Consider the following 72,089-nt stretch of genomic DNA (forward strand, 5'->3'; position numbering starts at 1 on the left):
TACATAATTGTTTAAGGTGATGACCTGATGGCGATGTGCAGGATATGGCGGTAGTACATGATGTCATTGGGGAAGTGGTCCAGTCCAGAAAGGACACAAAAAATGAAAGAGATCAGGTGAAATTGAAATAATATAAAATTTTTCTAACATGTATACTCTTCTGTGCTGGAGAAAATGAAGCAAACGACATATGGAAGGTTACAGTCCCTTTAAATAGCAACTATTTAGGATGGTTTTCAAGGCATTTCTTAAAGAGGTTGGATACCCTGTCCAACTGCATTATTTAATGCAATCATCCTGCAGACTCGGAAGCAGTTGGGTGCACCTGCAAAACAGGTAGCCATTATGAATGGATTAAAAATGACATATTTGGCTCACATTCACTTCCGAGATGCCTAATTGAGTCTGCCAAGTCCCAGGCAATTGCTCAATGTTATGATCCTGTGCTGTTGACACGATAAGAAGAAAACCCAAAGCAAGGGGTCCTCCTGTCACCTAGTCCAAGCCTATTCTGCAGGGGGATGTGCGCCTCTTCCCTAGGAAAGAAAAGAGCCAGAGGCATCACTAGGGCCTTTGGAGCCCAGAGCAAGTTGAAGAACGGCGTGCCCCGCACCCCCACAGACACACATAGAGAAATATATCTGCGCGCCCCATGGCGCGCAGCAAAAAAAATGGATGTGGTCACAAACCAAAGGGGCGTGTCCATTAAAAATGGGGCGTGCCAACATGGCACACCACCCATTTCTTGTCACTCTGGGAACATTACTTTCCATTCCATATATACCTTTACTATACGGTGGTTTCTCACAATGTGGAACCTCTGAAGAAATATATCCTCCATGGGAAGACGGCGTCCTCAGTCAGCATTTATTATTCATGTAGGTCACATCGTCCGGAAGATGCCTGTTTGTGTGGGAATATTAACAAGGTCATCGTCTTACAACAGCGGTTCAACCAGACTCGTTTCCCCTGTCTACCTTCCTGCACCCTGCATCTCTTAGCCTCACCATCTCCCTCTTCATCGTCTCTCAGCACACCATAACCTCCCCAGACACACACATGCAGACCCACACTGACAAAAGCCTACACAGACACACACACCTTTTCCACACAAATGCAGCCAGCCAAATAAATAAAACGGCTCGCGCATGCAGGCGCGTTTAGAACTACAAGTGCCTGCATACCCATGGCTGAAAAATCACGTTGCAGCTTGAAGAAATCATCCAGGACCAGCTGGGACCTGTAGTGCCACAGAAAAAAAACACATATAAACTAGATATGTGTGCCGGACCATTTCTTTCTTTTTTTTTTGCACACAAAGCCACTTGTGAGTCTGGACACAGCCCCATTAATCAGCTAAGTATAGCACAGCATACATCAGCGAGCAGTGTGCACCCTATATACAGTCACTTTACCAGCACAGCCACTTGTGAGTCTCTGGACACAGCACTTAATCAGCAGAGTATAGCGCAGCATACATCAGCGAGCAGTGTGCACCCTTACACAGTCACTTTACCAGCACAGCCACCTTTGAGTCTCTGGACACAGCACTTAATCAGCAGAGTATAACGCAGCATACATCAGCGTACAGTGTGCCCCCTTACACAGTCACTTTGCCAGCACAGCCACCTGTGAGTCTCTGGACACAGCACTTAATCAGCAGAGTATAACGCAGCATACATCAGCGTATAGTGTGCCCCCTTACACAGTCACTTTGCCAGCACAGCCACCTGTGAGTCTCTGGACACAGCACTTAATCAGCAGAGTATAGCGCAGCATCTATCAGCGTGCAGTGTGCCCCCTCACAAAATCACTTTGCCAGCACAGCCAACTCTAAACGACCCCCAGAGTGTACGTATATTTAGCACAGTGGGCCTAATCTGTATAGTGGCCAAACATAACAGGGATATATTGCATACTGATCAAGTTACATTAGGCTAAACTGAATATTTATCAATCCTGAAAGTCTACTGTATAATGGGCATAATGGGTCCTCCACTGTATCTTCATCATTGCCAATTATATTCTATACTGGGAACAGAGACTATTGGGGAAATTCAATTAGCAGCACGTTTCCATCAGAATATTGCACGCTGGTGTAATGCTGCTCATCCTGCAGGAAATCCTCGCTCGGCTTTGCTCACACCTATAAAGGTGCAGAAATAACTAGCCTTGGCCTAGCTATTAATGTCATTTCAATATATAAACATCCTAAGAATATTTTCATTTCAATTGTGTTTTTTATATTAATTCAATCCCTTGCTTGTTTTCTACCCAAGTAGCAGTCTTGAAAAATAAAAATTGGACAGAAGCAGCAGTTTAATGAAATGAGAAAGAGCTGCTACGAACTGATTGATTCAATGAGTGGATGCAGTAAAAGAGAACTTTGGCGAATAATGAGATGGCAAAGGGACAGATGTGTAATAAATGGCAGGTGTATCATGGGAAGCAGAGGTGATGCAGAATATAAACATATCACACATCAGTAGAGATTATTTTGTGCACTTCTCCTTTAAGGAATGTAGAACACGAGTGAGGTCATGCTGTGATGTCATAATGGTAGCTCTTTGCTGTTGCTACCACTCTTAGCTGCCCAGGACACTGACATAGCATTATCATTGCTGTCATTAACATACTCCAAATACATTTCTTGCACCCAGGCCACTGAGGGAAAGATATCCTCTTGAGGTAAGTATCTCATCAAAGATAAGGGCGTTTCACTTGGATGTGCCTGCAGACTTGGAGCTTGACTACCCTAAAATATGACCTTGAGCTTGTTTATTTCTATAATTGGAGGTTCTAGCAGCACAGCACATCTATCGAAATGTAGTAGCCATTCGGGTAAACTCGGTCCTTCTCAAAAGGGGATGACCGTCCTCTTCAGAAAATTGCGCATCTTTGGGAGGAATGTAAATTGGGTAATCTCAGGAGATGTGGACTGGAGCTACATTAATGACGTCAGCCAATGTTATTTATTAATGTGGTGAAATGTATACTGCATTTTAGTGTCAAATGTTCATATTTTAAATAAGTTTGGAAATATAACTCTGCATAGCCTCCTAGTGCCCAGAGGGACGGGCAGTCCTTCAAGCCATGGGTCCCCAGAGGTTTCCTCCACAGGGGGTTTTTCCTCTCCTGAGTGCTTGAAGGATGATTCTTTGTGAGTCATGAGGCTTCCACCATCTTGGTCTTCTTATAGGACAAGCTTGTAAGAGCCTCCGGCTAATCTTGGGCACTAATTTATTTTACAATGCAGAGTAAAAATAAAGTGTTGTTTTCCTTGTGCTAAAAATTCATAATAAATATATTTTAAAATTGATTTTGCTTGATGTGGTCTTTGTTTTTTTCATAATGGAGGTTCTTAGAAGGTTAAGAGGCTGTGAGGTCTAGCAAAGTAAATGAGGTGATAAACTCTTCTTACAGTAAATACTGTATATCTGCTACTATAGAATCAGGAATATGGTCTTACTCCATACTTGTTGTTACCCACTTGTCTAGTATACAACAATGGTAAAATGAGTTATATGGAAAATATTAAGAGGATCCAGTGACGTTTTGCAATTTCTTTACAAAGAAACAACATCTGACCAAAACAAAGAAGAAACTAAAATAAAAACAAAAAATGTTATGTTCATTTCATGACACTCACAAAACACTAAAGGCCTTGTATTCTGAATGACATAAAATATTTCTATGAAGCTCATATGGATTACTGGCACCTGAGGAGCGATATGATAACTTTAGGCTGTGGTAAGGGTCCCAATGACAAAAACTTTGTTTGCACACAATCCGGGTCAAGATTTTACAGGGATTCCCTACCGTGTATTTCTTTTCTCATATAAATATTAAGTAATGAATATATTCAAATAATCTTAATACAGAACATGGTGCAATTTATATGTTGGTACTACTAAGACTGCTTATCCAATTCATCATTTGCTACATTTCCAATCTTCTGCTTTCTTTCACCCAAAATCTGTTTCACGCCTCCCAGAACTATCCTGTAACTAGAATTGAGATTTGATAATATTGGCACTACATAATTGTTTAAGGTGATGACCTGATGGCGATGTGCAGGATATGGCGGTAGTACATGATGTCATTGGGGAAGTGGTCCAGTCCAGAAAGGACACAAAAAATGAAAGAGATCAGGTGAAATTGAAATAATATAAAATTTTTCTAACATGTATACTCTTCTGTGCTGGAGAAAATGAAGCAAACGACATATGGAAGGTTACAGTCCCTTTAAATAGCAACTATTTAGGATGGTTTTCAAGGCATTTCTTAAAGAGGTTGGATACCCTGTCCAACTGCATTATTTAATGCAATCATCCTGCAGACTCGGAAGCAGTGGGGTGCACCTGCAAAACAGGTAGCCATTATGAATGGATTAAAAATGACATATTTGGCTCACATTCACTTCCGAGATGCCTAATTGAGTCTGCCAAGTCCCAGGCAATTGCTCAATGTTATGATCCTGTGCTGTTGACACGATAAGAAGAAAACCCAAAGCAAGGGGTCCTCCTGTCACCTAGTCCAAGCCTATTCTGCAGGGGGATGTGCGCCTCTTCCCTAGGAAAGAAAAGAGCCAGAGGCATCACTAGGGCCTTTGGAGCCCAGAGCAAGTTGAAGAACGGCGTGCCCCGCACCCCCACAGACACACATAGAGAAATATATCTGCGCGCCCCATGGCGCGCAGCAAAAAAAATGGATGTGGTCACAAACCAAAGGGGCGTGTCCATTAAAAATGGGGCGTGCCAACATGGCACACCACCCATTTCTTGTCACTCTGGGAACATTACTTTCCATTCCATATATACCTTTACTATACGGTGGTTTCTCACAATGTGGAACCTCTGAAGAAATATATCCTCCATGGGAAGACGGCGTCCTCAGTCAGCATTTATTATTCATGTAGGTCACATCGTCCGGAAGATGCCTGTTTGTGTGGGAATATTAACAAGGTCATCGTCTTACAACAGCGGTTCAACCAGACTCGTTTCCCCTGTCTACCTTCCTGCACCCTGCATCTCTTAGCCTCACCATCTCCCTCTTCATCGTCTCTCAGCACACCATAACCTCCCCAGACACACACATGCAGACCCACACTGACAAAAGCCTACACAGACACACACACCTTTTCCACACAAATGCAGCCAGCCAAATAAATAAAACGGCTCGCGCATGCAGGCGCGTTTAGAACTACAAGTGCCTGCATACCCATGGCTGAAAAATCACGTTGCAGCTTGAAGAAATCATCCAGGACCAGCTGGGACCTGTAGTGCCACAGAAAAAAACACATATAAACTAGATATGTGTGCCGGACCATTTCTTTCTTGTTTTTTTGCACACAAAGCCACTTGTGAGTCTGGACACAGCCCCATTAATCAGCTAAGTATAGCGCAGCATACATCAGTGAGCAGTGTGCACCCTATATACAGTCACTTTACCAGCACAGCCACTTGTGAGTCTCTGGACACAGCACTTAATCAGCAGAGTATAGCGCAGCATACATCAGCGAGCAGTGTGCACCCTTACACAGTCACTTTACCAGCACAGCCACCTTTGAGTCTCTGGACACAGCACTTAATCAGCAGAGTATAACGCAGCATACATCAGCGTACAGTGTGCCCCCTTACACAGTCACTTTGCCAGCACAGCCACCTGTGAGTCTCTGGACACAGCACTTAATCAGCAGAGTATAACGCAGCATACATCAGCGTACAGTGTGCCCCCTTACACAGTCACTTTGCCAGCACAGCCACCTGTGAGTCTCTGGACACAGCACTTAATCAGCAGAGTATAGCGCAGCATCTATCAGCGTGCAGTGTGCCCCCTCACAAAATCACTTTGCCAGCACAGCCAACTCTAAACGACCCCCAGAGTGTACGTATATTTAGCACAGTGGGCCTAATCTGTATAGTGGCCAAACATAACAGGGATATATTGCATACTGATCAAGTTACATTAGGCTAAACTGAATATTTATCAATCCTGAAAGTCTACTGTATAATGGGCATAATGGGTCCTCCACTGTATCTTCATCATTGCCAATTATATTCTATACTGGGAACAGAGACTATTGGGGAAATTCAATTAGCAGCACGTTTCCATCAGAATATTGCACGCTGGTGTAATGCTGCTCATCCTGCAGGAAATCCTCGCTCGGCTTTGCTCACACCTATAAAGGTGCAGAAATAACTAGCCTTGGCCTAGCTATTAATGTCATTTCAATATATAAACATCCTAAGAATATTTTCATTTCAATTGTGTTTTTTATATTAATTCAATCCCTTGCTTGTTTTCTACCCAAGTAGCAGTCTTGAAAAATAAAAATTGGACAGAAGCAGCAGTTAAATGAAATGAGAAAGAGCTGCTACGAACTGATTGATTCAATGAGTGGATGCAGTAAAAGAGAACTTTGGCGAATAATGAGATGGCAAAGGGACAGATGTGTAATAAATGGCAGGTGTATCATGGGAAGCAGAGGTGATGCAGAATATAAACATATCACACATCAGTAGAGATTATTTTGTGCACTTCTCCTTTAAGGAATGTAGAACACGAGTGAGGTCATGCTGTGATGTCATAATGGTAGCTCTTTGCTGTTGCTACCACTCTTAGCTGCCCAGGACACTGACATAGCATTATCATTGCTGTCATTAACATACTCCAAATACATTTCTTGCACCCAGGCCACTGAGGGAAAGATATCCTCTTGAGGTAAGTATCTCATCAAAGATAAGGGCGTTTCACTTGGATGTGCCTGCAGACTTGGAGCTTGACTACCCTAAAATATGACCTTGAGCTTGTTTATTTCTATAATTGGAGGTTCTAGCAGCACAGCACATCTATCGAAATGTAGTAGCCATTCGGGTAAACTCGGTCCTTCTCAAAAGGGGATGACCGTCCTCTTCAGAAAATTGCGCATCTTTGGGAGGAATGTAAATTGGGTAATCTCAGGAGATGTGGACTGGAGCTACATTAATGACGTCAGCCAATGTTATTTATTAATGTGGTGAAATGTATACTGCATTTTAGTGTCAAATGTTCATATTTTAAATAAGTTTGGAAATATAACTCTGCATAGCCTCCTAGTGCCCAGAGGGACGGGCAGTCCTTCAAGCCATGGGTCCCCAGAGGTTTCCTCCACAGGGGGTTTTTCCTCTCCTGAGTGCTTGAAGGATGATTCTTTGTGAGTCATGAGGCTTCCACCATCTTGGTCTTCTTATAGGACAAGCTTGTAAGAGCCTCCGGCTAATCTTGGGCACTAATTTATTTTACAATGCAGAGTAAAAATAAAGTGTTGTTTTCCTTGTGCTAAAAATTCATAATAAATATATTTTAAAATTGATTTTGCTTGATGTGGTCTTTGTTTTTTTCATAATGGAGGTTCTTAGAAGGTTAAGAGGCTGTGAGGTCTAGCAAAGTAAATGAGGTGATAAACTCTTCTTACAGTAAATACTGTATATCTGCTACTATAGAATCAGGAATATGGTCTTACTCCATACTTGTTGTTACCCACTTGTCTAGTATACAACAATGGTAAAATGAGTTATATGGAAAATATTAAGAGGATCCAGTGACGTTTTGCAATTTCTTTACAAAGAAACAACATCTGACCAAAACAAAGAAGAAACTAAAATAAAAACAAAAAATGTTATGTTCATTTCATGACACTCACAAAACACTAAAGGCCTTGTATTCTGAATGACATAAAATATTTCTATGAAGCTCATATGGATTACTGGCACCTGAGGAGCGATATGATAACTTTAGGCTGTGGTAAGGGTCCCAATGACAAAAACTTTGTTTGCACACAATCCGGGTCAAGATTTTACAGGGATTCCCTACCGTGTATTTCTTTTCTCATATAAATATTAAGTAATGAATATATTCAAATAATCTTAATACAGAACATGGTGCAATTTATATGTTGGTACTACTAAGACTGCTTATCCAATTCATCATTTGCTACATTTCCAATCTTCTGCTTTCTTTCACCCAAAATCTGTTTCACGCCTCCCAGAACTATCCTGTAACTAGAATTGAGATTTGATAATATTGGCACTACATAATTGTTTAAGGTGATGACCTGATGGCGATGTGCAGGATATGGCGGTAGTACATGATGTCATTGGGGAAGTGGTCCAGTCCAGAAAGGACACAAAAAATGAAAGAGATCAGGTGAAATTGAAATAATATAAAATTTTTCTAACATGTATACTCTTCTGTGCTGGAGAAAATGAAGCAAACGACATATGGAAGGTTACAGTCCCTTTAAATAGCAACTATTTAGGATGGTTTTCAAGGCATTTCTTAAAGAGGTTGGATACCCTGTCCAACTGCATTATTTAATGCAATCATCCTGCAGACTCGGAAGCAGTTGGGTGCACCTGCAAAACAGGTAGCCATTATGAATGGATTAAAAATGACATATTTGGCTCACATTCACTTCCGAGATGCCTAATTGAGTCTGCCAAGTCCCAGGCAATTGCTCAATGTTATGATCCTGTGCTGTTGACACGATAAGAAGAAAACCCAAAGCAAGGGGTCCTCCTGTCACCTAGTCCAAGCCTATTCTGCAGGGGGATGTGCGCCTCTTCCCTAGGAAAGAAAAGAGCCAGAGGCATCACTAGGGCCTTTGGAGCCCAGAGCAAGTTGAAGAACGGCGTGCCCCGCACCCCCACAGACACACATAGAGAAATATATCTGCGCGCCCCATGGCGCGCAGCAAAAAAAATGGATGTGGTCACAAACCAAAGGGGCGTGTCCATTAAAAATGGGGCGTGCCAACATGGCACACCACCCATTTCTTGTCACTCTGGGAACATTACTTTCCATTCCATATATACCTTTACTATACGGTGGTTTCTCACAATGTGGAACCTCTGAAGAAATATATCCTCCATGGGAAGACGGCGTCCTCAGTCAGCATTTATTATTCATGTAGGTCACATCGTCCGGAAGATGCCTGTTTGTGTGGGAATATTAACAAGGTCATCGTCTTACAACAGCGGTTCAACCAGACTCGTTTCCCCTGTCTACCTTCCTGCACCCTGCATCTCTTAGCCTCACCATCTCCCTCTTCATCGTCTCTCAGCACACCATAACCTCCCCAGACACACACATGCAGACCCACACTGACAAAAGCCTACACAGACACACACACCTTTTCCACACAAATGCAGCCAGCCAAATAAATAAAACGGCTCGCGCATGCAGGCGCGTTTAGAACTACAAGTGCCTGCATACCCATGGCTGAAAAATCACGTTGCAGCTTGAAGAAATCATCCAGGACCAGCTGGGACCTGTAGTGCCACAGAAAAAAAACACATATAAACTAGATATGTGTGCCGGACCATTTCTTTCTTTTTTTTTTGCACACAAAGCCACTTGTGAGTCTGGACACAGCCCCATTAATCAGCTAAGTATAGCACAGCATACATCAGCGAGCAGTGTGCACCCTATATACAGTCACTTTACCAGCACAGCCACTTGTGAGTCTCTGGACACAGCACTTAATCAGCAGAGTATAGCGCAGCATACATCAGCGAGTAGTGTGCACCCTTACACAGTCACTTTACCAGCACAGCCACCTTTGAGTCTCTGGACACAGCACTTAATCAGCAGAGTATAACGCAGCATACATCAGCGTACAGTGTGCCCCCTTACACAGTCACTTTGCCAGCACAGCCACCTGTGAGTCTCTGGACACAGCACTTAATCAGCAGAGTATAACGCAGCATACATCAGCGTATAGTGTGCCCCCTTACACAGTCACTTTGCCAGCACAGCCACCTGTGAGTCTCTGGACACAGCACTTAATCAGCAGAGTATAGCGCAGCATCTATCAGCGTGCAGTGTGCCCCCTCACAAAATCACTTTGCCAGCACAGCCAACTCTAAACGACCCCCAGAGTGTACGTATATTTAGCACAGTGGGCCTAATCTGTATAGTGGCCAAACATAACAGGGATATATTGCATACTGATCAAGTTACATTAGGCTAAACTGAATATTTATCAATCCTGAAAGTCTACTGTATAATGGGCATAATGGGTCCTCCACTGTATCTTCATCATTGCCAATTATATTCTATACTGGGAACAGAGACTATTGGGGAAATTCAATTAGCAGCACGTTTCCATCAGAATATTGCACGCTGGTGTAATGCTGCTCATCCTGCAGGAAATCCTCGCTCGGCTTTGCTCACACCTATAAAGGTGCAGAAATAACTAGCCTTGGCCTAGCTATTAATGTCATTTCAATATATAAACATCCTAAGAATATTTTCATTTCAATTGTGTTTTTTATATTAATTCAATCCCTTGCTTGTTTTCTACCCAAGTAGCAGTCTTGAAAAATAAAAATTGGACAGAAGCAGCAGTTTAATGAAATGAGAAAGAGCTGCTACGAACTGATTGATTCAATGAGTGGATGCAGTAAAAGAGAACTTTGGCGAATAATGAGATGGCAAAGGGACAGATGTGTAATAAATGGCAGGTGTATCATGGGAAGCAGAGGTGATGCAGAATATAAACATATCACACATCAGTAGAGATTATTTTGTGCACTTCTCCTTTAAGGAATGTAGAACACGAGTGAGGTCATGCTGTGATGTCATAATGGTAGCTCTTTGCTGTTGCTACCACTCTTAGCTGCCCAGGACACTGACATAGCATTATCATTGCTGTCATTAACATACTCCAAATACATTTCTTGCACCCAGGCCACTGAGGGAAAGATATCCTCTTGAGGTAAGTATCTCATCAAAGATAAGGGCGTTTCACTTGGATGTGCCTGCAGACTTGGAGCTTGACTACCCTAAAATATGACCTTGAGCTTGTTTATTTCTATAATTGGAGGTTCTAGCAGCACAGCACATCTATCGAAATGTAGTAGCCATTCGGGTAAACTCGGTCCTTCTCAAAAGGGGATGACCGTCCTCTTCAGAAAATTGCGCATCTTTGGGAGGAATGTAAATTGGGTAATCTCAGGAGATGTGGACTGGAGCTACATTAATGACGTCAGCCAATGTTATTTATTAATGTGGTGAAATGTATACTGCATTTTAGTGTCAAATGTTCATATTTTAAATAAGTTTGGAAATATAACTCTGCATAGCCTCCTAGTGCCCAGAGGGACGGGCAGTCCTTCAAGCCATGGGTCCCCAGAGGTTTCCTCCACAGGGGGTTTTTCCTCTCCTGAGTGCTTGAAGGATGATTCTTTGTGAGTCATGAGGCTTCCACCATCTTGGTCTTCTTATAGGACAAGCTTGTAAGAGCCTCCGGCTAATCTTGGGCACTAATTTATTTTACAATGCAGAGTAAAAATAAAGTGTTGTTTTCCTTGTGCTAAAAATTCATAATAAATATATTTTAAAATTGATTTTGCTTGATGTGGTCTTTGTTTTTTTCATAATGGAGGTTCTTAGAAGGTTAAGAGGCTGTGAGGTCTAGCAAAGTAAATGAGGTGATAAACTCTTCTTACAGTAAATACTGTGTATCTGCTACTATAGAATCAGGAATATGGTCTTACTCCATACTTGTTGTTACCCACTTGTCTAGTATACAACAATGGTAAAATGAGTTATATGGAAAATATTAAGAGGATCCAGTGACGTTTTGCAATTTCTTTACAAAGAAACAACATCTGACCAAAACAAAGAAGAAACTAAAATAAAAACAAAAAATGTTATGTTCATTTCATGACACTCACAAAACACTAAAGGCCTTGTATTCTGAATGACATAAAATATTTCTATGAAGCTCATATGGATTACTGGCACCTGAGGAGCGATATGATAACTTTAGGCTGTGGTAAGGGTCCCAATGACAAAAACTTTGTTTGCACACAATCCGGGTCAAGATTTTACAGGGATTCCCTACCGTGTATTTCTTTTCTCATATAAATATTAAGTAATGAATATATTCAAATAATCTTAATACAGAACATGGTGCAATTTATATGTTGGTACTACTAAGACTGCTTATCCAATTCATCATTTGCTACATTTCCAATCTTCTGCTTTCTTTCACCCAAAATCTGTTTCACGCCTCCCAGAACTATCCTGTAACTAGAATTGAGATTTGATAATATTGGCACTACATAATTGTTTAAGGTGATGACCTGATGGCGATGTGCAGGATATGGCGGTAGTACATGATGTCATTGGGGAAGTGGTCCAGTCCAGAAAGGACACAAAAAATGAAAGAGATCAGGTGAAATTGAAATAATATAAAATTTTTCTAACATGTATACTCTTCTGTGCTGGAGAAAATGAAGCAAACGACATATGGAAGGTTACAGTCCCTTTAAATAGCAACTATTTAGGATGGTTTTCAAGGCATTTCTTAAAGAGGTTGGATACCCTGTCCAACTGCATTATTTAATGCAATCATCCTGCAGACTCGGAAGCAGTGGGGTGCACCTGCAAAACAGGTAGCCATTATGAATGGATTAAAAATGACATATTTGGCTCACATTCACTTCCGAGATGCCTAATTGAGTCTGCCAAGTCCCAGGCAATTGCTCAATGTTATGATCCTGTGCTGTTGACACGATAAGAAGAAAACCCAAAGCAAGGGGTCCTCCTGTCACCTAGTCCAAGCCTATTCTGCAGGGGGATGTGCGCCTCTTCCCTAGGAAAGAAAAGAGCCAGAGGCATCACTAGGGCCTTTGGAGCCCAGAGCAAGTTGAAGAACGGCGTGCCCCGCACCCCCACAGACACACATAGAGAAATATATCTGCGTGCCCCATGGCGCGCAGCAAAAAAAATGGATGTGGTCACAAACCAAAGGGGTGTGTCCATTAAAAATGGGGCGTGCCAACATGGCACACCACCCATTTCTTGTCACTCTGGGAACATTACTTTCCATTCCATATATACCTTTACTATACAGTGGTTTCTCACAATGTGGAACCTCTGAAGAAATATATCCTCCATGGGAAGACGGCGTCCTCAGTCAGCATTTATTATTCATGTAGGTCACATCGTCCGGAAGATGCCTGTTTGTGTGGGAATATTAACAAGGTCATCGTCTTACAACAGCGGTTCAACCAGACTCGTTTCCCCTGTCTACCTTCCTGCACCCTGCATCTCTTAGCCTCACCATCTCCCTCTTCATCGTCTCTCAGCACACCATAACCTCCCCAGACACACACATGCAGACCCACACTGACAAAAGCCTACACAGACACACACACCTTTTCCACACAAATGCAGCCAGCCAAATAAATAAAACGTCTCGCGCATGCAGGCGCGTTTAGAACTACAAGTGCCTGCATACCCATGGCTGAAAAATCACGTTGCAGCTTGAAGAAATCATCCAGGACCAGCTGGGACCTGTAGTGCCACAGAAAAAAAACACATATAAACTAGATATGTGTGCCGGACCATTACTTTCTTTTTTTTTTGCACACAAAGCCACTTGTGAGTCTGGACACAGCCCCATTAATCAGCTAAGTATAGCGCAGCATACATCAGCGAGCAGTGTGCACCCTATATACAGTCACTTTACCAGCACAGCCACTTGTGAGTCTCTGGACACAGCACTTAATCAGCAGAGTATAGCGCAGCATACATCAGCGAGCAGTGTGCACCCTTACACAGTCACTTTACCAGCACAGCCACCTTTGAGTCTCTGGACACAGCACTTAATCAGCAGAGTATAACGCAGCATACATCAGCGTACAGTGTGCCCCCTTACACAGTCACTTTGCCAGCACAGCCACCTGTGAGTCTCTGGACACAGCACTTAATCAGCAGAGTATAACGCAGCATACATCAGCGTACAGTGTGCCCCCTTACACAGTCACTGTGCCAGCACAGCCACCTGTGAGTCTCTGGACACAGCACTTAATCAGCAGAGTATAGCGCAGCATCTATCAGCGTGCAGTGTGCCCCCTCACAAAATCACTTTGCCAGCACAGCCAACTCTAAACGACCCCCAGAGTGTACGTATATTTAGCACAGTGGGCCTAATCTGTATAGTGGCCAAACATAACAGGGATATATTGCATACTGATCAAGTTACATTAGGCTAAACTGAATATTTATCAATCCTGAAAGTCTACTGTATAATGGGCATAATGGGTCCTCCACTGTATCTTCATCATTGCCAATTATATTCTATACTGGGAACAGAGACTATTGGGGAAATTCAATTAGCAGCACGTTTCCATCAGAATATTGCACGCTGGTGTAATGCTGCTCATCCTGCAGGAAATCCTCGCTCGGCTTTGCTCACACCTATAAAGGTGCAGAAATAACTAGCCTTGGCCTAGCTATTAATGTCATTTCAATATATAAACATCCTAAGAATATTTTCATTTCAATTGTGTTTTTTATATTAATTCAATCCCTTGCTTGTTTTCTACCCAAGTAGCAGTCTTGAAAAATAAAAATTGGACAGAAGCAGCAGTTTAATGAAATGAGAAAGAGCTGCTACGAACTGATTGATTCAATGAGTGGATGCAGTAAAAGAGAACTTTGGCGAATAATGAGATGGCAAAGGGACAGATGTGTAATAAATGGCAGGTGTATCATGGGAAGCAGAGGTGATGCAGAATATAAACATATCACACATCAGTAGAGATTATTTTGTGCACTTCTCCTTTAAGGAATGTAGAACACGAGTGAGGTCATGCTGTGATGTCATAATGGTAGCTCTTTGCTGTTGCTACCACTCTTAGCTGCCCAGGACACTGACATAGCATTATCATTGCTGTCATTAACATACTCCAAATACATTTCTTGCACCCAGGCCACTGAGGGAAAGATATCCTCTTGAGGTAAGTATCTCATCAAAGATAAGGGCGTTTCACTTGGATGTGCCTGCAGACTTGGAGCTTGACTACCCTAAAATATGACCTTGAGCTTGTTTATTTCTATAATTGGAGGTTCTAGCAGCACAGCACATCTATCGAAATGTAGTAGCCATTCGGGTAAACTCGGTCCTTCTCAAAAGGGGATGACCGTCCTCTTCAGAAAATTGCGCATCTTTGGGAGGAATGTAAATTGGGTAATCTCAGGAGATGTGGACTGGAGCTACATTAATGACGTCAGCCAATGTTATTTATTAATGTGGTGAAATGTATACTGCATTTTAGTGTCAAATGTTCATATTTTAAATAAGTTTGGAAATATAACTCTGCATAGCCTCCTAGTGCCCAGAGGGACGGGCAGTCCTTCAAGCCATGGGTCCCCAGAGGTTTCCTCCACAGGGGGTTTTTCCTCTCCTGAGTGCTTGAAGGATGATTCTTTGTGAGTCATGAGGCTTCCACCATCTTGGTCTTCTTATAGGACAAGCTTGTAAGAGCCTCCGGCTAATCTTGGGCACTAATTTATTTTACAATGCAGAGTAAAAATAAAGTGTTGTTTTCCTTGTGCTAAAAATTCATAATAAATATATTTTAAAATTGATTTTGCTTGATGTGGTCTTTGTTTTTTTCATAATGGAGGTTCTTAGAAGGTTAAGAGGCTGTGAGGTCTAGCAAAGTAAATGAGGTGATAAACTCTTCTTACAGTAAATACTGTGTATCTGCTACTATAGAATCAGGAATATGGTCTTACTCCATACTTGTTGTTACCCACTTGTCTAGTATACAACAATGGTAAAATGAGTTATATGGAAAATATTAAGAGGATCCAGTGACGTTTTGCAATTTCTTTACAAAGAAACAACATCTGACCAAAACAAAGAAGAAACTAAAATAAAAACAAAAAATGTTATGTTCATTTCATGACACTCACAAAACACTAAAGGCCTTGTATTCTGAATGACATAAAATATTTCTATGAAGCTCATATGGATTACTGGCACCTGAGGAGCGATATGATAACTTTAGGCTGTGGTAAGGGTCCCAATGACAAAAACTTTGTTTGCACACAATCCGGGTCAAGATTTTACAGGGATTCCCTACCGTGTATTTCTTTTCTCATATAAATATTAAGTAATGAATATATTCAAATAATCTTAATACAGAACATGGTGCAATTTATATGTTGGTACTACTAAGACTGCTTATCCAATTCATCATTTGCTACATTTCCAATCTTCTGCTTTCTTTCACCCAAAATCTGTTTCACGCCTCCCAGAACTATCCTGTAACTAGAATTGAGATTTGATAATATTGGCACTACATAATTGTTTAAGGTGATGACCTGATGGCGATGTGCAGGATATGGCGGTAGTACATGATGTCATTGGGGAAGTGGTCCAGTCCAGAAAGGACACAAAAAATGAAAGAGATCAGGTGAAATTGAAATAATATAAAATTTTTCTAACATGTATACTCTTCTGTGCTGGAGAAAATGAAGCAAACGACATATGGAAGGTTACAGTCCCTTTAAATAGCAACTATTTAGGATGGTTTTCAAGGCATTTCTTAAAGAGGTTGGATACCCTGTCCAACTGCATTATTTAATGCAATCATCCTGCAGACTCGGAAGCAGTGGGGTGCACCTGCAAAACAGGTAGCCATTATGAATGGATTAAAAATGACATATTTGGCTCACATTCACTTCCGAGATGCCTAATTGAGTCTGCCAAGTCCCAGGCAATTGCTCAATGTTATGATCCTGTGCTGTTGACACGATAAGAAGAAAACCCAAAGCAAGGGGTCCTCCTGTCACCTAGTCCAAGCCTATTCTGCAGGGGGATGTGCGCCTCTTCCCTAGGAAAGAAAAGAGCCAGAGGCATCACTAGGGCCTTTGGAGCCCAGAGCAAGTTGAAGAACGGCGTGCCCCGCACCCCCACAGACACACATAGAGAAATATATCTGCGTGCCCCATGGCGCGCAGCAAAAAAAATGGATGTGGTCACAAACCAAAGGGGTGTGTCCATTAAAAATGGGGCGTGCCAACATGGCACACCACCCATTTCTTGTCACTCTGGGAACATTACTTTCCATTCCATATATACCTTTACTATACAGTGGTTTCTCACAATGTGGAACCTCTGAAGAAATATATCCTCCATGGGAAGACGGCGTCCTCAGTCAGCATTTATTATTCATGTAGGTCACATCGTCCGGAAGATGCCTGTTTGTGTGGGAATATTAACAAGGTCATCGTCTTACAACAGCGGTTCAACCAGACTCGTTTCCCCTGTCTACCTTCCTGCACCCTGCATCTCTTAGCCTCACCATCTCCCTCTTCATCGTCTCTCAGCACACCATAACCTCCCCAGACACACACATGCAGACCCACACTGACAAAAGCCTACACAGACACACACACCTTTTCCACACAAATGCAGCCAGCCAAATAAATAAAACGTCTCGCGCATGCAGGCGCGTTTAGAACTACAAGTGCCTGCATACCCATGGCTGAAAAATCACGTTGCAGCTTGAAGAAATCATCCAGGACCAGCTGGGACCTGTAGTGCCACAGAAAAAAAACACATATAAACTAGATATGTGTGCCGGACCATTACTTTCTTTTTTTTTTGCACACAAAGCCACTTGTGAGTCTGGACACAGCCCCATTAATCAGCTAAGTATAGCGCAGCATACATCAGCGAGCAGTGTGCACCCTATATACAGTCACTTTACCAGCACAGCCACTTGTGAGTCTCTGGACACAGCACTTAATCAGCAGAGTATAGCGCAGCATACATCAGCGAGCAGTGTGCACCCTTACACAGTCACTTTACCAGCACAGCCACCTTTGAGTCTCTGGACACAGCACTTAATCAGCAGAGTATAACGCAGCATACATCAGCGTACAGTGTGCCCCCTTACACAGTCACTTTGCCAGCACAGCCACCTGTGAGTCTCTGGACACAGCACTTAATCAGCAGAGTATAACGCAGCATACATCAGCGTACAGTGTGCCCCCTTACACAGTCACTGTGCCAGCACAGCCACCTGTGAGTCTCTGGACACAGCACTTAATCAGCAGAGTATAGCGCAGCATCTATCAGCGTGCAGTGTGCCCCCTCACAAAATCACTTTGCCAGCACAGCCAACTCTAAACGACCCCCAGAGTGTACGTATATTTAGCACAGTGGGCCTAATCTGTATAGTGGCCAAACATAACAGGGATATATTGCATACTGATCAAGTTACATTAGGCTAAACTGAATATTTATCAATCCTGAAAGTCTACTGTATAATGGGCATAATGGGTCCTCCACTGTATCTTCATCATTGCCAATTATATTCTATACTGGGAACAGAGACTATTGGGGAAATTCAATTAGCAGCACGTTTCCATCAGAATATTGCACGCTGGTGTAATGCTGCTCATCCTGCAGGAAATCCTCGCTCGGCTTTGCTCACACCTATAAAGGTGCAGAAATAACTAGCCTTGGCCTAGCTATTAATGTCATTTCAATATATAAACATCCTAAGAATATTTTCATTTCAATTGTGTTTTTTATATTAATTCAATCCCTTGCTTGTTTTCTACCCAAGTAGCAGTCTTGAAAAATAAAAATTGGACAGAAGCAGCAGTTTAATGAAATGAGAAAGAGCTGCTACGAACTGATTGATTCAATGAGTGGATGCAGTAAAAGAGAACTTTGGCGAATAATGAGATGGCAAAGGGACAGATGTGTAATAAATGGCAGGTGTATCATGGGAAGCAGAGGTGATGCAGAATATAAACATATCACACATCAGTAGAGATTATTTTGTGCACTTCTCCTTTAAGGAATGTAGAACACGAGTGAGGTCATGCTGTGATGTCATAATGGTAGCTCTTTGCTGTTGCTACCACTCTTAGCTGCCCAGGACACTGACATAGCATTATCATTGCTGTCATTAACATACTCCAAATACATTTCTTGCACCCAGGCCACTGAGGGAAAGATATCCTCTTGAGGTAAGTATCTCATCAAAGATAAGGGCGTTTCACTTGGATGTGCCTGCAGACTTGGAGCTTGACTACCCTAAAATATGACCTTGAGCTTGTTTATTTCTATAATTGGAGGTTCTAGCAGCACAGCACATCTATCGAAATGTAGTAGCCATTCGGGTAAACTCGGTCCTTCTCAAAAGGGGATGACCATCCTCTTCAGAAAATTGCGCATCTTTGGGAGGAATGTAAATTGGGTAATCTCAGGAGATGTGGACTGGAGCTACATTAATGACGTCAGCCAATGTTATTTATTAATGTGGTGAAATGTATACTGCATTTTAGTGTCAAATGTTCATATTTTAAATAAGTTTGGAAATATAACTCTGCATAGCCTCCTAGTGCCCAGAGGGACGGGCAGTCCTTCAAGCCATGGGTCCCCAGAGGTTTCCTCCACAGGGGGTTTTTCCTCTCCTGAGTGCTTGAAGGATGATTCTTTGTGAGTCATGAGGCTTCCACCATCTTGGTCTTCTTATAGGACAAGCTTGTAAGAGCCTCCAGCTAATCTTGGGCACTAATTTATTTTACAATGCAGAGTAAAAATAAAGTGTTGTTTTCCTTGTGCTAAAAATTCATAATAAATATATTTTAAAATTGATTTTGCTTGATGTGGTCTTTGTTTTTTTCATAATGGAGGTTCTTAGAAGGTTAAGAGGCTGTGAGGTCTAGCAAAGTAAATGAGGTGATAAACTCTTCTTACAGTAAATACTGTGTATCTGCTACTATAGAATCAGGAATATGGTCTTACTCCATACTTGTTGTTACCCACTTGTCTAGTATACAACAATGGTAAAATGAGTTATATGGAAAATATTAAGAGGATCCAGTGACGTTTTGCAATTTCTTTACAAAGAAACAACATCTGACCAAAACAAAGAAGAAACTAAAATAAAAACAAAAAATGTTATGTTCATTTCATGACACTCACAAAACACTAAAGGCCTTGTATTCTGAATGACATAAAATATTTCTATGAAGCTCATATGGATTACTGGCACCTGAGGAGCGATATGATAACTTTAGGCTGTGGTAAGGGTCCCAATGACAAAAACTTTGTTTGCACACAATCCGGGTCAAGATTTTACAGGGATTCCCTACCGTGTATTTCTTTTCTCATATAAATATTAAGTAATGAATATATTCAAATAATCTTAATACAGAACATGGTGCAATTTATATGTTGGTACTACTAAGACTGCTTATCCAATTCATCATTTGCTACATTTCCAATCTTCTGCTTTCTTTCACCCAAAATCTGTTTCACGCCTCCCAGAACTATCCTGTAACTAGAATTGAGATTTGATAATATTGGCACTACATAATTGTTTAAGGTGATGACCTGATGGCGATGTGCAGGATATGGCGGTAGTACATGATGTCATTGGGGAAGTGGTCCAGTCCAGAAAGGACACAAAAAATGAAAGAGATCAGGTGAAATTGAAATAATATAAAATTTTTCTAACATGTATACTCTTCTGTGCTGGAGAAAATGAAGCAAACGACATATGGAAGGTTACAGTCCCTTTAAATAGCAACTATTTAGGATGGTTTTCAAGGCATTTCTTAAAGAGGTTGGATACCCTGTCCAACTGCATTATTTAATGCAATCATCCTGCAGACTCGGAAGCAGTGGGGTGCACCTGCAAAACAGGTAGCCATTATGAATGGATTAAAAATGACATATTTGGCTCACATTCACTTCCGAGATGCCTAATTGAGTCTGCCAAGTCCCAGGCAATTGCTCAATGTTATGATCCTGTGCTGTTGACACGATAAGAAGAAAACCCAAAGCAAGGGGTCCTCCTGTCACCTAGTCCAAGCCTATTCTGCAGGGGGATGTGCGCCTCTTCCCTAGGAAAGAAAAGAGCCAGAGGCATCACTAGGGCCTTTGGAGCCCAGAGCAAGTTGAAGAACGGCGTGCCCCGCACCCCCACAGACACACATAGAGAAATATATCTGCGTGCCCCATGGCGCGCAGCAAAAAAAATGGATGTGGTCACAAACCAAAGGGGTGTGTCCATTAAAAATGGGGCGTGCCAACATGGCACACCACCCATTTCTTGTCACTCTGGGAACATTACTTTCCATTCCATATATACCTTTACTATACAGTGGTTTCTCACAATGTGGAACCTCTGAAGAAATATATCCTCCATGGGAAGACGGCGTCCTCAGTCAGCATTTATTATTCATGTAGGTCACATCGTCCGGAAGATGCCTGTTTGTGTGGGAATATTAACAAGGTCATCGTCTTACAACAGCGGTTCAACCAGACTCGTTTCCCCTGTCTACCTTCCTGCACCCTGCATCTCTTAGCCTCACCATCTCCCTCTTCATCGTCTCTCAGCACACCATAACCTCCCCAGACACACACATGCAGACCCACACTGACAAAAGCCTACACAGACACACACACCTTTTCCACACAAATGCAGCCAGCCAAATAAATAAAACGGCTCGCGCATGCAGGCGCGTTTAGAACTACAAGTGCCTGCATACCCATGGCTGAAAAATCACGTTGCAGCTTGAAGAAATCATCCAGGACCAGCTGGGACCTGTAGTGCCACAGAAAAAAAACACATATAAACTAGATATGTGTGCCGGACCATTTCTTTCTTTTTTTTTTGCACACAAAGCCACTTGTGAGTCTGGACACAGCCCCATTAATCAGCTAAGTATAGCGCAGCATACATCAGCGAGCAGTGTGCACCCTATATACAGTCACTTTACCAGCACAGCCACTTGTGAGTCTCTGGACACAGCACTTAATCAGCAGAGTATAGCGCAGCATACATCAGCGAGCAGTGTGCACCCTTACACAGTCACTTTACCAGCACAGCCACCTTTGAGTCTCTGGACACAGCACTTAATCAGCAGAGTATAACGCAGCATACATCAGCGTACAGTGTGCCCCCTTACACAGTCACTTTGCCAGCACAGCCACCTGTGAGTCTCTGGACACAGCACTTAATCAGCAGAGTATAACGCAGCATACATCAGCGTACAGTGTGCCCCCTTACACAGTCACTGTGCCAGCACAGCCACCTGTGAGTCTCTGGACACAGCACTTAATCAGCAGAGTATAGCGCAGCATCTATCAGCGTGCAGTGTGCCCCCTCACAAAATCACTTTGCCAGCACAGCCAACTCTAAACGACCCCCAGAGTGTACGTATATTTAGCACAGTGGGCCTAATCTGTATAGTGGCCAAACATAACAGGGATATATTGCATACTGATCAAGTTACATTAGGCTAAACTGAATATTTATCAATCCTGAAAGTCTACTGTATAATGGGCATAATGGGTCCTCCACTGTATCTTCATCATTGCCAATTATATTCTATACTGGGAACAGAGACTATTGGGGAAATTCAATTAGCAGCACGTTTCCATCAGAATATTGCACGCTGGTGTAATGCTGCTCATCCTGCAGGAAATCCTCGCTCGGCTTTGCTCACACCTATAAAGGTGCAGAAATAACTAGCCTTGGCCTAGCTATTAATGTCATTTCAATATATAAACATCCTAAGAATATTTTCATTTCAATTGTGTTTTTTATATTAATTCAATCCCTTGCTTGTTTTCTACCCAAGTAGCAGTCTTGAAAAATAAAAATTGGACAGAAGCAGCAGTTTAATGAAATGAGAAAGAGCTGCTACGAACTGATTGATTCAATGAGTGGATGCAGTAAAAGAGAACTTTGGCGAATAATGAGATGGCAAAGGGACAGATGTGTAATAAATGGCAGGTGTATCATGGGAAGCAGAGGTGATGCAGAATATAAACATATCACACATCAGTAGAGATTATTTTGTGCACTTCTCCTTTAAGGAATGTAGAACACGAGTGAGGTCATGCTGTGATGTCATAATGGTAGCTCTTTGCTGTTGCTACCACTCTTAGCTGCCCAGGACACTGACATAGCATTATCATTGCTGTCATTAACATACTCCAAATACATTTCTTGCACCCAGGCCACTGAGGGAAAGATATCCTCTTGAGGTAAGTATCTCATCAAAGATAAGGGCGTTTCACTTGGATGTGCCTGCAGACTTGGAGCTTGACTACCCTAAAATATGACCTTGAGCTTGTTTATTTCTATAATTGGAGGTTCTAGCAGCACAGCACATCTATCGAAATGTAGTAGCCATTCGGGTAAACTCGGTCCTTCTCAAAAGGGGATGACCGTCCTCTTCAGAAAATTGCGCATCTTTGGGAGGAATGTAAATTGGGTAATCTCAGGAGATGTGGACTGGAGCTACATTAATGACGTCAGCCAATGTTATTTATTAATGTGGTGAAATGTATACTGCATTTTAGTGTCAAATGTTCATATTTTAAATAAGTTTGGAAATATAACTCTGCATAGCCTCCTAGTGCCCAGAGGGACGGGCAGTCCTTCAAGCCATGGGTCCCCAGAGGTTTCCTCCACAGGGGGTTTTTCCTCTCCTGAGTGCTTGAAGGATGATTCTTTGTGAGTCATGAGGCTTCCACCATCTTGGTCTTCTTATAGGACAAGCTTGTAAGAGCCTCCGGCTAATCTTGGGCACTAATTTATTTTACAATGCAGAGTAAAAATAAAGTGTTGTTTTCCTTGTGCTAAAAATTCATAATAAATATATTTTAAAATTGATTTTGCTTGATGTGGTCTTTGTTTTTTTCATAATGGAGGTTCTTAGAAGGTTAAGAGGCTGTGAGGTCTAGCAAAGTAAATGAGGTGATAAACTCTTCTTACAGTAAATACTGTATATCTGCTACTATAGAATCAGGAATATGGTCTTACTCCATACTTGTTGTTACCCACTTGTCTAGTATACAACAATGGTAAAATGAGTTATATGGAAAATATTAAGAGGATCCAGTGACGTTTTGCAATTTCTTTACAAAGAAACAACATCTGACCAAAACAAAGAAGAAACTAAAATAAAAACAAAAAATGTTATGTTCATTTCATGACACTCACAAAACACTAAAGGCCTTGTATTCTGAATGACATAAAATATTTCTATGAAGCTCATATGGATTACTGGCACCTGAGGAGCGATATGATAACTTTAGGCTGTGGTAAGGGTCCCAATGACAAAAACTTTGTTTGCACACAATCCGGGTCAAGATTTTACAGGGATTCCCTACCGTGTATTTCTTTTCTCATATAAATATTAAGTAATGAATATATTCAAATAATCTTAATACAGAACATGGTGCAATTTATATGTTGGTACTACTAAGACTGCTTATCCAATTCATCATTTGCTACATTTCCAATCTTCTGCTTTCTTTCACCCAAAATCTGTTTCACGCCTCCCAGAACTATCCTGTAACTAGAATTGAGATTTGATAATATTGGCACTACATAATTGTTTAAGGTGATGACCTGATGGCGATGTGCAGGATATGGCGGTAGTACATGATGTCATTGGGGAAGTGGTCCAGTCCAGAAAGGACACAAAAAATGAAAGAGATCTGGTGAAATTGAAATAATATAAAATTTTTCTAACATGTATACTCTTCTGTGCTGGAGAAAATGAAGCAAACGACATATGGAAGGTTACAGTCCCTTTAAATAGCAACTATTTAGGATGGTTTTCAAGGCATTTCTTAAAGAGGTTGGATACCCTGTCCAACTGCATTATTTAATGCAATCATCCTGCAGACTCGGAAGCAGTGGGGTGCACCTGCAAAACAGGTAGCCATTATGAATGGATTAAAAATGACATATTTGGCTCACATTCACTTCCGAGATGCCTAATTGAGTCTGCCAAGTCCCAGGCAATTGCTCAATGTTATGATCCTGTGCTGTTGACACGATAAGAAGAAAACCCAAAGCAAGGGGTCCTCCTGTCACCTAGTCCAAGCCTATTCTGCAGGGGGATGTGCGCCTCTTCCCTAGGAAAGAAAAGAGCCAGAGGCATCACTAGGGCCTTTGGAGCCCAGAGCAAGTTGAAGAACGGCGTGCCCCGCACCCCCACAGACACACATAGAGAAATATATCTGCGCGCCCCATGGCGCGCAGCAAAAAAAATGGATGTGGTCACAAACCAAAGGGGTGTGTCCATTAAAAATGGGGCGTGCCAACATGGCACACCACCCATTTCTTGTCACTCTGGGAACATTACTTTCCATTCCATATATACCTATACTATACGGTGGTTTCTCACAATGTGGAACCTCTGAAGAAATATATCCTCCATGGGAAGACGGCGTCCTCAGTCAGCATTTATTATTCATGTAGGTCACATCGTCCAGAAGATGCCTGTTTGTGTGGGAATATTAACAAGGTCATCGTCTTACAACAGCGGTTCAACCAGACTCGTTTCCCCTGTCTACCTTCCTGCACCCTGCATCTCTTAGCCTCACCATCTCCCTCTTCATCGTCTCTCAGCACACCATAACCTCCCCAGACACACACACGCAGACCCACACTGACAAAAGCCTACACAGACACACACACCTTTTCCACACAAATGCAGCCAGCCAAATAAATAAAACGGCTCGCGCATGCAGGCGCTTTTAGCACTACAAGTGCCTGCATACCCATGGCTGAAAAATCACGTTGCAGCCTGAAGAAATCATCCAGGACCAGCTGGGACCTGTAGTGCCACAGAAAAAAACACATATAAACTAGATATGTGTGCCGGACCATTTCTTTCTTTTTTTTTTGCACACAAAGCCACTTGTGAGTCTGGACACAGCCCCATTAATCAGCTAAGTATAGCGCAGCATACATCAGCGAGCAGTGTGCACCCTATATACAGTCACTTTACCAGCACAGCCACTTGTGAGTCTCTGGACACAGCACTTAATCAGCAGAGTATAGCGCAGCATACATCAGCGAGCAGTGTGCACCCTTACACAGTCACTTTACCAGCACAGCCACCTTTGAGTCTCTGGACACAGCACTTAATCAGCAGAGTATAACGCAGCATACATCAGCGTACAGTGTGCCCCCTTACACAGTCACTTTGCCAGCACAGCCACCTGTGAGTCTCTGGACACAGCACTTAATCAGCAGAGTATAACGCAGCATACATCAGCGTACAGTGTGCCCCCTTACACAGTCACTTTGCCAGCACAACCACCTGTGAGTCTCTGGACACAGCACTTAATCAGCAGAGTATAGCGCAGCATCTATCAGCGTGCAGTGTGCCCCCTCACAAAATCACTTTGCCAGCACAGCCAACTCTAAACGACCCCCAGAGTGTACGTATATTTAGCACAGTGGGCCTAATCTGTATAGTGGCCAAACATAACAGGGATATATTGCATACTGATCAAGTTACATTAGGCTAAACTGAATATTTATCAATCCTGAAAGTCTACTGTATAATGGGCATAATGGGTCCTCCACTGTATCTTCATCATTGCCAATTATATTCTATACTGGGAACAGAGACTATTGGGGAAATTCAATTAGCAGCACGTTTCCATCAGAATATTGCACGCTGGTGTAATGCTGCTCATCCTGCAGGAAATCCTCGCTCGGCTTTGCTCACACCTATAAAGGTGCAGAAATAACTAGCCTTGGCCTAGCTATTAATGTCATTTCAATATATAAACATCCTAAGAATATTTTCATTTCAATTGTGTTTTTTATATTAATTCAATCCCTTGCTTGTTTTCTACCCAAGTAGCAGTCTTGAAAAATAAAAATTGGACAGAAGCAGCAGGTTAATGAAATGAGAAAGAGCTGCTAGGAACTGATTGATTCAATGAGTGGATGCAGTAAAATAGAACTTTGGCGAATAATGAGATGACAAAGGGACAGATGTGTAATAAATGGCAGGTGTAACATGGGAAGCAGAGGTGATGCAGAATATAAACATATCACACATCAGTAGAGATTATTTTGTGCACTTCTCCTTTAAGGAATGTAGAACACGAGTGAGGTCATGCTGTGATGTCATAATGGTAGCTCTTTGCTGTTGCTACCACTCTTAGCTGCCCAGGACACTGACATAGCATTATCAATGCTGTCATTAACATACTCCAAATACGTCTCTTGCACCCAGGCCACTGAGGGAAAGATATCCTCTTGAGGTAAGTATCTCATCAAAGATAAGGGCGTTTCACTTGGATGTGCCTGCAGACTTGGAGCTTGACTACCCTAAAATATGACCTTGAGCTTGTTTATTTCTATAATTGGAGGTTCTAGCAGCACAGCACATCTATCGAAATGTAGTAGCCATTCGGGTAAACTCGGTGCTTCTCAAAAGGGGATGACCGTCCTCTTCAGAAAATTGCGCAGCTTTGGGAGGAATGTAAATTGGGTAATCTCAGGAGATGTGGACTGGAGCTACATTAAAGACGTCAGCCAATGTTATTTATTAATGTGGTGAAATGTATACTGCATTTTAGTGTCAAATGTTCATATTTTAAATAAGTTTGGAAATATAAACTCTGCATAGCCTCCTAGTGCCCAGAGGGACGGGCAGTCCTTCAAGCCATGGGTCCCCAGAGGTTTCCTCCACAGGGGGTTTTTCCTCTCCTGAGTGCTTGAAGGATGATTCTTTGTGAGTCATGAGGCTTCCAACATCTTGGTCTTCTTATAGGACAAGCTTGTAAGAGCCTCCGGCTAATCTTGGGCACTAATTTATTTTACAATGCAGAGTAAAAATAAAGTGTTGTTTTCCTTGTGCTAAAAATTCATAATAAATATATTTTAAAATTGATTTTGCTTGATGTGGTCTTTGTTTTTTTCATAATGGAGGTTCTTAGAAGGTTAAGAGGCTGTGAGGTCTAGCAAAGTAAATGAGGTGATAAACTCTTCTTACAGTAAATACTGTATATCTGCTACTATAGAATCAGGAATATGGTCTTACTCCGTACTTGTTGTTACCCACTTGTCTAGTTTACAACAATGGTAAAATGAGTTATATGGAAAATATTAAGAGGATCCAGTGACGTTTTGCAATTTCTTTACAAAGAAACAACATCTGACCAAAACAAAGAAGAAACTAAAATAAAAACAAAAATGTTATGTTCATTTCATGACACTCACAAAACACTAAAGGCCTTGTATTCTGAATGACATAAAATATTTCTATGAAGCTCATATGGATTACTGGCACCTGAGGAGCGATATGATAACTTTAGGCTGTGGTAAGGGTCCCAATGACAAAAACTTTGTTTGCACACAATCCGGGTCAAGATTTTACAGGGATTCCCGTGTATTTCTTTTCTCATAAAAATATTAAGTAATGAATATATTCAAATAATCTTAATACAGAACATGGTGCAATTTATATGTTGGTACTACTAAGACTGCTTATCCAATTCATCATTTACTACATTTCCAATCTTCTGCTTTCTTTCACCCAAAATCTGTTTCACGCCTCCCAGAACTATCCTGTAACTAGAATTGAGATTTGATAATATTCGCACTACATAATTGTTTAAGGTGATGACCTGATGGCGATGTGCAGGATATGGCGGTGGTACATGATGTCATTGGGGAAGTGGTCAAGTCCAGAAAGGACACAAAAAATGAAAGAGATCAGGTGAAATTGAAATAATATAAAATTTTTCTAACATGTATACTCTTCTGTGCTGGAGAAAATGAAGCAAACGACATATGGAAGGTTACAGTCCCTTTAAATAGCAACTATTTAGGATGCTTTTCAAGGCATTTCTTAAAGAGGTTGGATACCCTGTCCAACTGCATTATTTAATGCAATCATCCTGCAGACTCGGAAGCAGTGGGGTGCACCTGCAAAACAGGTAGCCATTATGAGTGGATTAAAAATGACATATTTGGCTCACATTCACTTCCGAGATGCCTAATTGAGTCTGCCAAGTCCCAGGCAATTGCTCAATGTTATGATCCTGTGCTGTTGACACGATAAGAAGAAAACCCAAAGCAAGGGGTCCTCCTGTCACCTAGTCCAAGCCTATTCTGCAGGGGGATGTGCGTCTCTTCCCTAGGAAAGAAAAGAGCCAGAGGCATCACTAGGGCCTTTGGAGCCCAGAGCAAGTTGAAAAACGGCGTGCCCCGCACCCCCACAGACACACATAGAGAAATATATCTGCGCGCCCCATGGCGCGCAGCAAAAAAAATGGATGTGGTCACATACCAAAGGGGCGAGTCCATTAAAAATGGGTCGTGCCAACATGGCACACCACCCATTTCTTGTCACTCTGGGAACATTACTTTCCATTCCATATATACCTTACCTATACGGTGGTTTCTCACAATGTGGAACCTCTGAAGAAATATATCCTCCATGGGAAGACAGCGTCCTCAGTCAGCATTTATTATTCATGTAGGTCACATCGTCCGGAAGATGCCTGTTTGTGTGGGAATATTAACAAGGTCATCGTCTTACAACAGCGGTTCAACCAGACTCATTTCCCCTGTCTACCTTCCTGCCCCCTGCATCTCTTAGCCTCACCATCTCCCCCTGCATCGTCTCTCAGCACACCATAACCTCCCCAGACACACACACGCTGACACAGACACACAGACCCACACTGACAAAAGCCTACACAGACACACACACCTTTTCCACACAAATGCAGCCAGCCAAATAAATAAAACGGCTCGCGCATGCAGGCGCTTTTAGAACTACAAGTGCCTGCATACCCATGGCTGAAAAATCACGTTGCAGCTTGAAGAAATCATCCAGGACCAGCTGGGACTTGTAGTGCCACAGAAAAAAACATATAAACTAGATATGTGTGCCGGACCATTTCTTTCTTTTTTTTTTGCACACAAAGCCACTTGTGAGTCTGGACACAGCCCCTTTAATCAGCAAAGTATAGCGCAGCATACATCAGCGAGCGGTGTGCACCCTTACACAGTCACTTTACCAGCACAGCCATCTTTGAGTCTCTGGACACAGCACTTAATCAGCAGAGTATAACGCAGCATACATCAGCGTACAGTGTGCCCCCTTACACAGTCACTTTGCCAGCACAGCCACCTGTGAGTCTCTGGACACAGCACTTAATCAGCAGAGTATAGCGCAGCATCTATCAGCGTGCAGTGTGCCCCCTCACAAAATCACTTTGCCAGCACAGCCAACTCTAAACGACCCCCAGAGTGTACGTATATTTAGCACAGTGGGCCTAATCTGTATAGTGGCCAAACATAACAGGGATATATTGCATACTGATCAAGTTACATTAGGCTAAACTGAATATTTATCAATCCTGAAAGTCTACTGTATAATGGGCATAATGGGTCCTCCACTGTATCTTCATCATTGCCAATTATATTCTATACTGGGAACAGAGACTATTGGGGAAATTCAATTAGCAGGACGTTTCCATCAGAATATTGCACGCTGGTGTAATGCTGGTTATCCTGCAGGAAATCCTCGCTCGGCTTTGCTCACACCTATAAAGGTGCAGAAATAACTAGCCTTGGCCTAGCTATTAATGTCATTTCAATATATAAACATCCTAAGAATATTTTCATTTCAATTGTGTTTTTTATATTAATTCAATCCCTTGCTTGTTTTCTACCCAAGTAGCAGTCTTGAAAAATAAAAATTGGACAGAAGCAGCAGGTTAATGAAATGAGAAAGAGCTGCTACGAACTGATTGATTCAATGAGTGGATGCAGTAAAAGAGAACTTTGGCGAATAATGAGATGGCAAAGGGACAGATGTGTAATAAATGGCAGGTGTATCATGGGAAGCAGAGGTGATGCAGAATATAAACATATCACACATCAGTAGAGATTATTTTGTGCACTTCTCCTTTAAGGAATGTAGAACACGAGTGAGTTCATGCTGTGATGTCATAATGGTAGCTCTTTGCTGTTGCTACCACTCTTAGCTGCCCAGGACACTGACATAGCATTATCATTGCTGTCATTAACATACTCCAAATACATCTCTTGCACCCAGGCCACTGAGGGAAAGATATCCTCTTGAGGTAAGTATCTCATCAAAGATAAGGGCGTTTCACTTGGATGTGCCTGCAGACTTGGAGCTTGACTACCCTAAAATATGACCTTGAGCTTGTTTATTTCTATAATTGGTTCTAGCAGCACAGCACATCTATCGAAATGTAGTAGCCATTCGGGTAAACTCGGTGCTTCTCAAAAGGGGATGACCGCCCTCTTCAGAAAATTGCGCAGCTTTGGGAGGAATGTAAATTGGGTAATCTCAGGAGATGTGGACTGGAGCTACATTAATGACGTCAGCCAATGTTATTTATTAATGTGGTGAAATGTATACTGCATTTTAGTGTCAAATGTTCATATTTTAAATAAGTTTGGAAATATAACTCTGCATAGCCTCCTAGTGCCCAGAGGGACGGGCAGTCCTTCAAGCCATGGGTCCCCAGAGGTTTCCTCCACAGGGGGTTTTTCCTCTCCTGAGTGCTTGAAGGATGATTCTTCGTGAGTCATGAGGCTTCCACCATCTTGGTCTTCTTATAGGACAAGCTTGTAAGAGCCTCCGGCTAATCTTTGGCACTAATTTATTTTACAATGCAGAGTAAAAATAAAGTGTTGTTTTCCTTGTGCTAAAAATTCATAATAAATATATTTTAAAATTGATTTTGCTTGATGTGGTCTTTGTTTTTTTCATAATGGAGGTTTTTAAAAGGTTATAAATGCGATATGCGATAAAAACATATGGTCAGCTTTATTTAATTTTTACAACATAGTATGGTGGAATAAGAAAGAACGGCAAGTCATCTGACGCCCCACTTGACTTAAGCAAGGATGTAATGCACTCACTGAAAAGGGCCACTATCCCAATTCAAGTGTCAGAGTGATATAACAACTTGCAAGGGCTGATATCCCTCTCTGGCAAGTTGTACGGTATCCAGCCCCCATCCCAAAGCATTATTATTAGCCCACTCCGACGAGAGGTGCCGCTGACCCCAGTAGGGTAAAATCAGCCTAACCAGTGCATTGAAGGGGGGCGCACCGCCAATTACTGCAGCAAGGTGGACGCTTTATATAGACTGCCGTTCTTTCTCGCCATTGCAAATAAAGCCGACACAAGACACAAAAGGAAAATCAGGGAGGGAGGGAGATCAAGTTCAAAAGAGGCAGATTAATTCTTCAGACCTACCCACACTCCTACTAACCACACCCCTTAAATCAGCACTCACCAATCCGAACACAGTGTCAACCTGTCAATCATTAAGCTAACCTTCCTACCTAATTTATTAACTCCACGTATCCCTGCCTAGGTGTTTATATGCCCTCAGATCTATCCGAACTTCAGTTATTTTAAACTACCTATCGGCAGATAATGTGTGCAACCATAAACATGTTATTACAACTTAACTAAAATAAAGAGACAGCCAAAGTATATGCGATAAAAACATATGGTCAGCTTTATTTATTTTTACAACATAGTATGGTGGAATAAGAAAGAACGGCAAGTCATCTGACGCCCCACTTGACTTAAGCAAGGATGTAATGCACTCACTGAAAAGGGCCACTATCCCAATTCAAGTGTCAGAGTGATATAACAACTTGCAAGGGCTGATATCCCTCTCTGACAAGTTGGACGGTATCCAGCCCCCATCCCAATGCACTATTATTAGCCCACTCCGACGAGAGGTGCCGCTGACCCCAGTAGGGTAAAATCAGCCTAACCAGTGCATTGAAGGGGGGCGCACCGCCAATTACTGCAGTAAGGTGGACGCTTTATATAGACTGCCGTTCTTTCTCGCCACACATGTTCCCAATGAAACATGTACGCCACCATACCACCTAACAAACTAATCCTCCTAACACTAAACCTATACCTTCAAGAAATAAAAATAGCCCCTCCTCCGTGAGGTGAACCCCCTCCCTACAAAAAAGATGGGCATCTTGTACCCTAATTAGAGGGTGACGCACCACCAAACCTCCCATTTGCAAAACTCTCTCGGACACCCATCTATTCACTCTCTTTCTGGCCTTGTCCAGCCCCACCACACTATACCTGCACCTCCAGGAAAGCCTGGCAATAATGTCGGACCATACAATCACACAATCAGGCCACATACTGAGCAACACACCCAAATCTCGGATAATATTGTGCCGCAACTCGAGAGACGTCTGCTGGCACAAATCATTCCCGCCCAGGTGAATCACCAAGATTATAGGAGAACCGAAATTCTCAGCTGCCGTCTGGAGACAGGGCAATAATGATCCCCAACGCATACCTCTGTGGCCTAACCACCTCACTCTATCCCAACGAGGGAAAACAGAAGCATCTGTTGCAAAGCGGGACTGCCCCGCCCAAAACATATAAGAATGACCGACAAACCAAATGGGCATACAATCCTGGATGCCACCTGCAATACACAGAAAAATACATGAGATACTGTGACTTAAATATTGCAGAGGGAGATGGTGGGTGGGGTGGGAAGAGGGGGAAGGAAGGCTTGACCCGAGGTAAAAACCTACAAAAAACCTGCTGGATCTTTTTATTTTTCGACTATCATATTGAATAATTTTATAATGTAGATAACCAATCAGTGTCCAATGCAGGGCAAAAAACAGGGCAAAATCCCCCGAGACCCCCACCTAAAAGGTGACGAGTTGGCCGAAGCACTCAAGCCTGAAACAAAGTACATCAAGACTCCACACGGACATATCTTCTGAATGCGTTGGACTTCCACCACCCCAGGGCCTGGATCTCCTGTGGAGAGGAACCTAAAGAAGCTGCAAAAGTCGCTGCGCCAATCCGAAAGGAATGAGTACCGAACTCCGATGTGGAAAGCCCGACGTGCCGTATGCAGCTATAAAAAAAACGACCAAAACTGAAATTTAGTTAGAGGGGAACCATCTAAATGCATGAGCCAAGCCCCTTCAAGCGCGGGGCGGTAACTGATATATTGGGATGCAAGGTGCACCGGACAAATTCCCTCCATCAGAGAGGATTGCAAGGACACCCATCGACCCCTACCCAGCTGATCAGTCTTAGATCGTTGAATACGGCAAAGCATGGAGCCACGAAGGACAATGTGAGATCGCAGCAGCGGGGGAGGGGTGGAACGAGACTGTGCAACCAACTCGCTGATGCGAAAAGCCCCATGGAAGGCCATCGCAAAAGCGAGCCGGAAAAGCAACGCTTCAAAAGGGGACGAACATATAACTGGCAAACACTCAATTAACCGTAATAATAGATCCGGACCAATGGGGCGCCGACGATCAACCGGCGCCAGGCTTGCGCGCGACCAGCCTTTTGTATCAAAAAACCCTTAGTGACATCCCTACTTCCTGCCAGTTGCAAAAAGAAGGAAATGCCGGCCAGCCTCTGGGCTACATAAGCCCGCTACCTGCCTTCACCAAACAGACTCCACACAAATTCTATCATGAGTGCACGCTTGGAAGTACCAGCTGATCTCCGACTCTTAGCAAACAAACAAAAATGGCAGCTGCTCAATCAATCTAGCAGTACTAATCAGGTGCATGAAAGGGAGGGGTCATACTAAGTAGAGAAAGGAGGGGGATTTAACCCCCTATTGTACCTCAGCACACTTAATAATACCTGCAACTATATAAGAAGACTATATGGTCATAGAAATTCAGAGATATGAGTTGCATGCATTTGCAAATACATGGGAGGCTGCTGAGCCACGTCACGGCTTCTCTGTTACCAGCAGTCCCTAACACTAAGGGGTTCACGTCCGGGGCGCAGTGCACCCCAAAAAACATCCAGCCCAGGATCCCCCAGGGCATCACACGAAAATGGAAAAGTGGCATCACCACTTAATACACATAGGCCCTGATTCAGAGCCGGACGCTCTGACCAGAGCGCTCGCTCTGAATCAGGGCCCACCTCCATAGTTATGGAGCGTCCTCCTGGACGCTCGTATAGCTGTGGGTCACCACCCACAGCATATACGAGCGTGCAGGGTGATGGTCGCGATGGTCTTGACCATCACGACCATCGCCACTGCGAGCAGAAGCCTGCGGTTGAGTTTCTCAACCGCAAGGCCAGGAGTGATTTTGGCTCTATCAGAGCCAAAATCACTCCCACTGACATCACTAGTGATGTCAGTGGGGCCGGCTTCTGACGGTAGGCGTTCCCTTGGGAATGCCTCCATCTGGGAGGCACGCCCCCGGCACGCCCACCAAAGGGGGCGTGCTGTCAATCAACATCGACAGCATGCCCCCTTTGATCAGACACTACGAGCGAAGGAAAGTCCTTCGCTCGTCGCGTCTCGCGCATGTGCACGACGGAGCTCCCTCCGTCGTGCGCATGCGCAGTGCATACCATCGCGAGTGGGTCTGAATCAGGCCCATAGTTGCTTTTCACATCACCTTTTATGTTTGTTTATTATTCATGTATTTTTTCACATATATTTTAACCTCTCATTCCACACTTAATGATTACTCACACACAGCTATACTTTACACTGCACTGTCACTCTTTTTCCATTTTCATGTGATGCCCTGGGGGGGTCCTGGGCTGGATGTTTTTTGGGGTGCACTGCGCCCCGGACGTGAACCCCTTAGTGTTAGGGACTGCTGGTAACAGAGAAGCCGTGACGTGGCCCAGCAGCCTCCCATGTATTTGCAAATGCATGCAACTAATATCTCTGAATTTCTATGACCATATAGTCTTCATATATTGTTGCAGGTATTATTCAGTGTGCTGAGGTACAATAGGGGGTTAAATCCCCCTCCTTTCTCTACTGATCTCCAACTCTGTAAGAAGCATTCCCATTGGTGCCATGAGGCCTGATACGCAGTCAAGGTCCGAGGGGCCACGGACCGACGTGCGAGATCCTCCATGCCGGCTTGATAATCTGCCAACAATGAGATGGACATGATTCACCTCTTAAAGCTCCTGAGGGAGCCAATGCCCTGAACCTCACCCAATCTTGCCTAGACAGCGCATCAGCAATAGCATTGTCAGCCACAGGGACGTGCCTAGCGGTAAAGCTAATATTCATTTGCAATGCGCGCAGCACCAGGTAAGCTAGAAGTCGCAGCACCGGGAGGCATGAGGATCTTTGGTTGTTGATGGCCTGTACAACCCCCAAATTATCACACCAGAACACCACTGACTGGTCGCGCATGCGCCAACCCTTCAAGTGATACAATGATGGGGAAGAGTTCAAGGAGAAGTAAGTTTGAGGTCAGTCCCAACCTTACCCACTCCTCTGGCCATGTGGCGAAGCACCAAGACCCATCCAAGAAGGCCCCAAAACCAGAGGAACCCGCAGCGTCTGTGAAGAGCTGCAGGCCACGGTTCGTTTGTGGAACTGACGCCCAAATACGCACCCCATTGAAACCTGACAGAAAAACGTCCCAAACTGCGAGATCTAGTTTGTGCTCCGCGGACAAACGCAGGAAATGATGAGGTAAATGCAAAGTTCCTAAAGCACGCTGTAGCTTGCGACAGAAGACTCTCCCCATAGGGATAACCTTGCAAGCAAAGTTCAGCAAACCAAGCAAAGATTGACCCTGTCTGAGAGTGACCTTCCCTGATGCTAGCGCAAGAAGTATGGCGTCCTGCAAACGACAAATTTTGTCCTGAGGCAGGCGACAACACCCAGCAATAGTATCGATCTCAATACCTAAGAAGATTAAACAAGTGGAAGGACCTTCCGTCTTGTCATGCGCGATTGGGACTCCAAATTCCGTGAAGAGCGCTTGTAGCGAAAAAAGGAGGCGATCGCAACGATCAGAATTGGAAGGACCCACACATAAAAAATCATCTAAGTAGTGAGCCAGACCCACCTCGCCGGATCCCGTGGTAACGCACCAATGGAGGAAGGAACTAAACCGCTCAAAGAAAGCACATGACGCTGAGCAACCCATCGGGAGACATCTATCCAAATAATACCCGTCTGCCAACCTGAAACCCATGAAACGGAAAGAATCCGGATGCAAGAGTAACAGCCTGAATGCGGATTCGATATCCACTATGGCTAAAAGCGAGCCCGTGCCTGAGGCGCAAACCAGCCCGAGAGCCGCGTCAAACGATTGGTAATGCACGGAACTATCGACCTCGGCAATGGCATCGTTAACCGACGTTGCTGGGGGGTGGGACAGATGTTGTATAAGCCGGTAACTACCTGGGGCTTTCTTGGGAACCACTCCTACAGGAGAAAGAATCAGGCCCGTGACCGGAGGTAAGTCAAAGGGACCAATCATGCGGCCTAGACTGACCTCCTTCATCACCTTGGCTCTGACTATTTGTGGCAAATCGTAGGCAGAACGGAGATTCCTGGGACATCCTGAACTTACTGCTCCCAAAACTGGAAGGCGGAAACCCTCTGTAAACCCTGAACATAAAAATCGGCATCAACGCGTAATGGATACTAATTAAGCCACTTGGTCATGGCATCCAACTGAATCGGGGACATAGCTTTACTTAGAGGATCCAGAGGTAACCCGCTTAGGTGCGGGCCCAGAGCCTGCTGCTGGGGGACCCCCGCTGTTTCTGGGGCAATCTTTGCTGGGGTGGCCTGCGTTGCAACGGATGCAGAGGTGTCGAAAACTACACCGACCCCCCATCGTGCAGTTGCCGTGGTTAAAGGTGAAACACTTTCCTTTCGCCTGATTATTACCAGTAGTCCTAGCGGGCACCGTGGTCGCGGATTGCACCTGACGACCTTGGGACGGTTCAGGCGTACTCCCCGCAGACTGAGAAACCTCCATCCAGACTTCTACATCTTTACAACCCAGCTCAAGATTAACTACCCTATCCTGTTTCCTGCGAAATTCCTCGTCATAGTGACGCCAGGCCGCACCCCGAGACGACCGGAACAGACCATGAATCAAGTGAAGATATCGAATAACATTAAGGTACTTGGACGGTCTGGTTTTTAAATAGCAGGCAGAAAAGACACAAAAGCCCAACAACCAGTTAGTATAGGACTTATAAGCCTCCACCCCTATGCCTCCTTTCTTTTTTGCTGCGGCGGACTCTTTTTTAGCTTTAGCCGTGAGGGTGAACATGTCTACATAGCGTCCCAGGCGAATGCGCTTCCTAACACGCATCCGTAAACCCCTTGTGACTTCTGTATTTGCGCAGTGTACTACGTCGGCTGGACCGGCCCCACCCTCTATGCTAGTGCTACTACCTGATGATCTGTCACTGGAATGATGGCGTCTCCTAGAATGATGGCGTCGTGATCGCTTGGATCGCCTGCGCCTAGCCATGCGGGAACTATCGCCCAAAGAAGACATAGAACTGGAAGAGGAGATAATATCGGATGAACTATCACACTCACCAGCATGTACATCGACTACGTTCTGGGAACCAGGATCCGCGATGACGCCAACCCCGGGGGAACCCGAGGTAACTGGGTTGACTGTGATCACCATAGGTGCAGCCAAGGGAGCGTCCGCCCCGCTGTCAGCTGTAACAGAAGATACAGACGCGGAATCATGTGAAACTTCACCTGCATCGGCTGCTGGGGCAAAGGAAATGCTGCGAGGGGGAGACCGCACTAATTACCTAACTGCTGTAGGATTGGACCTAGCTGCGCCCGCACATTGTCCGACACAGCCCCTGAAGAGGCCGCAGGCATCCCTGCAGCCCCATGCTGCTGAGACAGCAGGGGCGTGAGAGCGCCCACCACTGCCACCAGCAGCCCAGCAATGGCAGTGTTACCCATTGCTGCACCTGCCTGACCAGCCTGGCTGGCTGGTCTTATGCCATCATTGACCAAAGGGGGTACAGGGGCTGCCTTGGGGGATCCCATGGCAGCAAGCAGACAATGCTGCCCCTGATTCACACCCCCGCGCAAGATGGTTGCTGACCCTGGCCCTGAGAAGATAGGCGCTGGCTCCGCCCCCCCGCCATTATGAAGTGAGCCGTAGCCCAGGCAGGCTCCCGACTCATTCCCTTATGTCTCCTTTTGGTCCCCCGGCTGGCCGGCATCCCGGAGTGGGACGCAGCCGGGGTTACCATTACTTCAACTGCGCTGCGCATGGGCCGCGCGCGCCCGCGAGGCCTGGCATCCTCCGACCCCCGGCTGATTAAATCCCCAGAGCAGGACTCAGCCAGGGTGGGCGGCGGCATCATGGAGTAGATGCCGCGCCGCACGCGCCCGTGAGAGCGGCGTGCGAGGCTCTGAGCGGCGCCACCCGCACCTTCCCCGTCGGCACCTCCAGATCTGCAGGAGGACCGGCAGGGGTAACTAGCGTTGAGGGCAGGCGGAGGGACCAGCGGAATGAGCCCCAGCCCGGCAGCATCAGCCAGCCGGGCGGGGACAGATCGGGCACGCTGGGGGCGAGACATAGTTAGATTAGACAGTGAAAGAAAGAGAATAGAGGTTAGATAGGAAGAAGAAGGAAGCAGTTAAGATGTGAGAATAGAGAGGGAAAGAATTAGAAGATTGTAGAGAAAAAAGCTCTTCAAACACAGAAACCATACGACCTGCGTCCGAACAGCACGCAGATCAAGTTCAAAAGAGGCAGATTAACTCTTCAGACCTACCCACACTCCAACTAACCACACCCCTTAAATCAGCACTCACCAATCCGAACAGTGTCAACCTGTCAATCATTAAGCTTACCTTCCTACTTAATTTATTAACTCCACGTATCCCTGCCTAGGTGTTTATATGCCCTCAGATCTATCCGAACTTCGGTTATTGTAAGAGGCTGTGAGGTCTAGCAAAGTAAATGAGGTGATAAACTCTTCTTACAGTAAATACTGTATATCTGCTACTATAGAATCAGGAATATGGTCTTACTCCGTACTTGTTGTTACCCACTTGTCTAGTTTACAACAATGGTAAAATGAGTTATATGGAAAATATTAAGAGGATCCAGTGACGTTTTGCAATTTCTTTACAAAGAAACAAAATCTGACCAAAACAAAGAAGAAACTAAAATAAAAACAAAAATGTTATGTTCATTTCATGACACTCACAAAACACTAAAGGCCTTGTATTCTGAATGACATAAAATATTTCTATGAAGCTCATATGGATTACTGGCACCTGAGCAGCGATAGGATAATCTTGGGCTGTGGTAAGGGTCCCAATGACAAAAACTTTGTTTGCACACAATCCGGGTCAAGATTTTACAGGGATTCCCTACCGTGTATTTCTTTTCTCATATAAATATTAAGTAATGAATATATTCAAATAATCTTAATACAGAACATGGTGCAATTTATATGTTGGTACTACTAAGACTGCTTATCCAATTCATCATTTACTACATTTCCAATCTTCTGCTTTCTTTCACCCAAAATCTGTTTCACGCCTCCCAGAACTATCCTGTAACTAGAATTGAGTTTTGATAATCTTCGCACTACATAATAGTTTAAGGTTATGACCTGATGGCGATGTGCAGGATATGGCGGTGGTACATGATGTCATTGGGGAAGTGGTCAAATCCAGAAAGGACACAAAAAATGAAAGAGATCAGGTGAAATTGAAATAATATAAAAATTTTCTAACATGTATACTCTTCTGTGCTGGAGAAAATGAAGCAAACGACATATGGAAGGTTACAGTCCCTTTAAATAGCAACTATTTAGGATGGTTTTCAAGGCATTTCTTAAAGAGGTTGGATACCCTGTCCAACTGCATTATTTAATGCAATCATCCTGCAGACTCGGAAGCAGTGGGGTGCACCTGCAAAACAGGTAGCCATTATGAATGGATTAAAAATGACATATTTGGCTCACATTCACTTCCGAGATGCCTAATTGAGTCTGCCAAGTCCCAGGCAATTGCTCAATGTTATGATCCTGTGCTGTTGACACGATAAGAAGAAAACCCAAAGCAAGGGGTCCTCCTGTCACCTAGTCCAAGCCTATTCTGCAGGGGGATGTGCGCCTCTTCCCTAGGAAAAAAAACAGCCAGAGGTATCACTAGGGCCTTTGGAGCCCAGAGCAAGTTGAAGAACGGCGTGCCCTGCACCACCATAGATTTTATGCGCGTCTGGCGCGCAGCAAAAAAATGGGTGTGGTCACATATCGAAGGGGCATGGCCACCCATTTCTTGTCACTCTGGGAACATTACTTTCCATTCCATATACACCTTACCTATAGGGTGGTTTCTCACAATGTGGAACCTCTGAAGAAATATATCCTCCATGGGAAGACAGCGTCTTCAGTCGGCATTCATTATTCATGTAGGTCACATCGTCCGGAAGATGCCTGTTTGTGTGGGAATATTAACAAGGTCATCGTCTTACAACAGCGGTTCAACCAGACTCGTTCCCCCTGTCTACCTTCCTGCCCCCTTCATCTCTTAGCCACACCATCTCCCCCTGCATCGTCTCTCAGCACACCATAACCTCCCCAGAAACAAACACGCTGACACAGACACACAGACCCACACTGACAAAAGCCTACACAGACACACACACCTTTTCCACACAAATGCAGCCAGCCAAATAAATAAAACGGCTTGCGCATGCAGGCGCTTTTAGCACTACAAGTGCCTGCATACCCATGGCTGAAAAATCACGTTGCAGCTTGAAAAAATCATCCAGGACCAGCTGGGACCTGTAGTGCCACAGAAAAAAAACACATATAAACTAGATATGTGTGCCGGACCATTTCTTTTGGATTTGAATTTGGCTCTAATTCGTCGTCCGGCCTTCGATTTGGATTTGCCAAAGCGTCATGACTGGGTTTGGATTTGGATTTAGATTCGGATTTTGTTACAAAAATTGATAAAAAAGCTAAAATCACATAATGTGGGCTTTTTTTTGTTCCTAGAGTATTATTTACCCCAATAACATTAATTTCCAGTCATTTACAGTCAATTTAGACCACCTCACAGCTCACAATATTATTTTCACCATTATTGGCCAAAGGCTGCAGTGAGCTGGCTGGTTACTAAGCGACAGACTGTCGGCACAGACACCGCAGTTTAAAGCACATCTATGAAGCATTGCCACTCACTACTGAGTCACAGTACTTGTGTGTTATGCACACATAGAGGGCTAAGGCCCAAGGAGTCATGGTGCGTGTATACACAGAGGGCTAAGGCCCAAGGTGTCATGGTGTTTGTATACACAGTGGGGTACAGCACACAAAAAGGTTTTTTTTTCACTTTTTAAACTTTTAACATTCTTCAAAGTCTTTTTTACATTTTAAACTTTTTTTTTTTTGCACACAAAGCCACGTGTGAGTCTGGACACAGCCGCTTTAATCAGCAAAGTATAGCGCATCATACATCAGCGAGCAGTGTGCACCCTATATACAGTCACTTTACCAGCACAGCCACTTGTAAATCTCTGGACACAGCACTTAATCAGCAGACTATAGCGCAGCATACATCAGCGAGCAGTGTGCACCCTATATACACTCACTTTACCAGCACAGCCACTTGTGAGTCTCTGGACACAGCACTTAATCAGCAGAGTATAGCGCAGCATACATCAGCGTACAGTGTGCACCCTATATACAGTCACTTTACCAGCACAGCCACTTGTGAGTCTCTGGACACAGCACTTAATCAGCAGAGTATAGCGCAGCATACATCAGCGAGCAGTGTGCACCCTTACACAGTCACTTTGCCAGCACAGCCACCTGTGAGTCTCTGGACACAGCACTTAATCAGCAGAGTATAACGCAGCATTCGTCAACCTACAGTGTGCCCCCTTACACAGTCACTTTGCCAGCACAGCCACCTGTGAGTCTCTGGACACAGCACTTAATCAGCAGAGTATAACGCAGCATACATCAGCGTACAGTGTGCCCCCTTACACAGTCACTTTGCCAGCACAGCCACCTGTGAGTCTCTGGACACAGCACTTAATCAGCAGAGTATAGCGCAGCATCTATCAGCGTGCAGTCTGCCCCCTCACACAATCACTTTGCCAGCACAGCCAACTCTTAACGACTCCCAGAATGAACGTATATTTAGCACAGTGGGTCTAATCTGTATAGTGGCCAAACATAACAGGGATATATTGCATACTGATCAAGTTACATTAGGCTAAACTGAATATTTATCAATCCTGAAAGTCTACTGTATAATGGGCATAATGGGTCCTCCACTGTATCTTCATCATTGCCAATTATATTCTATACTGGGAACAGAGACTATTGGGGAGATTCAATTAGCAGCACGTTTCCATCAGAATATTGCACGCTGGTGTAATGCTGCTCATCCTGCAGGAAATCCTCGCTCGGCTTTGCTCACACCTATAAAGGTGCAGAAATAACTAGCCTTGGCCTAGCTATTAATGTAATTTCAATATATAAACATCCTAAGAGTATTTTCATTTTAATTGTGTTTTTTATATTAATTCAATCCCTTGCTTGTTTTCCACCCAAGTAGCAGTCTTGAAAAATAAAAATTGGACAGAAGCAGCAGGTTAATGAAATGAGAAAGAGCTGCTAGGAACTGATTGATTCAATGAGTGGATGCAGTAAAAGAGAACTTTGGTGAATAAGGAGATGGCAAACGGACAGATGTGTAATAAATGGCAGGTGTATCATGGGAAGCAGAGGTGATGAAGAATTTAAACATATCACACATCAGTAGAGATTATTTTGTGCACTTCTCCTTTAAGGAATGTAGAACACGAGTGAGGTCATGCTGTGATGTCATAATGGTAGCTCTTTGCTGTTGCTACCACTCTTAGCTGCCCAGGACACTGACATAGCATTATCATTGTTGTCATTAACATACTCCAAATACATCTCTTGCACCCAGCCCACTGAGGGAAAGATATCCTCTTGAGGTAAGTATCTCATCAAAGATAAGGGCGTTTCACTTGGATGTGCCTGCAGACTTGGAGCTTGACTACCCTAAAATATGACCTTGAGCTTGTTTATTTCTATAATTGGAGGTTCTAGCAGCACAGCACATCTATCGAAATGTAGTAGCCATTCGGGTAAACTCGGTGCTTCTCAAAAGTGGATGACCCTCCTCTTCAGAAAATTGCGCAGCTTTGGGAGGAATGTAAATTGGGTAATCTCAGGAGATGTGGACTGGAGCTACATTAAAGACGTCAGCCAATGTTATTTATTAATGTGGTGAAATATATACTGCATTTTAGTGTCAAATGTTCATATTTTAAATAAGTTTGGAAATATAACTCTGCATAGCCTCCTAGTGCCCAGAGGGACAGGCAGTCCTTCAAGCCATGGGTCCCCAGAGGTTTCCTCCACAGGGAGTTTTTCCTCTCCTGAGTGCTTGAAGGATGATTCTTTGTGAGTCATGAGGCTTCCAACATCTTGGTCTTCTTATAGGACAAGCTTGTAAGAGCCTCCGGCTAATCTTGGGCACTAATTTATTTTACAATGCAGAGTAAAAATAAAGTGTTGTTTTCCTTGTGCTAAAAATTCATAATAAATATATTTTAAAATTGATTTAGCTTGATGTGGTCTTTGTTTTTTTCATAATGGAGGTTCTTAGAAGGTTAAGAGGCTGTGAGGTCTAGCAAAGTAAATGAGGTGATAAACTCTTCTTACAGTAAATACTGTATATCTGCTACTATAGAATCAGGAATATGGTCTTACTCCGTACTTGTTGTTACCCACTTGTCTAGTTTACAACAATGGTAAAATGAGTTATATGGAAAATATTAAGAGGTTCCAGTGACGTTTTGCAATTTCTTTACAAAGAAACAAAATCTGACCAAAACAAAGAAGAAACTAAAATAAAAACAAAAATGTTATGTTCATTTCATGACACTCACAAAACACTAAATGCCTTGTATTCTGAATGACATAAAATATTTCTATGAAGCTCATATGGATTACTGGCCCCTGAGGAGCACTATGATAACTTTGGGCTGTGGTAAGGGTCCCAATGACAAAAACTTTGTTTGCACACAATCCGGGGCAAGATTTTACAGGGATTCCTACCGTGTATTTCTTTTCTCATATAAATATTAAGTAATGAATATATTCAAATAATCTTAATACAGAACATGGTGCAATTTATATGTTGGTACTACTAAGACTGCTTATCAAATTCATCATTTACTACATTTCCAATCTTCTGCTTTCTTTCACCCAAAATCTGTTTCACGCCTCCCAGAACTATCCTGTAACTAGAATTGAGATTTGATAATCTTTGCACTACATAATAGTTTAAGGTTATGACCTGATGGCGATGTGCAGGATATGGCGGTGGTACATGATGTCATTGGGGAAGTGGTCAAGTCCAGAAAGGACACAAAACATGAAAGAGATCAGGTGAAATTGAAATAATATAAAATTTTTCTAACATGTATACTCTTCTGTGCTGGAGAAAATGAAGCAAACGACATATGGAAGGTTACAGTCCCTTTAAATAGCAACTATTTAGGATGGTTTTCAAGGCATTTCTTAAAGAGGTTGGATACCCTGTCCAACTGCATTATTTAATGCAATCATCCTGCAGACTTGTCTCATTAAAAATGACATATTTGGCTCACATTCACTTCCGAGATGCCTAATTGAGTCTGCCAAGTCCCAGGCAATTGCTCAATGTTATGATCCTGTGCTGTTGACACGATAAGAAGAAAACCCAAAGCAAGGGGTCCTCCTGTCACCTAGTCCAAGCCTATTCTGCAGGGGGATGTGCGCCTCTTCCCTAGGAAAAAAAACAGCCAGAGGTATCACTAGGGTCTTTGGAGCCCAGAGCAAGTTGAAGAACGGCGTGCCCTGCACCCCCATAGATTTTATGCGCGTCTGGCACGCAGCAAAAAAATGGGTGTGGTCACATATCGAAGGGGCTTGGCCACTAAAAATGGGGCGTGCCAACATGGCACACCACCCATTTCTTGCCACTCTGGGAACATTACTTTCCATTCCATATACACCTTACCTATACGGTGGTTTCTCACAATGTGGAACCTCTGAAGAAATATATCCTCCATGGGAACACGGCGTCTTCAGTCGGCATTCATTATTCATGTAGGTCACATCGTCCGGAAGATGCCTGTTTGTGTGGGAATATTAACAAGGTCATCGTCTCACAACAGCGGTTCAACCAGACTCGTTCCCCCTGTCTACCTTCCTGCCCCCTGCATCTCTTAGCCACACCATCTCCCCCTGCATCATCTCTCAGCACACCATAACCTCCCCAGACACACACACGCTGACACAGACACACAGACCCACACTGACAAAAGCCTACACAGACACACACACCTTTTCCACACAAATGCAGCCAGCCAAATAAATAAAACTGCTCGCGCATGCAGGCGCTTTTAGCACTACAAGTGCCTGCATACCCATGGCTGAAAAATCATGTTGCAGCTTGAAGAAATCATCCAGGACCAGCTGGGACCTGTAGTGCCACAGAAAAAAACACATATAAACTAGATATGTGTGCCGGACCATTTCTTTTGGATTTAGATTTGGCTCTGATTCGTCGTCCGGCCTTCGATTTGGATTTGCCAAAACGTCATGACTGGGTTTGGATTTGGATTTAGATTTGGATTTTATTACAAAAATTGACAAAAAAGCTAAAATCACATAATTTGGGCTTTTTTTTTTGTTCCTAGAGTATTATTTACCCCAATAACATTAATTTCCAGTCATTTACAGTCAATTTAGACCACCTCACAGCTCACAATATTATTTTCACCATTATTGGCCAAAGGCTGCAGTGAGCTGGCTGGTTACTAAGCGACAGACTGTCGGCACAGACACCGCAGTTTAAAGCACATCTATGAAGCATTGCCAGTCACTACTGAGTCACAGTACTTGTGTGTTATGCACACATAGAGGGCTAAGGCCCAAGGAGTTATGGTGCTTGTATACACAGTGGGGTACAGCACAAAAAAAGGGTTTTTTTTTCCCTTTTTAAACTTTTAACCTTCTTCAAAGTCTTTTTTAAATTTTAAACTTTTTTTTTTTTCTTTGCACACAAAGCCACTTGTGAGTCTGGACACAGCCCCTTTAATCAGCAAAGTATAGCGCAGCGTACATCAGCGAGCAGTGTGCACCCTATATACAGTCACTTTACCAGCACAGCCACTTGTGAGTCTCTGGACACAGCACTTAATCAGCAGAGTATAACGCAGCATACATCAGCGTACAGTGTGCCCCCTTACACAGTCACTTTGCCAGCACAGCCACCTGTGAGTCTCTGGACACAGCACTTAATCAGCAGAGTATAGCGCAGCATCTATCAGCGTGCAGTGTGCCCCCTCACACAATCACTTTGCCAGCACAGCCAACTCTAAACGACCCCCAGAGTGTACGTATATTTAGAGGTTTTGGTATCATCTTGGCCAAGGTTATGGGCCTACCCACCACATCCGGTTAACCTCTGTCGGGTAGGTCCCTAACATACTAGGGTTCAAATCCAGAGCACAGGACACCTCCAAACTGGCCCAGCTAAGCTACCCAAGGGCACCGCCATAGTTAGAAAAGTGCAGTGTAAAAGAGATAGTTAAGAGCAGCCACTGCTGCATATAAAGAATGAAAATAAAAAAGTGAGGTACATTTAATAAACAAACAGTGAAGGGTTAAAATGTGTTATAAAAAGAAAAATGTGTTATAGAGTAGTAATTTGTGAAAGCATTTGCTATGTCATTAGGATCAGTGACCTTAGCTCCACTGAAATTCTAAATCATCCGCATCCTTTCTCTAGCTAGTTTTCCCTTTAACTTCCGAGCTAACAGTTGTCCTGCTCTATCACCCTGAACATAGTATTTCTGTTTCAATTTAAATTAGGGATGTGCAGGCTCGGTTTTACTCGGATTTACTCGGTTCTTATCGCCACTTTACTGCAAATTCGGATTTATTATATTGGCTATCCAAAACACATGATAGGCGATAGCCAATAAAATGACGTTTAAAGATCCGAGTAAATCCGAGTAAAACCGAACCCGCTCACCCCTAATTTAAATATATTTCTATTAACCGCCCCCAAAACGAACACGTTACATTCTTCTCTGGTTTTTAGAAGTTCCCGATAAAATGTATCATTCTTGTGTCTGGTATCAATATCAGCCAGTTTTACCTCTAGATCTGCCTGGGTCTTAATGGCAGTTTTCCTAAGTCTTGCCGCCGACTGGATTGCCGATCCTCTCACCACCGCCTTCAAAGTACACCAGTGGTAAAATAAGGAAGTATCCTTAGGTTTTTTTTAGTGTCCAAGTATAATGTAAGAAAATGAACAATATTCTGTCTAGCTATGGAATTATTTAACAAGTGGTCACCAACACGCCAAGGTCTGGGGGGGGGTCTTATGGGAGTCAATATCCCAGTGTAAAACAAGAGCCGAGTGATCTGACCAAGCCACAGGTAATATAGAAGCTTTCCTGATTTGTCACAGAGTCCAATAATCTGATAGCACTAGGTCTATCCCTGAGTAGGATCGGTGCACGTGTGAGTAAAATGTGTAATCTCTAGACGTAGGGTTCTTCGCCCTCCATATATCATAAATATCATATTCTGATACTATTCTGTTAAACGCTTTAGAATGGTCCAGGACCTGCTGAGAAAGTAAGTTGCTGGTAGGTGTAGATTTATCTAATGATGGGTCTAGCACCATATTGAAATCCCCTTCTAAAATAACTGGCCCCTTATATTGTTTTTGGAGAATGGCGCAGAATTTCCTGCAAAATAAGGTTTTTGTAGAGTTTGGGGCATACACCGTAGCAATTGTAACAGTCCTGTTCTCTAATTTCCCTATTAATATAAGGTATCGACCATTAGGATCTACAATTTGTTCCTCTAGTTGAAATTGACAGGTGCTGGAAAATAAAATGGCCACACCAGCTTTTTTTTGTGGGTCATTTGACATATAAGATTGGGGGTAATAAGAATTAGTGAATTTCGGACGTGCTGAGCGGATGAAATGGGTTTCCTGAACCGCTACTATATCTGCCTTATGTTTGTGGAATATGTATGTTCTAGCATACATTTCATAGAGCCAGTCACCTCTTATTGGGCGAGTTCAGCCCTTTAACATTTAAGAACAGTAAATTAACCATTGTGCCATAACAAAACAATGATAAATTATTCTATGGATTACAATAAGAAAGACCAGGTCTGCGCATGTAGTACCTTTAGAGCAAAAAAAACTATATTGGAAGGACAATATACTATAAAGACAAAAGGAAAAATACCGTATATACTCGAGTATAAGCCGAGTTTTTCAGCACATTTTTTGTGCTGAAAAAGCACCCCCTCGGCTTATACGCGAGTGATGCCTGCATGGTACGCCGCTGAGTAGCGTACCATGCGGGCCGCGGTGCAGACTGTGTCTCTGTGACACAGCTGCACCGCGTGTGTAGCGCTGACCGGATGGAGTTCGGTCAGCACTACACACTGCCAAAAACACAGCCGCCGGAGCCGGCAGCTGTGTGTTTGTTGTAATCAGGAGCCGATGAGAGTCTGTCAGACTCTCATCGGCTGCTGCTGCTCCCACTGCGGGAGCCATCTTCCGGCTCCCGCAGTGGGTAAAGGGAGAGACGTCATGACGACGTCTCTCCCATAATGCAATGCGGCCGGAGGAGCTGATAACAGTGGTGGGACCAGGAGCGGGGTTTCAGGTAAGTGTTTTTTGTTTTTTTATTAGGACTACTGGGGGCACTACCAGGGGGGGATTACTTTTGGGGGCACTACCAGGGGGGGATTACTTCTGGGGGCACTACCAGGGGGGGATTACTTCTGGGGGCACTACCAGGGGGGGGATTACTTCAGGGGGCACTACCAGGGGGAATTACTACTGGGGGCACTACCAGGGGGAATTACTTCTGGGGGCACTACCAGGAGGAATTACTTCTGGGGGCACTACCAGGCACTACCAGGGGGAATTACTTCTGGGGGCACTACCAGGCACTACCAGGGGGAACTACTTCTGGGGGCACTACCAGGGGGAATTACTTCTGGGGGCACTACCAGGGGGATTACTTCTGGGGGCACTACCAGGCACTACCAGGGGGAATTACTTCTGGGGGCACTACCAGGAGGAATTACTTCTGGGGGCACTACCAGGCACTACCAGGGGGAATTACTTCTGGGGGCACTACCAGGCACTACCAGGGGGAATTACTTCTGGGGGCACTACCAGGGGGAATTACTTCTGGGGGCACTACCAGGGGGGATTACTACTGGGGGCACTACCAGCTGCTGCATTTCCCACCCTAGGCTTATACTCGAGTCAATAAGTTTTCCCAGTTTTTTGTGGTAAAATTAGGTACCTCGGCTTATATTCAGGTCGACTTATACTTGAGTATATACGGTAACTGCAGAAACCAAAAAGAAAGAAAAAAGAAAGAAAAAAAGAAAACATACTGGGGGAACGAGGAATAGCTCGATATAGGTGCTAGAGAGGACCATCTCCTGAGGCGGTACATACTAGAAAATTAGGGGGTAGCGGCTACCCCCCACCACTCCATTTTACAACAATATTGAACTATATATCATCATATAATTTCCAATCATGGTAAGTAACAATAAGAATGGTTTACCAAATAATCTGACATCAATAGAACAAATTGGATTGTGAATGGAAACAGATAAACTAAAACATTATCACATACACTTATAGAAAACATTGCAAGCTTACAGACACCTTACATAATGACCACTTAGGAAGATCAAATCAAAAAACCTGTAATATGAGATAAGAACACTGCAACTTTGTTTAAGACCATTCACGTCCAATCCGCGGGCTTTTCACAAGCGATGCTGATATGTCCTCCAGGTTCCAAGAGACCATAAGCTGGCCACCATCATCCGTTATGAACAATCAGAAATTCAGTGGGGAAGACCCATCGGTAAGAAATATTAGCCTGTCAAAGAGCCCTTCTGACAGGATAGAAAGATCTGCATTTGGCTAATTTGGAAACTGATAGATCTCCATAAATTTGAAGGTCGCCCAGAATAGACCTGGAGGTTTCCAAGGTTCTAGCTGCACGTAGAACAGCTTCTTTTATATGGAAATAATGCATTCGCATTAGAGTGTCTCTGAATGAGCCCTCCGGGGCACTTCTAGATTTAGGTATACAATGAATATGGTCTATCAGAAAATCAGTGATGGTCACTGTAGGAAGTAACTTCATAAATAAACTAGTGACATATACCTTGAAATCAGAGTATGATACGGACTCTGGGATGCCTCGGATTTTTACATTGTTACGTCGGGATCTGTCTTCCAAGTCTCCGACTTTATCTCTCAGGGAGGAGACCTCCATTTGGAGTTGTTCGTGTAATGTTAACAGGTCATTGTGAGATTTGACAACTTCTTCTAATTTATTTTCCAAATGATCTGTCCGATCTCCTAGGATAACTGACTGTTGACATGACTGGAGTGCTGATTTGAATTCTAAGGAAATGTCTGATTTGAAAGAAGCCAGGAGAAGCTTCATGGAGCCCACTGTTAGGGGTGCATCATCACCCAATGAGACCCCTGAATCTGGAGGTGATGCAGTGGGTTTAGCGACCGCTTCAGTGGTAGAAGCAAGTTTAGCTCCTTTGTCACTAGTTTGATTTTTAGAACCTTGTGCAGGAGAAAGCAAATTGAAGAAACTTACTGGCGGGACCTTCGCAGGATCCTTCTGGCGTTTAGAAGCCATCGTTACCACAGCTATCCTTTCTTTTAGATTTTCTTTAAACCATAGAAGAGATGGTATCAGTTATAAGTGAAGATTATAAAGTGATGATATACGTTAAGACATCAAAGAGCGGTGGGAGGATATATGCATTAATCTTCACTACATCTGGATAAAAGTTGAGAGATTATGATCACGAGTGATGGAAGCAGCTGATATGTAGCGTACTGTTGGATCCGACAATCCAAAATAAAAATACTGGATATGTGTCATAGGTGATGAGCAGTGTAGTAATAGGGAACTGCCAGCGAGTGGAACCAGAGTATCAGTAGGCAAAATTTGCAAAACTATGACGCTGGGGGAAACATCAATGATAATGCAGTTGAGTTATCCAAGAAAATAATTATATCAAAACACAAAAGTAGGAACTGATATAAGATCACTATGGAATGAAAGCCTGCTGGTAGATTTATAGTGATTAATGATCTGGAGTTATGCAGAAAATGAAACCTGCTAGAAACCTTCTGGGCAGTATTCACTGTTCTGTCAAACTGCAGACTAGAGTAGAATGATTATAAGGGGTAATGCAGCAGCCCCTCCGGTACTCACTTTATGTCTCCTGAATATATAACAGCTGCTCAGGTCAGATTATGCCACCCGCAATGATATCACCGGGCGTAGACACGTGTCCTCCAAAATCAAGTCTCCGGCTCTCTGGTGGAAGCCAGGCCACGACTCACAGTGTTAGGAAAAAAGCGCCGGGGGCCCAGAGTAGGAGGTAAGTTCGGGTAGACCCAGTCCTTTCCACTAATAATCTCTAGGGTCTTGAGGTAAGGGGGCACACTCCGGTGCGCGCTTGGTGTGCAGGCGCGAGTACCTCCGGGGTGCACCCAAAATTGAGGTCTCGGCTTCAGTGCTGGTATCAGGCCATAACCCGCGGAGATGTAATAACATACCGCCCAGCTCCATGTACCACGCCGCCCGTTAGGGGCTACTCACAGGTAGGCTGTAAGGCAGTAATTAGTCCCTATGAAGGGTAATATTGATGGTATTTGCTGGTCTCAGTGGGAGCTCGGGCTATACATGTCCAGCTCCATCGACTATCAGGCCACGCCCCCTATGCATGTCCTTTTTAATATCCAACATAAGGGTGGGTGGGAGGGCGCAAGGACAATTCCATCTTGTACTACCTTATATTTCTGATACTGCTGGGTGGCAATGTTTTATAGATGTGCTTTAAACTGTGGTGTATGTGCCACTGCGCTGCTAGTTTGTCGCTTAGTAACCAGTCAGCTCACTGCAACCTTTGGCCAATAATTGTGAAAACAATATTATAAGCTGTGAGGTGGTCTAAATTGCCTGTAAATTACTGGATATTAATGTTATTGGGGTTAATAATCCTCTAGGAACAAACAAAGCCAAAATTATGTGATTTTAGCTTTTTTGTCAATTTTTGTAAAAATTCCAAATCCAAAGCCAGACGATGAATCAGAGCCAAATCCAAATCCAGCAATAATGATCCGGCGCACATCCCTATTTATTATCGCTATAACCCAGGGGTGCGGGGAAGAGCCCTGGGCTTCAGACCAAGCCTGGGGTTTCGGGAGAGGGGGGACCCACCTCCCCTGAGATCCCCGCCTTGACCTGAGCAGCTTGGGGTGATAATGCTTTGGCCCTGGAGACCCGGTATTAGGCATTACACCCTGGTAATTTTGGGTCCGGTGCTGGTTTTAAATATAGGGGGACCCCTAAGCAATTTTTTCCCCCTGCCGCCTGGTACTGGTACCTAAATTACAGTGGAACCCTACACATTTTGTTCCCCATATTTTTAGGTACCAGGACAGGCTGACAAGTCCGGGGCTGGTTAGGCTTTTTGGGGGGGACCTCACATCATTTTTTTTTTATTTAACCCATTTTTAACTAATTAAAGGCATAAACATACACAAATCACACTGATTTGTGTATGTTTCAGGCTAACTCGCAGCTCAGGAGGTCGTGAGTTTGAAAAGTGATTTGGGCAGAGAGTTTGCTGTCAACTCACCCGAGCTTGTCATCCTGATTTTTGGTAAATTTGAGAGATGCATATTTTAGGTGAAAAGTACTTCCGATTTGCCCGATGGTGAGTTGATTCGAGTTAGCTATCTTCCCCGATTTTTACGAGTGAGAAGAGAGAATTCTCTCTCCATCTCACCCGACTTACCTTTAGATTTGTAAGATGAAAATCAACCCTTATATCTCCCGAGATTGGCATCTCGACCAATCTCGATTCTTAGTAAATTTACCCCTTAATAAATTCACCCCCTATACTCACCTATACCCCCTATACTCACCTGTGCTCCCTCCATTCTTTTCATTGGGACAGTGACAGAATTTTCATATTTTGGTCTCTACTCACCACCACAATGGCTTTGAAATGAAACAAACAAGATGTGCTTTAACTGCAGACTTTCAGATTTAATTTGAGGGTAATTACATCCAAATCAAGAACACTCTCCAGGCGGTAGGTGTATATATGTCAAAGTCAACAATCAAGAGAAGGGGAATGGAATAGGATCAAAATGAGGCCAGCGAGACACAGTAATTTTGGGCAAAATCTTTTATTGAGTAGTCACAATGCTGCTCTGTTAAGATCCCGGGCAGGTGGGTGGGGTTCAGTGATGAGTGGTGATGAGACTGGGGAGGTAGGTGGACCCATTTAGGGGGCTCCTTCCCGTGCGGTTCAGTAACCTTGCACGTCACCCCTGCTGGACCTATGGTCAACAGTCTAGGAAGTCTCGGGGGGTGGGGGGATTTGCAGAGTGGGTTGGAACACCTGTGCGGCGTCCCGCGTGTTGGTGTGAGTCTTGGCAGTACTTACCTACCGGTAGGTTTTTTGTTGTGGTGATGTAGGTCGACGTTGCGGCCGTTGCAGATTGGTTGGAAGCTGCAGGTTTGTTGGTGAGCTGGATCAGCGTGTTGCTGGTGTGCTGCAAGTGCACGGCTGTTCTGATTGGTCTGCGGAGGTCAGCGACCGAAGTATGCAGCTGAAATTGGCTCTTGGTCGTGCCGCTGGTGGTGCGGAGCCAGAGGTGTGGATGGGTGAGCTGCTGGGAGGCTGGGTTGCAGCGTGTGTGCTGGGACCACCCCTGGGGGGTGGTCTGCCCGGGATACTGATTCAAAAAAAGCCACTGAGGAGGGGGGATGTGGAAAGTGTGACCGGGATGGAGCTGGTCACTGGCGATGTTGGCTGGGCGGACTTGCAGCCGGATGTGCGGGATGCTTTTATCACTGACGGTCCCTCGTGGAAATGGGGATCGACGGTGGAGACACCCCTGGCCAGGAGTGAGTTGCTGAGCACGCCTGGGAGCAGGGGGGGACAGGGGCTGGTCCGGGGTGGAGCCGGTCACTGGAGGTGTGAGCGGTGCGGACCAGCAGGCGGGTGGGCTGAGAGCTTTCTGCACTGGTGGTCCCTGGTGGGGATGGGGATCTTTAGTGGAGGTCAGCCTGACTCCTTGAAGAAGGCACCTGTGCTGAAACGCGTTGGAGACCCTCACATCAAACCCGACACCGATCCAGGCTGACCTCCACTAAAGATCCCCATCCCCACCAATATTTATGGACCTGACTGTATATATATATACACATATACATATATATACCTATACCATATGAAATATTCAGCACTCCAGGACTGGTAAGACATAGTAAAAGCCGGTGATTTACTACAACGATTCGGGGTCAAACCCCAGTCATCAGGACACACAGAAAATAGTGAAACACAACATGTATTTATACTTACAAACAGGTGCGCTCGTCCCGCACTGTGCGGCCCGTTCCCTCGGCGTCTGGCACTCCAGTTTCAGTCATGACTTTCGCCGGATCCCGGGACCGATACAGCTACTAGGAGGGAAATAGTGTGTACAAATGGGATTGGTATACAACTGCTATTAAATATATATAGAGGGGATTACTCCCACAACAAATTATTTAACAGATAGTAATTTTAGGGTGAGGATACCACATTATCATATTTACCAATGATTCAGGTGTTGGTTATTGTTAAATACTATAGGTGCCACCCACTGATTTAGAAAAATAGACCAAAATTTACAGAAAGAAGAAAAATCAGCTTTGAAGGGTGCACTCAGCTCCTCAATTAACAATATATATAAAAACAATATTTATTGGGCATACATTAAAAAGACCAGTATCCTCTGCTCTGTATATGGTAACAAGAGTACTAATGTCATACTCTATTCATTATACATAACAAAAGATCATTTTTATTTTTATTAGAATTATATTTCCTTAAATAACTGCTATTAAATGTCTGCTCAGTAAAAGACATATAAGTAAATAGAAGACACATAACATTACACATACTTAAAGATACATACTAAAAAAATGTGAACAGCTTGACAAATGAGAATTTCCCATATTCTATACACTATTTTAGGAGGGAATACACAATTTTTGGTGTTTAAAAAAAAGAACATACTTAATTTATAGTTTTATACATAAGTGCACAAAACTCTCGTGTTAGCCCAAAAACCATTCAATAGTGACATCTGGTGGTCAAAAAGAAATATAATTAACTGAGCCCATATTGTATTTTAATATTAACAGTACAGGTTGAGTCTCCCATATCCAAATATTCCGAAATACGGAATATTCCGAAATACGGAACATTTTTAGCATGACTGAGATAGTGAAAACTTTGATTTTTGATGGTTCAATGCACGCAAACTTTGTTTAAGGAACAAAATTATTACATCTAAAGTATAAAATGACCTATAGGCTGTGTGTATAAGGTGTATATGACACATAAATGAATTTCATGTATGTACACACACTTTTTTTGAGGCACAAATTATTGAAAATATTGTCTAAAATTACCTACAGGCTGTGTGTATAAGGTGTATATGAATCATAAATGCATTCTGTGTTTAGATTTGGGCCCTATACCTAAGACATTTCATTATGGTATGCAATTATTCAAAAATATGGAATATTCCGTTATCCAAAATACCCCTGGTCCCAAGCATTTTGGATATGGGAGACTCAACCTGTACCAACAACATAAAAACATTTTTATATGTTGTAGAAATAATATAGAGAAAAAAAGAGCACTAAAATGAAAAAAAGAAAGCAAAAGAGAAATAAATAAAAATAAAAAATCCCTATCAAAAGTAATTATATCCAAAAATATACAGAAAATGTGCATATATAATATGTACAAATATGTATAAATACGTGGCTGCTTAAGCCAATTGATGCTCAATACATGTAAAGCTGATCTAATCTGGGAACAAAAAAACATTTGATGGCTCAATATGTCCTAAAAGAACCATAGAAACTTAGGCATTAAAGAAAACAGTTTAGATTAAGAGCCTCATTGAATCCGTAAGGGCTAACCGTATTAAAAATAAATATCCATTGACTTTTGATTTGAAGCAGTTTCCTGGACCTATCGCCACCTCTGATAGTTATGGGTACATGATCTATCATACGGTAGCGTAAAATCGCCATACTGTGGTTAGCCTCCATGATGTGACAGGCAACCGCCTGTTCACTGCTTCCTTGTAAGAGAAGCCGCCCTGTGCTGGGCCATCCTTTCCTTGAATTGCCTCTCTGTCTTGCCCACATAGTGCAAGCCACATGGGCAAGACAGGAGGTAGACCACACATCAGTGGTGTAAGTTCATCCTAAACGCCCGGAGGCAAGTTATAATTTGGTGCCCCCTAAAAAAAAGGGAAAATATACATAGTGCATATCTATCTATCTATCTATCTATCTATCTATCTATCTATCTATCTATCTATCTATCTATCTATCTATCTATCTCTCTCTCTATCTATCTATCTATCTATATATCTATCTATCACATATGCACAAAAACACTTATATGAAATAGCCTTAAGTGGGGTGAATATATTGTGGGCAATGGAGGAGATGCCCCTTCAGTGCTGGCGACCGGCGGTAGGCACCTCCATTGCCTCCCATAGTTCTGTCCCTGCACCCTGTAATGTAAGGGGGGGGACGTTGGGTGATGTATTTAAAGAGCATATGTTTTATCATTCTGTCATGTTAAATAATTTAACATGGCAGACAAATAAAATATATGATAGTGATAAAATATGTGCTCTTTAAATATATAATTCCCCCCCCCCTGCCTCGGCACATGAATTTTGGGGGGGGGCTGGGCTATGGGAGTGGGGTAGGTGCTGGGGGGGATATATTTAAAGAGTATATATATATATATATATATATAATATATATATTATCACACTGTCATGTAAGGGAGGAGGGTGATATATTTAAAGAGCATATGTTTTATCACTGTAATGTTAGGGGGGTGATATTTTTAATGAGCATATATTTTATCACCATGTAATGTTGGGGGGGGGGTGATGTATTTAACATCGTACTGGCAGAGCGTGAAAATACAAGATCTTTAAATATAACCCCCCCCCAACATGACTGATAAAATATGTGCTTTTTAAATATATAATCCCCCCAACCACCTGGGTCCTATGCCCAGTGACGACCCTACGCCACCCTCATAGGGCTTGCCTGGCTTGCACTTGTCTGTCAGGAGAGTGAGGTGGGCCTACAGCGGAGCCTGTGGAGAAAATGAGCAGCCAGGGAGTGAGGGGAGTACACAGAGGGAAGCAGATCTGTGGACCAGTTTTGTTATGTAGCGTCAGGAGTACCTGTGACCCGGCGGGGAAAGTGGAGCGCTGGTGAGCCGGAGCTGAACACGGCCTTCACTGAACCCCTGCCGATGACCAGTGAACCAGCGGCTGTTGGAGCTGTACCTGCGATCAGGGTGAGGAAGACCCCAGAAGAACCTCACAGTGAGCTGCCCCGGCAAGATGGCTCCCACCTGCTGCGCTAGCAGGGACGGACGTTCCACGGACCAGTAGAGTGCCACAGGACCCCTGGGAATGAATGCCTGGTGACCACTGAGAACGGCAGTGGTGACAGTCCGGGAATGTCGCCACTGGGACATGTGGCGCACTGGGAGAAGACTGTGCTGCTGCTGAGGAGATTGCTTCCGGGAGAAGAGAACCTGGCCAGGAAGAAGATGGTTGCAGGGAAGCTCAGGCAGAAGAAAACAGCCCCCACAGTAGTGCTCGGGAGCTGCGCCTGCTGGTACCAGAGAGACCACAGAGAGTGCAGACATGATGGAGCCGGAGGAGGAGCGCTGCTGATGCTGATCGACGCTCAGTTCAGCAGCTCCGCTCCTCTACTACTAGTTAGAACTGACTGAAGCCGGTAGGTGGAACAGCTGGGACCCGGGTGACAATGGAGCCAGGTGCCCCCTTTAGGGCTGGCGCCCGGCAGCAACTGACTCCATTGTCTCTGGCAGTTCCGCACCTGCCACATATCTAGAAGTACATGTCAAAGAATATTTAATAAGGAAAGGTTTGCCAGTATATGAATGAAAGAATTTGGCATCAGGTATAAGGAAGGTGCATGTTATACAACCTAAACACTTATGACAGCCAGGCTTTTTTGTCCAAAAATTAGGTTTAGAGGAACCTAAGCCTGTGATGTCTGTACGTACTAATAGATCTTTCAAATTTGGACATCGTGTTGAACAGGGCAATAACCTACTGATTTTTAACATCTTAAGCTGTGGATCTGAAGAAACAACTGGCCGTAATGATTTAGCACGTTTACTAATCTCCTTGCTCTTATGGTTGTAACGATTAACCCATGATAGAATCTCCTCCTTGGGTTTGTCAGTGACTCTGGGCTCTATTTACTACAATCCGCATATTGAATGCGGATTGTAGTGTGATATTACCGAGTGAATTCGCATTGCGAATTCAGGTAATATCACAGGGATTTACTATAAATCCCTTGCAGGGACAGAGCTTGCGATAAAGCTCTGTCCCTGCGGATCCCATCCGCACTCTAGTCGCGGTATTTTCTGAAAAAATACCGCGACTAAGAGCACGCGCATGCGCTGACCGACCACCGCTACTACCCCCCCCCACTGACGCTAAGCCCTGCCCCCCGGTGGTAAGCCCCGCCCCCCGCGATCGTGGACCCCCGCGACCCCCCCTCCCCCCCCACGACCCCCCCTCCCTTCATTACACTTACCTGCATCCTCCTGGCCTCCGGTGGTCTTCTCCGGGCTTCCCGATCAGGTGATCTCCCATACTGCACTGGGGCCCGATCACCTGATGACCGGGCCCCAGTGCACTGTGGGAGACCAGCTGACCGGAGAGGAGCCATCACCGGAGGCCCGATCACCGGTCCCTGGATTCAGGTAAGTGAAAAAAAAAATGTTTAATTTTTTTTTTCTTTTTTTTACAGCAATCAGCTTGCGGTCTCTTTAGACCACATAGCTGATTACTGGTACCGGCTCCCGCCTCTGCTCTCCCCGTTAGAGCAGAGTGGGAGCCCGGGTAACCGGGGGAGACCCTGGATAACGCCACCTCCAGGTGGCGTTATTATCACAGGGCTTCCCCCGGTATTTTTTTACAATTTATTTTTAGTAACTTGCACACAGATCACATTTCCCATTACAATTATGGGAAATGCGATCTGCTTTACTAAAAATAAGTGATACTGGGGGTTGGAGTAGAATTTTACTAATTCTACTCCAATTGCCCTGTAATAAATACAGGTGAAACTAAAATAATGTGAAAAGGGTGTGAAAACACCCTTTTTCACTTTATTTTAGTAAAAATAATGTTAATAAATAGAGCCCTCTGTCTTATAATAAAACAGATATATCTATATGACAAGCCTTGGCTCTGGTGTCACCAACAATTGGTGTCTCTCCAAAAACTTCTGGGTCATATTGTTCAGTTGAACCTCTCTTTCCACAGGATCATTGTTGGTGCGACATATTCTAATAAACTGCGAAAAGGCTAAACTGGCTATCGTAGACCTAGGATGAATGCTCTCAGTGTTCCTATCTGTAGCCTTAGTAAATAATTTAGTTTTAATTTTATTAGCCACAATACGCAGATTGACATCTAAGAAATTGATATTCTCTTGGTTAAAAGACAAAGTAAATTTAGCTGGACTAGAAGATAAATTGTGAGTCTCAATGATCTCTAACAGTGTATTAATGGGACCTGCCCAAAGAATCAGAGGATCATCTAGTATATAATGCCAATATTTAAAAAGTATTGACTAATATATGGGGAGTTGAATAATAGCTCCATTTCCACCTGGTACATGAATGCATTAGCATAAACTGGGGCTGCGGACTAACCCATTGCTCAGCCCGCTACCTTGATGAAGAATTTACCATCATGTACAAAATAATTATGCGTACGCCTAAAGTTTAGCAGGGTAAGTAAAAAATAAACTTCTGGACCTTGATATAAAACTTACAGCCATTAGGCCAGCCTGATGTGGGATGCAAGTGTACAAGCTTACCACATCAATGCTGGCCAAGGTGAGACCATCTGGTACTAAATCAATTTCTGCAAGATCACATAGTAATGTCGACGTGTCTTTTAAATGAGTGGAGGTTCCCATGATGCAAGACTGTAAATACGCATCTATGTATGTTGCTAAAGGCTCACACAGAAAACCCCTGGCAGAAATAATAGGTCTCCCAGGAGGTCTCTGTGTGTCCTTGTGGATCTTAGGAATGATGGAAAACAGCAGAGCCTTTGGATGCAGAACTTGTAGGGCCATCTGTGTCACAGCAGTAATAGTACCCTGAGAGACCGCTTTTGATAGTATATTGTTTAATTCACTTTGGAACTCCTTTGTAGGATCATGATCCAACATGGCATAGGTATCAGAATCCGCCAATAGTCGGGAACACTCATCTTTATACATGTCCACATCCATCACCACAATCGCACCACCTTTGTCCGCTCCCCTTATTATAATGTCCTAATGCTCTCTTAAAGATTTAAGGGCAGACTGCTCACTATGGGACAGATTCCTGTACATGGGAGTATGCACATCCTGAGGAACTTGTTCCAACATCCGTCTTGATAGATGCATTTAAAGATTGTAGGTCAAAAGTGGACATAGGATCCAAATTCTGAACCTGCTGTGGAGTATCCAACATACTAGAATTTGATGGATCCGACTGCTTCCCGAAGAATTCTTTTAATCTTAACTTTCTCTGTTGTTTATAACTATCGATTTTCCAAAGGAAAGGGATGTTGGAACAAGCTGCTCAGGATGTGCATACTCCCACTGGCTCTCTTACAAGGAAGCAGTGAAGAGGCAATTGCCCGTCACATCATGAAGGCTAACCACAGTATGGCGATGTTACGCTTCCCGAATGATAGATCATGTTCCCATGACTATGAAAGGTGGCGATAGGTCCAGGAAACTGCTTCAAATCGAAAGTCAATGGATATTTACTTAAGAAGCCACGTATTTATACATAATGGTACTAGGGATGTACGCCGGAACATATTTGCATAATTCATCGAATGGCATTGGATTTGGATTTTTTATAAAAATTTACAAAAGAAGCTAAAATCACATAAATTGGGCTTTTTTTTCTTCCTACAGTATTATTAAACTCAATAACATTAATTTCCAGTCATTTACAGGCAATTTAGACCACCTCACAGCTTATAATATTGTTTTCACCATTATTGGCCAAAGGTTGCAGTGAGCTGACTGGTTACTAAGCAAAAGAGCAGCGGCGCAGCGACACAGACACCACAGTTTAAAGCACATCTATGAAACATTGCCACACAGCAGTGGCAGAAATGAAAGTTAGTGTAAGATGGAATGGTCCTTGGGCCCTCCCACCCACCCAGTGGGGTACTGCCAGCAGAGTCACAGTACTTGTTTACGCATTGGGCTACGGCCCAAGGAGTCACAGTACACAATCTTATTCACATTACACCACACGTAGGGCCTGATTCAGAGCCGCTTGCCGCTAGCGAGCGCTCACTCTGAATCAGGGCTTTTTTTTTTCTTCAGGCCACTCGCTAAGCTGTGGGTGACCACCCACAGCTATTGCGAGCGGCCTGGAGCCCGTCGCGATTATCGCGACCATCGGGCTTGCGAGGAGACCCTGTGGTGGGGTCTCAGCTCTCGTAAGCCCGAGTGGACTCCCTGCTCTAATAGAGCAGGAAGTCCACTACTTATAAATAAATAAAGTCCACTACAAATAAATAAATAATGGGGTTTTGGTTCATGGTTGATCAATGCATTTAAGCCTGCAGCCCACATCACGGGACCCCACTTCTCTGCAGGTCCTACACAGGGGCGCCGAGAGGGGGGGGAGCGGGCACAAATTACCCAGGCCCGGGCTTCCCGAGGGGCCCGGGGGGGCCCTGTCTGACGCCGCCTCCCCTCCCTCACAGCAGCAAAGCACACAGCGTGTGCTGAGCTGCAGTGGGAGACTGCTATGCCTGTGGGGGGGAGCGATCACACTGATCGTGCCCCGCCTGGCTTTACGCAGGGCAGAGGGGGGCTCAGAGCACCCCTCTCCCCAGCACGCAACACCGCTTTGCGGCGCTGAAAATGTTTTTTGTTTTGTTTTTTTTCAAAGGGGGCGTGGCCACACCTCCTGCGATTATGCCATGCCCCCTGTTACCCTGGCCCACCGCAGCTCTTGGTGGGCCTGGTCCTACACTATCTGTCATACTTATGGAAACCTGGTAGCTGCTATCACAGAGTTTAAACTGAAAAAATGTTACCTGGTTTAATGCTCACCTGCCAACTAACTTATGGCTTTTAAAGGCAAGGCAGTCATCAAACATAGCTTCTATCTTACTACCAAAAAGGCACCTGACACAGGTTAATATAAATGAGCTTGCACAGGGATGTATGAGAAAGCTATAATAACAAAAGGGTTAATTAAAAATTAACCAAATAAACAAAGTCAGAAATCCACTGCACTCGCCACTCCCAGATTTGGGGTGCAGACCTGCAATCGCCATTCCCAGGCATGGGTGCAAGTGGCTTGTGACCACATTGCTTAAATAAATAAAAACAGAAAACTCAGCACTCACCATTGTTAAATCACTCACAATAATATATAAATAAAAAAATAAATAAATAAATAATGGGGTTTTAGTTCATGGATTGATCAATGCATTTAAGCCTGCAGCCCACATCCCAGGACTTCCAGCGGCGAGCGGCTCTGAATCAGGCCCTATGTGTGGTGTAATGTGAATAAGATTGTGTACTGTGACTCCTTGGGCCGTAGCCCACTGCGTAAACAAGTACTGTGACTCTGCTGGCCATACCCAACTGCTGAGTGCCGAGTGCTTTTAAAGCCGCAAATTTGCCAGTTGACATATTGGAGAAAGGATTAGAGTTCCTAGAGCCCTCATTATCAACCTCAATATCAATCGTCCGCACAAATGACTTAATAGAAGGATTCTAATATCTAATACCTTGACTTCTAAAAAATCTAAAAGGGTAAGGGTATCTCCAAGAGAATCACATGGCCGAGTAGATTCAACACAGTTAGTTTTAAAGCTTGTAAAGCCATCAAGAATTATTGGTCCTTAATTACCAGTGATAAGGATTTACCTGCATTACATGATAAACGGATTCTTACATGTTATTCCCGTGGTAGAAATATTCATGACTATCTAGTACACAGAGATGTAACTCAATTTGGTAAACCTATTGCCAAAAACGTCTTAGGTCCCCTTAAAAAGGGATGTTTTAAATGTGCAGGTTGTGTTACATGTGGCTATATGTTAATGGCAACACGATTAAACACTCATATTCTGCAAAACAGGTCCACATTTTTCACCATTTGAGTTGCAACAGTAAATTTGTTGTGTATGTTTTGATCTGTCCCTGCGTAAAATATTACATTGGGAAGACTGAACGCCAGTTCAAGGAGAGGATGGCGATGCACTGGTCTTCTATCTGTGCCGCCATTCTCTCCAAAACTGGAGAACAACCTGTGACAAGACATTTTACCAGTGCTAGACATTCTCTTACGGCTGTGAGACATATGGTCATTGATCATGTTCCTCCCTTGGTGGAGGGGAGCAATAGATCTAAGATCCTCCTGCAATAGGAGGCTAGGTGGATCTTTTTGTTGGATACTCTAAACCCTAAAAGGCTCAATGAGACGATGGGTCTGCATTGTTTCCTATAATAGATGAGGTTGTTGATACTGGATGATTAAGAGCAAATTCCATCTATATTATCAACTAGTTGTTTGATGGTTTACTTAATATTAGTCACTATATACATTAGTGCTTTATGTTTTCAGTTTAGAACAGTTTGTTTAATGTACTTCTTGTTAGTATTATTGATCTTTTATTACGATATTTTTGTGGTATGTCGGTGCTATTTATGATAATAGTACATGTATTAATGTATATTTGTGTATCTATATTTGTCTTGTGTCTTGTTATTCTATCATGTTTATACCAGTCGTCAATGTATTACTTGTGTTTCTATGTTTATCAGTGGCTTTTGTTACTTGTATCAGCTGTTGTTATGGTGATGGGTACACATTGGTGAGGTCATCTGTGACGTGTATACTAGGGATGAGCGGATTCGGATTAATGAAATCCGAACCCCCTGATACGAGCCGGGAACCGAGTATGGCTCGGGTTTTTCCGCCTGACTCGGATCTGAAATCGAGGCAAAACGTCATCATCCCGCTGTCGGATCTCGTGGGTTTTGGATTCTATAAAAGGTCCCAGCATCTGTGCCATTTTGCACTCTGGCTGTGGACAGTGAAGAGGGAGGGTGGGAGTTAGGGCTGGCTGGGCTGTGTTGTGCTGCTGTTGTTGGCGGTGCACACCCCTAGTTTGGTGCATGTGCTGTGCACCGCTGATGGAGGGCAACGAGGTAAGATACATTTGTATGCCAGTGAATTCCGGATCCTTCCAGTACACTCCAGGGCCGATACTAGGATTTTTGTCACCCAGGGCGAGGCCATAATTTGCGCCCTCCCCCACAAAATACAACATAGAGAACGAAAAGGGCGTGTGGTTTTTGTGACACAGTAATGCCCCTTATAACACATTATGCCACACATTAATGACTCTTATAACACATTATGCCACAGTAATGTCACTTACAACACATCATGCTACACAGTAATGCCCCTTACAACACATTCTGCCACCGTAATGCCCCTTACAATACATTATGCCACAGTAATTCCCCATATACATTATGCCAAAGTAATCCCCCTTATACATTATGCCACAATAATGCCCCATATACATTATGCCACATTAATGCCCCAAATACATTATGCCACAGTAATGCCCTTTACACATAATGCCACAGTAAGGCCTTTTTTACATTATGCAATAGTAAGGCCCCTTACACAATATGCCATAGTAAGGCCTCTTTTACATTAAGCCACAGTAAGGCCCCGTCTCCCTTCTCTTACCTGCCAGGGCCGTGTGGTGGATGAGCTTGGGGGCTGCCACACGCTGGGGAACTGTCAGTACTGCCGCCATTGTAATGTGGCGCCGTTCACGGACCAGTTGGAGTTCACGGAGCGGCAGCCTCTGCTGATTGTTGATTTTATATATATATATATATATATATATATATATGTTGCCTTGACAAAAGGACCAGAGTGTCCTGAAACGTTGGCTAGATTGATACATAATATATGCATTGCTTTTCTAAAGTGTTGCCGTTATTTTCACCTGGATTCAGAACAATAGATTCTTAGCACCTGTTTTGCACACCAGCTGGCATAATCGCTTATACACCTGCTGCAGAAGAAAAGAGGTATTGCCCACTTCACAAAAACTGACATAAAATCATACAATTCTGTGCTGGAGTATAAACCAATTAAAAATGTTTATTTAGTTACATATATCCCAAAAAATAATAGTACACAATATATTCTAAAATTAATTAAAAAAACAACTTTGTATAGTAAATCACTGTATCAGTAAACAAATAACTTGGATTATATCATGATAAAAATGTATCATATCAAAATAGCAACTTAAAGAATTCTTATGTCCACATAGCACAAATTGTGACACTTTTCTTGCTACTATAGGGCATATTCAATTGGGGGCGAGAAAAGCAAAAATTCCGCACCTGCGAGGTTTTCCTGCAGGTGTAGGATTTTTGTTATTCAATTAAGTGCAGATTTTTTCTTTTTTTGCGCGCCGGGAGGTTTTTATTCTCGCACCTCCAGAGCAAGTGTGATTTTTTCTAAAAACTTTAATTTTAGGAAAAATCTGCGGGACTTGCTCTGGGACCTCGGCGGCACCCCCCTGAGGACTAATTAAGCAATTGGAGGTTTCCAATTAGCTTAATTAGTCCATAATTATGTACCTTCTGCATCGCTGTCTTCTGCATCTTCTTCTGCATCCAACGTCGGAAGCCGGGTCTTCTGCAGCAGGGGTGAGTATGTCAGTGTGTGTGAGTGTTTGTTAGTGTGTATGAGGAGACACCCGGGCAGGTAAGTGCAGAATATATATATTTTTATTTTTTTTTTACGCGGCGCAGGGTTTTTAGAGCTGAAAACCCCACAGCCACTTTTTTTAAATTGGGTATTGGGAGCGCGGTATCCAAAATTGAGCGCGAGGGACGCATGGTTTTTTCCTCGCTAAACCTTGTCCCTATGTCCCTATGAGTTGACTCTCAGATGAAAATCCAATGTGCTAACTGTGAAAAAATTGGAAAGCCTATTTGTTTTCAGCTGAAAGGATGTTTACTTGCATTAGCCGGGCATTAAAACTAGAGCTGTGCGCCGACCCCCGTGTTTTTGTTTTGGATCTGGTTCTTCCCTGGCTATGAATCTGGATTGGTTTTGCCAAAACTTTACCTCTGTGTTTTGTTTTTCGGTTTTGGTTTTGGATCTGGATTTTTTCTTAAATAATCATAAAAACAGCTAAAATCACATAAGAAGGTACTGTTTTTGTTACTGCAGTATTATTATCCTCAATAACATTTATTTCCACTCGTTTCCAGTCAATTTTGACCACCTCACAGCTCACTATATTGTTTTCATCCAGTTTAGGCCAAAAATTTGCATCAAGCTAGCTGGCTGACTATGCTATGCGGCAGCAGTGGGCAGCACAAAAATGTGGCTGTTCAACTTCCAACATGGCACATCAGTAAACAAATGTTTTTATTATTCAAGCGAGGCCTGAGGGAGTTGGAGTATGTTGAAGGCAGGGACAGGAAGGGTTTGGTAGTAAATTTAATTTCATTTTTTATTCCGAAGAAAATTTATGAAGGAGAAGGGCAGGGGAGGAGGCATTTACAAAAAAATATTTTACTAATTCACATCAGTCCTTGCCCCAGAAGAATCCTTGAGCACCATGCCTGCTGCTGGGAGTGGATTTTCTCATCCCAGAAGGGGACCAGGAAGACTTATACCATAGTAGTGCATTCCACATGAAAAAGCATTTCCCAACCTGTACAGGGACATTAAAAAAAATATACTATAGTTAGTTAGTGGCCTCCAAACTGCCACTTAACCAGCACAAAGATATTAAGAGGTAAATTTAATTTACTAAATTAAGAGTTTTTAGAAGTGCATTTTAGAAGTGATGTTGCCCATAGCAACCAATCAGATTCTATTTAACATAATTTACCTAGCACTTTCTAGAAGATAAAAGCTAGAATCTGATTATTTTCTATGGGCAAGCAACATCACTTCTAAAACTCACTTCTAAAAACTCTCACTTTAGTAAATTAAATTTACTCCTTAAGGTCTTATGTTGTGTCTTTTTTGAGAATCCTGCACCAACTTCTGCTGCTAGGAGTGGAATTTCATCCCAGAAGGGGACCAGGAAGACTGCTTTCCAAAACAATTGACTGTAAAATAATCCTATGCAAAGCTTCCATATTGAACATTTCCCAACCTGTACAGGGACATTAAAATAAACATAGTTAGTGGCCTCAAAGTGCCACTTAACCAGCACAGATATGTGGACAAGCGTAAGATCTATGATTTAAGGCGGGGGTAGTCAACCCTGATCCTCGAGAGCTACCAACAGTGCATGTTTTCCAGGTCTCCTCGCAGAATCACAACTGTAATAATTAACTCCACCTGTGGATCTTTTCAAATGTGTTACTGAGTAATGAATACACCTGTGCACCAGCTAGGTGGTCTGGAAAATGTGAACTGTTAGTAGCTCTCGAGGACCGAGGTTGGCTACCCCTGATTTAAGGCCTTACGTTGTGTCTTTCTTGAGAATCTTGTGTCTGCTTCTGCGGCTAGGAGTGGATTTTCATCCCAGAAGGGGACCAGGAAGAGTGCTTTCCAAAAACAATTCCAAAAACAATTGAAGTCAATGGTGGGAGCCGCAGGATAAACTTTAGTAATCCTGCCGCTCCCACCATTGAGTACAATGGAGGAGCTGTTAATTGGCTGAGAGGCGGGGCCTGACCTCTCTCAGCCAATGAACGCACAGACACGGAGCTTCAAAGGATGAAGCTGCGTCTGTGCGCTTCATTTTTGAAGGAGTAATCATTCTGGTTAGAATGATTATTCCTTAAAGCGATGGTTGGGTTTCTCGTTTAATTATTTTAACCCATGGATGCCTACTGGAGAAGGGGACCACTGGAGGTAAGATAGGTGAGTATTGTGTTTGTATATATGTATGTATTAAAGTTATACTTTATAAGGTTTGTGTGTGTTTCTTGCAACCTTTCTTTACAGGTGAACTACAAGTCCCAGTGGGCCTTAAATGCCCTGCATGCTGGTACTTGTGTTTCTCCAAGTACCAGCATGCAGGGGAGGCTTGCTGGGACCTGCAGTTCTACTGGAAAGACAATGTTTATTTATATCTCTTTTTACACCACACCTACACAATCAACCTGCCACCCACCGTCCAGGGGTGGCGGGGATAGCCCCGGGCTATCAGCCCAGGCTAGGGGTGCTCTGGAGATGGAGACCCCTATTTTTGAAGGGGTCTCCAACTCCCCAGGGATCCCTGGCCTGGGCTGACTATCGGTCAGAGCTGATGCTGTGGCTGGGGGGCCCGGTGATAGGGCTGGCTGTGGCATCGGTCCCCCGTTAGAAAGGCTCCAGGGCTGGTTCTGGATCTTACAGGGGAACCCTACGCAAAATTTTTCCCTGTAAATCCATAACCAGCTCTTCTTCCCATAGCCCAGTGCTGGTTGTACTAAGTACAGGGAGACCCTACGTCATTTTTTCCCTGTACTTAGTCATCCAGAACTGGGTTGGCAAAGTCCGGGGCTGGTTGTGTTTTGGGGGGTGACCTCACGTTTTTGTTTTTGTTTTATTTTTAACTCTTTACAACACTTTTTACAGCCAGGTACATGCAGGCATCTCACTGATGTCTGCATGTATCTGTGCAACAATGAACTGCTCATGCTGAAAGTGAAAGCATGAAGCAGTTTGTTGTGTCGGGGATTTGCAGTTCGTTTTGAAGGCTGATTTGCCAGTCGATTTGGACATGAACTTTCCAAATCGAACAGCAAATCACTCTTCAAAACCGACTCAAATCGAATTTGTTTTGCAAATCTCAAAACAAATCGACTCATAGTAAATGCAGTGAAAAAACAGTTTTCACTGCATGCGATATGAGTCAATTTGAGAAGTGCTAAATCACTCCTCAAATTATGCTGCAAATCGACCTGTAGTAAATTTACCCCCTAGTGCCTGATTCAGACCCGCTCGCAAGCGCTTAGTGCTTGCAAGCGGGTCGATGGTCGGCCTGTGCGCAATGCGCGTGCGCGTGCCCTGGAGCGAGTGAGTCCTTCACTCACTCCAGGGCTCGCTACAAAATTGGGCAGCTGTCGCCCTGTTTTGTAGGCGTGGAGGAGGTGTGGCTGGACAAATGGAGGCATTCCCGTTTGTGATCTATTAGAGCAGGAAGTTCACTCGGGCTTGCTGGAGCCAAGACCCTACCACAAGGGTCTTGTCGCAAGCCCGATGGTCGCAATAATCGCAACCATCACCGGGCAGCTCATAAAAGCTGTGGGTGGTAACCCACAGCTATGCGAGCGGCCTGGAGGTAAATTTTTTTTTTTTTAAATCCGCCTGATTTAGAGCGAGTGCTCGCAAATAGCGAGCGCCTCTGAATCAGGCCCTTAGACCACAGAAAGGAGCATGTAAAGGAAGCTTTCAAATTAGATTGTTGCCCACATATAGATGAAATATCTGATGATGACCTTGAAACGGCCATGAATAAATTAAGCTCCTTACTACTAAAAAAAAAATTATCTTTGTTGGGAGATAGCTACCCTAGAAAAATATCTAGCAGATGACATCATACTGAAAGGTCTAAAAAAAATACCCACTTTTAAAGATTCCAGTGATTTATTCAAACAAGAATGGAATAAAATACTGGAAATCTGTTCCTTTTCTCTGATTCAACTAATTATAAAAGAAAGAAGAGATGGCTATCAATGAAAAAATTGAAGTTTTACAAACATTAGTACAACCTTTTGAACAGTTACCAGAATTTGTTATTTTAGACAAAGAACTAGCAATAAAAATTAACAAACACACAAAAGACCTAATAGACAAGAAAAAGAAAAAACTGAAAAGAGATCATGATTTTTATAAAAATGGTGGACTTAATCACATGGAGAAAAAGTCTAAAAAAACTAAACATAAAAAAGAGACAAAGATAATAGATTACAGCATGATTCAAAGAGGGATAGGAAATAAGACAAAAAAAAGTACATTTCTCTGACCATGACGGAGAAGAGTACATGGAAAAAGAAAACTATGAGGATCAAAATACCAATTTAATTGGGACTGAAAATTTAGGCAACCGTCCCCTAGCCAATACATTGAGAAATTGAGATGATGATTATAGATGGATCTATCCAAGGAGATCATTTAAGAATGACTATAGAACTAATAGACAGAACAGAATACCACCAATACCCACACACAATAGATATCAACCCTTTAATGATTACAACAGAAATCATAGGCCTTTTTTAGGGCAAAAGAGTCACTGTAGGAATACACGCTTTTAAAACCTAGGAGGGGAAAAAGAGGGGGGTGTAAAAAGAAAAGGTCAAAGAGAAATAAAAAGAACAAACATAGGGATAAAATACTTGAAAGAGAAAATAAGAATGATGTCAAAATCTTCAATTTAAGTTAAAAAATACTGACATCAGATGAAGAAAACATCTTGCAGTAGGGACTCAACTTTGCTCCGACTACATCCACAAATGCATTTAAAACACATATAGACATTCATAAGTTTTCTAGAAAGTTGCCCCTTAAAAAATTTTTCTCAATAAAAAAAAATTACACATCCAACCTCAATAATGAAGTAGAGAAAAATGCAACCCATTTTAGAAAAAAATCTTAATTTTTTCCAACATATGTGAAAGGTTGTATGATTGACAGTTTTACGAAGGCAGTAATAGAAGATATGGCCAAATTGAATAAAAACAATAAAAAAACAGACTCCTGGGATAGAAAATCATCTAATATATCCAAAAAAGAAAGAGAAGCCATTGTATCCCTCAAAAATGATCAGTCAATGGTTATCAAACCCTGTGATAAGGGGGGGGGGCATTATAATACTTAACAAAACTGATTATATAAAAGAAATATCCTACCAATTAAGTAAGGATGGCGCCTATTTAAAATTAAAAGGTGACCCCACAGTAAAAATCAGGGGTAACTATTTGAAATTCCTCAATAAACATATTAATAATAATTCTATTACCAAAAGAGAATATGAATTTTTGAATATAGATAATCCCAAAACTCCTACCATTTATATCTTGCCAAAAACTCATAAAAATCATGTTGCCCCCCCAGGCCAACTGATCATTTCCAGTTCAGGAGGTTTAACCACGAACCTTTCTGAAATTATTGATTTTTTCCTTCAACCGCTAGTTGTTAAAACCAGGTCCTATTTAAAGAATACCACAGACACTATTAACAAAATGAATACTATAAAATGGGAAGATTCCTCATTCTTAGGAACAGCCAATGTAACTTCCTTGTACACTATCATAAACCACAAGGATGGCATAGATGCTGTC

This window comes from Taudactylus pleione, unplaced genomic scaffold (genome assembly GCF_031769625.1).
Source record: "Taudactylus pleione unplaced genomic scaffold, aTauple2 ptg000284l, whole genome shotgun sequence".
Taxonomy (NCBI): Eukaryota; Metazoa; Chordata; class Amphibia; order Anura; family Myobatrachidae; genus Taudactylus; species Taudactylus pleione.